At 60.4% G+C, this 69,162-nt stretch overlaps 1 protein-coding gene and 1 pseudogene across 1 annotated transcript; both read right to left on the bottom strand.

Moving 5' to 3' along the window:
* Positions 1-30,472: 30,472 nt before the first annotated feature.
* On the bottom strand, positions 30,473-31,405 carry LOC137460587 (olfactory receptor 14A16-like). Its single transcript, XM_068170839.1, has one exon. It carries the CDS (start codon positions 31,403-31,405, stop codon positions 30,473-30,475), a length of 933 nt encoding a protein of 310 aa, XP_068026940.1.
* Positions 31,406-44,026: 12,621 nt separating this feature from the next.
* LOC137460586 (zinc finger protein 135-like) lies at positions 44,027-51,243 on the bottom strand (annotated as a pseudogene).
* Between the last annotated feature and the right edge of the window lie 17,919 nt (positions 51,244-69,162).

Below are 69,162 nucleotides of genomic sequence, written 5' to 3'. Positions count from 1 at the left end.
CCCTGCCCCGCCCAGCCCCAGCCCCAGCCCAGACACAGCCCTGGACCCAGCCGCAGCCCAACCCCAGCCCCAGCCCTGCCCTCGCCCAGCCCCAGCCCTGGACCAAGCCCCACCCCTGAGCCAAACCCAGCCCCAGCCTGGCCCCAGCCCTGCCCTAGCTCCAGCCCTAGCCCTGTCCCCAGCCTCGGCCCGTTCCCCAGCCCCAGTCCCAGTCCTGCCCCATCCAAGCCCCCAGCCCTAACCCTGCCCCCAGCGCAGCCCCAGACCCAGACTGGACCCAGCCCTGTCCCCAGCCCCAGCCACAGCCCAGTCCCAGGCCCAGCCCCAGCCTAGCCCCAGCCCTGCCCCAGCCTCAGTCCCAGGCCTGACCTCAGCCCCAGGCCTGACCTCAGCCCCAGGCCTGACCTCAGCCCTGCCCCAACCCTGGCTCCTGCCCCAACCCTGGCTCCAGCCCCAGCCCCAGCCCTGCGCCAACCCAGCCCCAGCCCAAGGCCCAGCCTCAAGCCTAATCCTGCCCCAGCCCTGGCCCCAATCCAGCCCCAGCCCCACCCCTACCTCAGCCCTAGCCCCAGCCCTGTCCGCAGCCCCAGCCCCAGCCCCAGCCCCACCCTCGCCACCAGCCCAGCCCCAGCCCCAACCTTGGCCCCAGCCCAGCCCCAGTTCCAGCCCTGCCCCAGCCCTGCCCCTACCCCGGCCCCAGCCCAACTCCACCCTCGGCCCAAGCCCAGCCCCTGTCCCAGCCCTGCCCCGGCCCAGCCCCAGCCCCAGCCCAGCCCCTGCTCTGGACCCAGCCCCTGCCCAGCCCCAGCCCTGCCCCAGCCTCAGCCCCAGCCCCAGCCCTGCCCCAGCCTCAGTCCTGCCCCCGCCCCGGCCCCAGCCCCAGCCCCTGCCCAGCCCCTGCCCTGGACCCAGCCCCAGCCCCAGCCCAGCCCCAGCTCCAGCCCCAGCCACAGCCCAGCCCCAGCCCTGGACCCAGCCGCAGTCTTAGCCCCGGGCCCAGCCCAGCCCTAGCCCAGCCCCAGCCCTGCCCAGCCCCAGCCCCATCCCCAGCCCAACCCCAGCCACAGCCCTGCCCCAGCCCTGGACCCAGCCCCAGCCACAGCCCCACCCCCGGCCCCAGCCCCGGCCCCAGCCCAGCCCTAACCTAGCCCTGCCCCAGCCCCAGGCCTAGCCCAGCCGTGCCCTCAGCCCAGCCCTAGCCCCAGCCCAGACCAGCCCCAGCCCCAGCCCCAGCCTGGCCCCAGCCCTGGCCCCAGCCCCAGCCCAGCCCAGCCCCAGGCCCAGCCCAAGCCTAACCCCAGCGCTGCCCCAGCCCCAGCCCCGCCCCAGCCCTGGCTCCTGCCCCAGCCCTGGCTCCAGCCCCAGCCCTGGCTCCAGCCCCAGCCCCAGCCCTGCCCAAGCCTTGGTTCTAGCCCCAGCCCCAGCCCCAGCCCCGCGCCAACCCAGCCCCAGCCCAAGGCCCAGCCTCAAGCCTAGCAGAGCACCAGAAAAGCCCCAGCCCTAGACCCAGCCCAGCCCCAGCCCCAGCCCCAGCCCAGCCCCTGCCCTGGACCCAGCCCCAGCCCCACCCCAGCCTCATCCCCAGCCCAGGCCCAGCCCTGCCCCGGCCCAGCCCCAGCCCCAGCCCCAGCCAAGCCCCACTCACGGCTCCATCCCCGGCCCCAGTCGCAGCCCCGGCCCCTGCCCAGCCCCAGCCCCAGCCCAGCCCCTGCCCTGGACCCAGTCCTGCCCCAGCCCTGGACACAGCCTCACCCTGGACCCAGCCCCAGCCCCAGCCCCAGCCAAGCCCCACTCACGGCTCCATCCCCGGCCCCAGTCGCAGCCCCGGCCCCTGCCCAGCCCCAGCCCCAGCCCAGCCCCTGCCCTGGACCCAGTCCTGCCCCAGCCCTGGACACAGCCTCACCCTGGACCCAGCCCCAGCCCCAGCCCAGCCCCTGCCCTGGACCGAGCCCCAGCCCCACACCAGCCTCATCCCCAGACCCAGCCCAGCCCCTGCCCTGGACCGAGCCCCCAGCCCCACCCCAGCCTCATCCCCAGCCCAGGCCCAGCCCTGCCCCAGCCCAGCCCAGCCCCATCCCCATCCCTGTCTCCAGCCCAGACCCTGCCCCAGCCCTGCCCCAGCCCAGCCCCAGCCACCGCCCAGCCCCAGCCCTGGACCCAGCCCCAGCCCCAGCCCTCTCCCAGTCCCCACCCCTGCCCCAGCCCCACCCCCGGCCCCAGCCCCGGCCCCTGCCAAGCCCCACTCACGACCCCATCCCCTGCCCCAGCCCAGCCCTACCCCAGCCCCCGCCCTGCCCCAGCCCCAGACCTGCACCGAACCCAGCCCCAGCCCGGCCCCAGCCCTGCCCCACACCCAGCCCTGCCCCGGCCCAGCCCCAGCCCAGCCCCAGCCCAGCCCCAGCCCCACCTTCAGCCCCAGCCCAGCTCCAGCCCCAGCCCAGCCCCAGCCACCGCCCAGCCCCAGCCCTGGACCCAGCCATTCCCCAGCCCCAGCCACAGCCCAGTCCCAGACCCAGCCCCAGCCTAGCCCCCAGCCCCAGCCCCACCCTCGCCACCAGCCCAGCCCCAGCCCCAACCTTGGCCCCAGCCCAGCCCCAGTTCAAGCCCTGCCCCAGCCCTGCCCCTACCCCGGCCCCAGCCCCACCCCACCCTCGGCCCCAGCCCAGCCCCTGTCCCAGTCCTGCCCCACCCCAGCCTCATCCCCAGCCCAGGCCCAGCCCTGCTCCAGCCCAGCCCAACCCCATCCTCATCCCTGCCCCCAGCCCAGCCCCAGCCCCAGCCCAGCCCCAGCCACCGCCCAGCCCCAGCCCTGGAGCAAGCCCCACCCGTCAGCCAAATCCAGCCCCAGCCTGGCCCCCAACCCTGCCCTAGCTCCAGACCTAGCCCTGTCCCCCAGACTCGGCCTGTGCCCCTGCCCCAGTCCCAGTCCTGCCCCATCCCAGCCCCCAGCCCCAGCCATGCCCCCAGCCCAGACCTGTCCCCAGCCCCAGCCCAAGGCCCAGCCTCCAGCCTACTCAAGCCCCAGCCCCGGCCCCCAACCTCAGTCCCAGCCCTACCCAAGGCCCCAGCCCCTGCCCCCAGCCCGTGCCCCCAGCCCAGCCCCAGCCCTGCGTCAGCCCTGCCCCAGCCCTAGTCCCCCAGCCCACACCCAGCACAGCACCAGCACAGCACCAGCCCCAGCCCCAGCCCAGCCCCTGCCCTGGACCCAGCCCCAGCCCCACCCCAGCCTCATCCCCAGACCAGGCCCAGCCCTGCCCCGGCCCAGCCCCAGCCCCAGCCCCAGCCAAACCCCACTCACAGCCCCATCCCCGGCCACAGCCCAGCCCTGCCCCAGCCCCAGCCCTACACCGAACCCAGCCCCAGCCCTGACCCAGCCCAGCCCCAGCCACAGCCCGGGATCCAGCCCCAGTCGCAGCCCCGGCCCCAGCCCAGCCCTAGCCCAGCCCCAGCCCAGCCCTAGCCCAGCCCCAGCCCAGCTCCAGCCCCACCCTCAGCCCCAGCCCAGCTCCAGCCCCAGCCCAGCCCCAGCCCCAGCCCTGCCCTAGCCCAGCCCCAGCCCTGGACCAAGCCCCACCCCTCAGCCAAACCCAGCCCCAGCCTGGCCCCAGCCCCTGCCCTAGCTCCAGCCCTAGCCCTGTCCCCAGCCTCGGCCCGTGCCCCAGCCCCAGTCCCAGTCCTGCCCCATCCCAGCCTCCAGCCCCAGCCCTGCCCTCAGCCCAGCCCCAGACACAGCCTGGCCCCAGCCCTGGCCCCAGCCCCAGCCACAGCCCAGTCCCAGCCCCTGCCCCAGCCTAGCCCCAGCCCTGCCCCAGCCGCAGCCCCAGGCCTGACCTCAGCCCTGCCACAGCCCTGGCTTCTGCCCCAACCCTGGCTCCAGCCCCAGCCCCAGCCCTGCCCAAGCCTTGGTTCCAGCCCCAGCCCCAGCCCTGCGCCAACCCAGCCCCAGCCCAAGGCCCAGCCTCAAGCCTAGTCCTGCCCCAGCCCTGGCCCCAATCCAGCCCCAGCCCTACCCCTACCTCAGCCCTAGCCCCAGCCCTGTCCGCAGCCACAGCCCCAGCCCCAGCCCCACCCTCACCACCAGCCCAGCCCCAGCCCCAACCTTGGCCCCAGTCCAGCCCCAGTTCCAGCCCTGCCCCAGCCCTGCCCCTGCCCCGGCCCCAGCCCCGGCCCCAGACTCGGCCCCAGCCCAGCCCCAGGCCTAGCCCTGTGCCAACCCTACCCCAGCCCAGCCCCGGTCCCAGCCCAGCCAAGCCGTGCCCCAGCCCCAGCCCTGCACCAAACCCAGCCCAGGCCCAGCCCCAGCCCTGCCCCAGCTCTGGCCCCAGCCCTGCCCTCAGCCCCAGCCCCAGCCCCACCCTCGGCCCCAGCCCAGCTCCTGTCCCAGCCCTGCCCCGGCCCAGCCCCAGGCCCAGCCCAGCCCCTGCCCTGGACCCAGCCCCAGCCCAGCCCCAGCCGCAGCCCCAGCCCAGCCCCAGCCCAGCCCCAGCCACAGCCCAGCCCCAGCCCTGGACCCAGCCCCAGTCGCAGCCCCGGCCCCAGCCCAGCCCCCAGCCCAGCCCCAGCCCCCACCCTCAGCCCCCAGCCCAGCTCCAGCCACAGCCCAGCCACAGCCCTGGACTCAGCCCCAGCCCAGCCCCAGCCCCAGCCCAGCCCTTGCCCAGCCCCAGCCCTGGACCAAGCCCCACTCCTCAGCCAAACCCAGCCCCAGCCTGGCCCCTGCCCTGCCCTAGCTCCAGCCCTAGCCCTGTCCCCAGCCTCGGCCAGTGCCCCTGCCCCAGTCCCAGTCCTGCCCCATCCCAGCCTCATCCCCCAGCCCAGGCCCAGCCCTGCTCCAGCCCAGCCCAGCCCCATCCGCATCCCTGCCCCCAGACCAGCCCCAGCCCCAGCCTAGCCCCAGCCCTGGAGCAAGCCCCACCCGTCAGCCAAATCCAGCCGCAGCCTGGCCCCAGCCCTGCCCTAGCTCCAGCCCTAGCCCTGTCCCCAGACTCGGCCTGTGCCCCCTGCCCCCAGTCCCAGTCCTGCCCCATCCCAGCCCCCAGCCCCCAGCCCTGCCCTCAGCCCAGCCCCGGTCCCAGCCCAGCCCAAGCCCTGGCGCACCCCAGCCCAAACCTCATCCTTGCCCCCAGCCCAGCCGCAGCCCTGCCCCAGCCTCAGCCCCAGCCCCAGCCCTGCCCCAGCCCCAGCCCCACCCCAGCCTCATCCCCAGCCCAGGCCCAGCGCTGCCCCGGCCACAGCCCAGCCCTGCCCCCAGCCCAGCCCTGCCCCGGCCCAGCTCCAGCCCAGCCCCAGCCCCAGCCCTGCCCCAGCCCAGCCCCAGCCACAGCCCCACCCCCGGACCCATCCCCGGTCCCCAGCCCAGCCGTAGCCCAGCCCTGCCCCAGCCCCTGCCCTGCCCAGCCCCAGCCTGGCCGCAGCCCTGCCCCAGCTCTGGCCCCAGCCCTGTCCCCAGCCCCGGCCCCTGCCCCAGCCCCAGCCCTAGCCCAGCCCTGCCCTCAGCCCCAGCCTTTGCCCCTGCCCCACCCTCGGCCCCCAGCCCAGCCCCAGCCCCAGCCCAGCCCCTGCCCTGGACCCAGTCCTGCCCCAGCCCTGGACACAGCCCCACCCTCAGCCCCAGCCCAGCCCTAGCCCAGCCCCAGCCCAGCCCAGCCCCAGCCCCATCCCCAGCCCAACCCCAGCCACAGCCCTGCCCCAGCCCTGGACCCAGCCCCAGCCACAGCCCCACCCCCGGCCCCAGCCCCGGCCCCAGCCCAGCCCTAACCTAGCCCTGCCCCAGCCCCAGGCCTAGCCCAGCCGTGCCCTCAGCCCAGCCCTAGCCCCAGCCCAGACCAGCCCCAGCCCCAGCCCCAGCCTGGCCCCAGCCCTGTCCCCAGCCCCAGCCCAGCCCAGACCCAGTCCCAGCCCCACCCCAACCCCAGCGCTGCCCCAGCCCCAGCCCCGCCCCAGCCCCAGCCCGTGGCCGGACCTCAGCCCTGCCCCAGCCCTGGCTCCTGCCCCAGCCCTGGCTCCAGCCCCAGCCCCACCCTCACCACCAGCCCAGCCCCAGCCCCAACCTTGGCCCCAGCCCAGCCCCAGTTCCAGCCCTGCCCCAGCCCCGCCCCTTCCCCGGCCCCAGCCCCGGCCCCAGACTCGGCCCCAGCCCAGCCCCAGGCCTAGCCCTGTGCCAGCCCTACCCCAGCCCAGCCCCGGTCCCAGCCCAGCCAAGCCCTGCCCCAGCCCCAGCCCTGCACCGAACCCAGCCCCAGCCCGGCCCCAGCCCTGCCCCAGCTCTGGTCCCAGCCCTGTCCCCAGCCCCGGCCCCTGCCCCACCCCCAGCCCTAGCCCAGCCGTCCCCTCAGCCCCAGCCTCAGTCCTGCCCCAGCCCCGGCCCCAGCCCCAGCCCCAGCCCTGCCCCCAACCCAGCCCCAGCCATGCCCCCAGCCCAGACCTGTCCCCAGCCCCAGCCCAAGGCCCAGCCTCCAGCCTACTCAAGCCCCAGCCCCGGCCCCAACCTCAGTCCCCAGCCCTACCCAAGGCCCCAGCCCCTGCCCCCAGCCCCTGCCCCCAGCCCAGCCCCAGCCCTGCGTCAGCCCTGCCCCAGCCCTAGTCCCCAGCCCACACCCAGCACAGCACCAGCACAGCCCCAGCCCTAGACCCAGCACCAACCCCAGCCCCAGCCCAGCCCCTGCCCTGGACCCAGCCCCTGCCCCACCCCAGCCTCATCCCCAGCCCAGGCCCCAGCCCTGCTCCAGCCCAGCCCAGCCCCATCCGCATCCCTACCCCCAGACCAGCCCCAGCCCCAGCCCAGCCCCAGTCCAGCCCCAGCCACCGCCCAGCCCCAGCCCTGGAGCAAGCCCCACCCCTCAGCCAAATCCAGCCCCAGCCCCAGCCCAGCCCCTGCCCTGGACCCAGCCCTAGCCCCACCCCAGCCTCATCCCCAGCCCAGGCCCAGCGCTGCCCCCGGCCACAGCCCAGCCCTGCCCCAGCCCAGCCCTGCCCCGGCCCAGCTCCAGCCCGGCCCCAGCCCCAGCCCTGCCCCAGCCCAGCCCCAGCCACAGCCCAGCCCCAGCCCTGGATCCAGCCCCAGTCGCAGCCCTGGCCCCAGCCCAGCCTCGGCCCAGCCCCAGCCCAGCCCCAGCCCCACCCCTCAGCCCCAGCCCAGCCCCAGCTCCAGCACCATCCACAGCCCAGCCCCAGCCCTGGACCCAGCCGCAGTCTTAGCCCCGGGCCCAGCCCAGCCCTAGCCCAGCCCCAGCCCAGCCCAGCCCCAGCCCCATCCCCAGCCCAACCCCAGCCACAGCCCAGCCCCTGCCCTGGACCCAGCCCCTGCCCCACCCCAGCCTCATCCCCAGCCCAGGCCCAGCCCTGCTCCAGCCCAGCCCAGCCCCATCCGCATCACTGCCCCCAGACCAGCCCCAGCCCCAGCCCAGCCCCAGCCCAGCCCCAGCCACCGCCCAGCCCCAGCCCTGGAGCAAGCCCCACCCCTCAGCCAAATCCAGCCCCAGCCCAGCCCAGCCCCAGCCCCAGCCCTGCCCCAGCCCAGCCCCAGCCACAGCCCAGCCCCAGCCCTGGATCCAGCCCCACCCTCAGCCCCAGCCCAGCCCCAGCTCCAGCACCAGCCACAGCCCAGCCACAGCCCTGGACCCAGCCGCAGTCTTAGCCCCGGGCCCAGCCCAGCCCTAGCCCAGCCCCACCCCAGCCCAGCCCCAGCCCCATCCCCAGCCCAACCCCAGCCACAGCCCTGCCCCCAGCCCTGAACCCAGCCCCAGCCACAGCCCCAGCCCTGCCCCAGCCCCAGCCCCACCCCAGCCTCATCCCCAGCCCAGGCCCAGCGCTGCCCCCGGCCACAGCCCAGCCCTGCCCCAGCCCAGCCCTGCCCCGGCCCAGCTCCAGCCCAGCCCCAGCCCCAGCCCTGCCCCAGCCCAGCCCCAGCCACAGCCCCACCCCCGGACCCATCCCCGGTCCCAGCCCAGCCGTAGCCCAGCCCTGCCCCAGCCCCTGCCCTGCCCAGCCCCAGCCTGGCCGCAGCCCTGCCCCCAGCTCTGGCCCCAGCCCTGTCCCCAGCCCCGGCCCCTGCCCCAGCCCCAGCCCTAGCCCAGCCCTGCACTCAGCCCCAGCCTTTGCCCCTGCCCCACCCTCGGCCCCAGCCCAGCCCCAGCCCCAGCCCAGCCCCTGCCCTGGACCCAGTCCTGCCCCAGCCCTGGACACAGCCCCACCCTCAGCCCCAGCCCAGCCCCAGCCCCAGCCCAGCCCAGCCCCAGCCCCATCCCCAGCCCAACCCCAGCCACAGCCCTGCCCCAGCCCTGGACCCAGCCCCAGCCACAGCCCCACCCCCGGCCCCAGCCCCGGCCCCAGCCCAGCCCTAACCTAGCCCTGCCCCAGCCCCAGGCCTAGCCCAGCCGTGCCCTCAGCCCAGCCCTAGCCCCAGCCCAGACCAGCCCCAGCCCCAGCCCCAGCCTGGCCCCAGCCCTGTCCCCAGCCCCAGCCCAGCCCAGACCCAGGCCCAGCCCCACCCTAACCCCAGCGCTGCCCCAGCCCCAGCCCCGCCCCAGCCCCAGCCCGTGGCCGCACCTCAGCCCTGCCCCAGCCCTGGCTCCTGCCCCAGCCCTGGCTCCAGCCCCAGCCCCACCCTCACCACCAGCCCAGCCCCAGCCCCAACCTTGGCCCCAGCCCAGCCCCAGTTCCAGCCCTGCCCCAGCCCCGCCCCTTCCCCGGCCCCAGCCCCGGCCCCAGACTCGGCCCCAGCCCAGCCCCAGGCCTAGCCCTGTGCCAGCCCTACCCCAGCCCAGCCCCGGTCCCCAGCCCAGCCAAGCCCTGCCCCAGCCCCAGCCCTGCACCGAACCCAGCCCCAGCCCGGCCCCAGCCCTGCCCCAGCTCTGGTCCCAGCCCTGTCCCCAGCCCCGGCCCCTGCCCCACCCCCCAGCCCTAGCCCAGCCGTCCCCTCAGCCCCAGCCTCAGTCCTGCCCCAGCCCCGGCCCCAGCCCCAGCCCCAGCCCTGCCCCCAACCCAGCCCCAGCCATGCCCCCAGCCCAGACCTGTCCCCAGCCCCAGCCCAAGGCCCAGCCTCCAGCCTACTCAAGCCCCAGCCCCGGCCCCAACCTCAGTCCCAGCCCTACCCAAGGCCCCAGCCCCTGCCCCCAGCCCCTGCCCCCAGCCCAGCCCCAGCCCTGCGTCAGCCCTGCCCCAGCCCTAGTCCCCAGCCCACACCCAGCACAGCACCAGCACAGCCCCAGCCCTAGACCCAGCACCAACCCCAGCCCCAGCCCAGCCCCTGCCCTGGACCCAGCCCCTGCCCCACCCCAGCCTCATCCCCAGCCCAGGCCCAGCCCTGCTCCAGCCCAGCCCAGCCCCATCCGCATCCCTACCCCCAGACCAGCCCCAGCCCCAGCCCAGCCCCAGTCCAGCCCCAGCCACCGCCCAGCCCCAGCCCTGGAGCAAGCCCCACCCCTCAGCCAAATCCAGCCCCAGCCCCAGCCCAGCCCCTGCCCTGGACCCAGCCCTAGCCCCACCCCAGCCTCATCCCCAGCCCAGGCCCAGCGCTGCCCCGGCCACAGCCCAGCCCTGCCCCAGCCCAGCCCTGCCCCGGCCCAGCTCCAGCCCAGCCCCAGCCCCAGCCCTGCCCCAGCCCAGCCCCAGCCACAGCCCAGCCCCAGCCCTGGATCCAGCCCCAGTCGCAGCCCCGGCCCCAGCCCAGCCTCGGCCCAGCCCCAGCCCAGCCCCAGCCCCACCCTCAGCCCCAGCCCAGCCCCAGCTCCAGCACCATCCACAGCCCAGCCCCAGCCCTGGACCCAGCCGCAGTCTTAGCCCCGGGCCCAGCCCAGCCCTAGCCCAGCCCCAGCCCAGCCCAGCCCCAGCCCCATCCCCAGCCCAACCCCAGCCACAGCCCAGCCCCTGCCCTGGACCCAGCCCCAGCCCCAGCCCCACCCCAGCCTCATCCCCAGCCCAGGCCCAGCCCTGCTCCAGCCCAGCCCAGCCCCATCCGCATCACTGCCCCCAGACCAGCCCCAGCCCCAGCCCAGCCCCAGCCCAGCCCCAGCCACCGCCCAGCCCCAGCCCTGGAGCAAGCCCCACCCCTCAGCCAAATCCAGCCCCAGCCCAGCCCAGCCCCAGCTACAGCCCCAGCCCCAGCCAAGCCCCTGCCCTGGACCCAGCCCCAGCCCCACCCCAGCCTCATCCCCAGCCCAGGCCCAGCCCTGCCCCGGCCCAGCCCCAGCCCCAGCCCCAGCCCAGCCTCATCCCCAGCCCAGGCCCAGTCGCAGCCCCGGCCCCAGCCCAGCCCTAGCCCAGCCCCAGCCCCACCCTCAACCTCAGCTTAGCTCCAGCCACAGCCCAGCCACAGCCCTGGACCCAGCCCCATCCCAGCCCCAGCCCCAGCCCTGCCCTAGCCCAGCCCCAGCCCTGGACCCAGCCCCATCCCAGCCCCCAGCCCCAGCCCTGCCCCCGGCCCAGCCCCAGGCCCAGACTGGCCCCAGCCCTGTCCCGAGCCCCAGCCACAGCCCAGCCCCAGGCCCAGCCCCAGCCTAGCCCCAGCCCAAACCTCATCCTTGCCCCCAGCCGAGCCCCAGCCCTGCCCCAGCCCCAGCCCCAGCCCCAGCCCTGCCCCAGCCCCAGCCCGAGCCCTAGCCCCAGCCCTGCCCCAGCCTCAGTCCTGCCCCAGCCCCGGCCCCAGCCCCAGCCCCAGCCCTGCCCCCAACCCAGCCCCAGCCATGCCCCCAGCCCAGACCTGTCCCCAGCCCCAGCCCAAGGCCCAGCCTCCAGCCTACTCAAGCCCCAGCCCCGGCCCCAACCTCAGTCCCAGCCCTACCCAAGGCCCCAGCCTCTGCCCCCAGCCCCTGCCCCCAGCCCAGCCCCAGCCCTGCGTCAGCCCTGCCCCAGCCCTAGTCCCCAGCCAACACCCAACACAGCACCAGCACAGCCCCAGCCCTAGACCCAGCACCAACCCCAGCCCCAGCCCAGCCCCTGCCCTGGACCCAGCCCCAGCCCCACCCCAGCCTCATCCCCAGCCCAGGCCCAGCGCTGCCCCGGCCACAGCCCAGCTCTGCCCCAGCCCAGCCCTGCCCCGGCCCAGCTCCAGCCCTGCCCCAGCCCCAGCCCTGCCCCAGCCCAGCCCCAGCCACAGCCCCACCCTTGGACCCATCCCCGGTCCCAGCCCAGCCGTAGCCCAGCCCTGCCCCAGCCCCTGCCCTGCCCAGCCCCAGCCTGGCCGCAGCCCTGCCCCAGCTCTGGCCCCAGCCCTGTCCCCAGCCCCGGCCCCTGCCCCAGCCCCAGCCCTAGCCCAGCCCTGCCCTCAGCCCCAGACTTTGCCCCTGCCCCACCCTCGGCCCCAGCCCAGCCCCGGCCCCAGCCCAGCCCCTGCCCTGGACCCAGTCCTGCCCCAGCCCTGGACACAGCCCCACCTTGGACCCAGCCCCAGCCCCAGCCCAGTCCCAGCCCTGCCCCAGCCTAGCCCCAGCCCCAGTCCAGCCCCTGCCCTGGACCCAATCCCAGCCCCAGCCCAGCCCCAGGCCAGCCCCAGCCACCGCCCAGCCCCAGCCCTGCCCCCAGCCCAGCCCCAGCCCCACCCTGGACCCAGCCTCAGCCCCAGCCCTGCCCCAGCCCTGCCCCAGCCTCATCCCCAGCCCCAGCCCAGCCCCTGCCCTGGACCGAGCCCCAACCCCACCCCAGCCTCATCCCCAGCCCAGACCCAGCCCTGCCCCAGCCCAGCCCAGCCCCATCCCCATCCCTGTCCCCAGCCCAGACCCTGCCCCAGCCCTGCCCCAGCCCAGCCCCAGCCACCGCCCAGCCCCAGCCCTGGACCCAGCCCCAGCCCCAGCCCTCTCCCAGTCCCCACCCCTGCCCCAGCCCCACCCCCGGCCCCAGCCCCGGCCCCTGCCAAGCCCCACACACGGCCCCATCCCCTGCCCCAGCCCAGCCCTACCCCAGCCCCAGCCCTGCCCCAGCCCCAGCCCTGCACCGAACCCAGCCCCGGCCCAGCCCCAGCCCAGCCCCAGCCCCAGCCCTGCCTCAGCCCGGCCCAGCCCCAGCCCAGCCCCAGCCCCACCCTCAACCCCAGCCCAGCTCCAGCCCCAGCCCAGCCCCAGCCACCGCCCAGCCCCAGCCCTGGACCCAGCCCCAGCCCCAGCCCTCTCCCAGTCCCCGCCGCAGCCCCAGACCCAGCCCCACCCCCTGCCCCAGCCCCGGCCCCAGCCCCAGCCAAGCCCCACTCACGGCCCCATCCCCGGCCTCAGCCCAGCCCTGCCCCAGCCCAGCCTTGCCCCGGCCCAGCTCCAGCCCAGCCCCAGCCCTGCCACAGCCCAGCCCCAGCCACAGCCCAGTCCCAGCCCTGGATCCAGCCCCAGTCGCAGCCCCGGCCCCAGCCCAGCCCTAGCCCAGCCCCAGCCCCACCCTCAGCCCCAGCCCAGCTCCAGCCACAGCCCAGCCACAGCCCTGGACCCAGCCGCAGCCCAACCCCAGCCCCAGCCCTGCCCTAGCCCAGCCCCAGCCCTGGACCAAGCCCCACCCCTCAGCCAAACCCAGCCCCAACCTGGCCCCAGCCCTGCCCTAGCTCCAGCCCTAGCCCTGTCCCCAGCCTCGGCCCGTGCCCCAGCCCCAGTCCCAGTCCTGCCCCATCCCAGCCCCCAGGCCAAACCCTGCCCCCAGCGCAGCCCCAGATCCAGACTGGACCCAGCCCTGTCCCCAGCCCCAGCCACAGTCCAGTCCCAGGCCCAGCCCCAGCCTAGCCCCAGCCCTGCCCCAGCCTCAGTCCCAGGCCTGACCTCAGCCCCAGGCCTGACCTCAGCCCTGCCCCAACCCTGCCTCCTGCCCCAACCCTGGCTCCAGCCCCAGCCCCAGCCCTGCGCCAACCCAGCCCCAGCCCAAGGCCCAGCCTCAAGCCTAATCCTGCCCCAGCCCTGGCCCCAATCCAGCCCCAGCCCCAGCCCCAGCCCCACCCTCGCCACTAGCCCAGCCCCAGCCCCAACCTTGGCCCCAGCCCAGCCCCAGTTAAAGCCCTGCCCCAGCCCTGCCCCTACCCCGGCCCCAGCCCCACCCCACCCTCGGCCCCAGCCCAGCCCCTGCCCCAGCCCTGCCCCGGCCCAGCCCCAGCCCCAGCCCAGCCCCTGCCCTGGACCCAGCCCCAGCCCAGCCCCAGCCGCAGCCCCAGCCCAGCCCCAGCCCAGCCCCAGCCACAGCCCAGCCCCAGCCCTGGACCCAGCCCCAGTCGCAGCCCCGGCCCCAGCCCAGCCCCAGCCCAGCCACAGCCCCACCCTCAGCCCCAGCCCAGCCCCAGCCACCGCCCAGCCCCAGCCCTGGACCCAGCCCCAGCCCCAGCCCTCTCCCAGTCCCCGCCGCAGCCCCAGCCCCAGCCCCACCCCCTGCCCCAGCCCCGGTCCCAGCCCCAGCCAAGCCCCACTCACGGCCCCATCCCCGGCCTCAGCCCAGCCCAGCCCCAGCCCTGCCACAGCCCAGCCCCAGCCACAGACCAGGCCCAGCCCTGCCCTGGCCCAGCCCCAGCCCCAGCCCCAGCCAAGCCCCACTCACAGCCCCATCCCCAGCCACAGCCCAGCCCTGCCCCAGCCCCAGACCTACACCGAACCCAGCCTCAGCCCAGCCCCAGCCCTGCCCCAGCCCAGCCCTGCCCCGGCCCAGCTCCAGCCCAGCCCCAGCCCCAGCCCTGACCCAGCCCAGCCCCAGCCACAGCCCGGGATCCAGACCCAGTCGCAGCCCCGGCCCCAACCCAGCTCTAGCCCAGCCCCAGCCCAGCTCCAGCCCCACCCTCAGCCCCAGCCCAGCTCCAGCCCCAGCCCAGCCCCAGCCCCAGCCCTGCCCTAGCCCAGCCCCAGCCCTGGACCAAGCCCCACCCCTCAGCCGAACCCAGCCCCAGCCTGGCCCCAGCCCTGCCCTAGCTCCAGCCCTAGCCCTGTCGCCAGCCTCGGCCCGTGCCCCTGCCCCAGTCCCAGTCCTGCCCCATCCCAGCCTCCAGCCCCAGGCCTGCCCTCAGCCCAGCCCCAGACACAGCCTGGCCCCAGCCCTGCCCCAGCCGCAGCCCCAGGCCTGACCTCAGCCCTGCCCCAGCCCTGGCTTCTGCCCCAACCCTGGCTCCAGCCCCAGCCCCAGCCCCGCCCAAGCCTTGGTTCCAGCCCCAGCCCCAGCCCTGCGCCAACCTAGCCCCAGCCCAAGGCCCAGCCTCAAACCTAGTCCTGCCCCAGCCCTGGCCCCAATCCAGCCCCAGCCCTACCCCTACCTCAGCCCTAGCCCCAGCCCTGTCCGCAGCCACAGCCCCAGCCCCAGCCCCACCCTCACCACCAGCCCAGCCCCAGCCCCAACCTTGGCCCCAGTCCAGCCCCAGTTCCAGCCCTGCCCCAGCCCTGCCCCTGCCCCGGCCCCAGCCCCGGCCCCAACCTTGGCCCCAGTCCAGCCCCAGTTCCAGCCCTGCCCCAGCCCTGCCCCTACCCTGGCCCCAGCCTCGGCCCCAGTCCTGCCCCAGGCCTAGCCCTGTGCCACCCCCAGCTGTAGCCCAGCCCTACCCTCAGCCCCAGCCCCAGCCCCAGCCCAAACCTCGGCCCCAGCCAAGCCCCTTCCCCAGCCCTGCCCCGGCCCAGCCCCAGCCCCTGCCCAGCCCCTGACCTGGACCCAGCCCCAGCCCAGCCCCAGCTCCAGCCCCAGCCACAGCCCAGCCCCAGCCCTGGACCCAGCCGCAGTCTTAGCCCCGGGCCCAGCCCAGCCCTAGCCCAGCCCCAGCCCAGCCCAGCCCCAGCCCCATCCCCAGCCCAACCCCAGCCACAGCCCTGCCCCAGCCCTGGACCCAGCCCCAGCCACAGCCCCACCCCCGGCCCCAGCCCCGGCCCCAGCCCAGCCCTAACCTAGCCCTGCCCCAGCCCCAGGCCTAGCCCAGCCGTGCCCTCAGCCCAGCCCTAGCCCCAGCCCAGACCAGCCCCAGCCCCAGCCCCAGCCTGGCCCCAGCCCTGTCCCCAGCCCCAGCCCAGCCCAGCCCCAGGCCCAGCCCAAGCCTAACCCCAGCGCTGCCCCAGCCCCAGCCCCGCCCCAGCCCCAGCCCCTGGCCGGACCTCAGCCCTGCCCCAGCCCTGGCTCCTGCCCCAGCCCTGGCTCCAGCCCCAGCCCCAGCCCTGCCCAAGCCTTGGTTCCAGCCCCAGCCCCAGCCCCGCGCCAACCCTGCCCCAGCACAAGGCCCAGCCTCAAGCCTAGCAGAGCACCAGCACAGCCCCAGCCCTAGACCCAGCCCAGCCCCAGCCCCAGCCCAGCCCCTGCCCTGGACCCAGCCCCAGCCCCACCCCAGCCTCATCCCCAGCCCAGGCCCAGCCCTGCCCCGGCCCAGCCCCAGCCCCAGCCAAGCCCCACTCACGGCTCCATCCCCGGACCCAGTCGCAGCCCCGGACCCAGCCCAGCCCTAGCCCAGCCCCAGCCCCACCCTCAACCCCAGCTTAGCTCCAGCCACAGCCCAGCCACAGCCCTGGACCCAGCCCCAGCCCAGCCCCAGCCCCAGCCCTGCCCTAGCCCAGACCCAGCCCTGGACCCAGCCCCATCCCAGCCCCAGCCCCATCCCAGCCCCCAGCCCCAGCCCTGCCCCCGGCCCAGCCTTAGTCCCAGACTGGCCCCAGCCCTGTCCCGAGCCCCAGCCACAGCCCAGCCCCAGGCCCAGCCCCAGCCTAGCCCCATCCCAAACCTCATCCTTGCCCCCAGCCGAGCCCCAGCCCTGCCCCAGCCCCAGCCCCAGCCCCAGCCCCAGCCCTGCCCCGGCCCAGCTCCAGCCCGGCCCCAGCCCCAGCCCTGCCCCAGCCCAGCCCCAGCCACAGCCCCACCTCCGGACCCATCCCCGGTCCCAGCCCAGCCGTAGCCCAGCCCTGCCCCAGACCCTGCCCTGCCCAGCCCCAGCCTGGCCGCAGCCCTGCCCCAGCTCTGGCCCCAGCCCTGTCCCCAGCCCCAGCCCCTGCCCCAGCCCCAGCCCTAGCCCAGCCCTGCCCTCAGGCCCAGCCTTTGCCCCTGCCCCACCCTCGGCCCCAGCCCAGCCCCAGCCCCAGCCCAGCCCCAGCCTGGCCCCAGCCCTGCCCTAGCTCCAGCCCTAGCCCTGTCGCCAGCCTCGGCCCATGCCCCTGCCACAGTCCCAGTCCTGCCCCAGCCCAGCCTCCAGCCCCAGTCTTGCCCCAGCCCAGCCCCAGCCACAGCCCCACCCCCGGACCCATCCCCGGTCCCAGCCCAGCCGTAGCCCAGCCCTGCCCCAGGCCCTGCCCTGCCCAGCCCCAGCCTGGCCGCAGCCCTGCCCCAGCTCTGGCCCCAGCCCTGTCCCCAGCCCCAGCCCCTGCCCCAGCCCCAGCCCTAGCCCAGCCCTGCCCTCAGCCCCAGCCTTTGCCCCTGCCCCACCCTCGGCCCCAGCCCAGCCCCAGCCCCAGCCCAGCCCCTGCCCTGGACCCAGTCCTGCCCCAGCCCTGCCCCAGCCTAGCCCCAGCCCCAGTCCAGCCCCTGCCCTGGACCCAATCCCAGCCCCAGCCCATCCCCAGGCCAGCCCCAGCCACTGCCCAGCCCCAGCCCTGCCCCCAGCCCAGCCCCAGCCCCACCCTGGACCCAGCCTCAGCCCCAGCCCTGCCCCAGCCCTGCCCCAGCCTCATCCCCAGCCCCAGCCCAGCCCCTGCCCTGGACCGAGCCCCAGCCCCACCCCAGCCTCATCCCCAGCCCAGACCCAGCCCTGCCCCAGCCCAGCCCAGCCCCATCCCCATCCCTGTCCCCAGCCCAGACCCTGCCCCAACCCTGCCCCAGCCCAGCCCCAGCCACCGCCCAGCCCCTGCCCTGGACCCAGCCCCAGCCCCAGCCCTCTCCCAGTCCCCACCCCTGCCCCAGCCCAGCCCTACCCCAGCCCCAGCCCTGCACCGAACCCAGCCCCAGCCCGGCCCCAGCCCTGCCCCAACCCAGCCCTGCCCCGGCCCAGCCCCAGCCCAGCCCCAGCCCCAGCCCTGCCCCAGCCCAGCCCTACCCCAGCCCCCGCCCTGCCCCAGCCCCAGCCCTACCCCCTGCCCCAGCCCTGGCCCCAGCCCCAGCCAAGCCCCACTCACGGCCCCATCCCCGTCCTCAGCCCAGCCCTGCCCCAGCCCAGCCTTGCCCTGGCCCAGCCCCAGCCCAGCCCCAGCCCTGCCACAGCCCAGCCCCAGCCACAGCCCAGTTCCAGCCCTGGATCCAGCCCCAGTCGCAGCCCCGGACCCAGCCCAGGCCTAGCCCAGCCCCAGCCCCACCCTCAGCCCCAGCCCAGCTCCAGCCACAGCCCAGCCACAGCCCTGGACCCAGCCACAGCCCAACCCCAGCCCCAGCCCTGCCCTAGCCCAGCCCCAGCCCTGGACCAAGCCCCACCCCTCAGCCAAACCCAGCCCCAGCCTGGCCCCAGCCCTGCCCTAGCTCCATCTTTAGCCCTGGCCCCAGCCTCGGCCCGTGCCCCAGCCCCAGTCCCAGTCCTGCCCCATCCCAGCCCCCAGCCCTAATCCTGCCCCCAGCGCAGCCCCAAACCCAGACTGGACCCAGCCCTGTCCCCAGCCCCAGCCACAGCCCAGTCCCAGGTCCAGCCCCAGCCTAGCCCCAGCCCTGCCCCAGCCTCAGTCCCAGGCCTGACCTCAGCCCCAGGCCTGACCTCAGCCCCAGGCCTGACCTCAGCCCTGCCCCAACCCTGGCTCCTGCCCCAACCCTGGCTCCAGCCCCAGCCCCAGCCCTGCGCCAACCCAGCCCCAGCCCAAGGCCCAGCCTCAAGCCTAATCCTGCCCCAGCCCTGGCCCCAATCCAGCCCCAGCCCTACCCCTACCTCAGCCCTAGCCCCAGCCCTGTCCACAGCCCCAGCCCCAGCCCCAGCCCCACCCTCGCCACCAGCCCAGCCCCAGCCCCAACCTTGGCCCCAGCCCAGCCCCAGTTCCAGCCCTGCCCCAGGCCTGCCCCTACCCCGGCCCCAGCCCAACCCCACCCTCGGCCCCAGCCCAGCCCCTGTCCCAGCCCTGCCCCGGCCCAGCCCCAGCCCCAGCCCCAGCCCAGCCCCTGCCCTGAACCCAGCCCCAGCCCAGCCCCAGCCGCAGCCCCAGCCCAGCCCCAGCAACAGACCAGCCCCAGCCCTGGACCCAGCCCCAGTCGCAGCCCCGGCCCCAGCCCAGCCCCAGCCCAGCTCCAGCCACAGCCCAGCCACAGCCCTGGACTCAGCCCCAGCCCAGCCCCAGCCCCAGCCCAGCCCTCGCCCAGCCCCAGCCCTGGACCAAGCCCCACCCCTCAGCCAAACCCAGCCCCAGCCTGGCCCCTGCCCTGCCCTAGCTCCAGCCCTAGCCCTGTCCCCAGCCTCGGCCCGTGCCCCTGCCCCAGTCCCAGTCCTGCCCCACCCCAGCCTCATCCCCAGCCCAGGCCCAGCCCTGCTCCAGCCCAGCCCAGCCCCATCCGCATCCCTGCCCCCACACCACCCCAGCCCCAGCCCAGCCCAGCCCCAGCCCCAGCCACCGCCCAGCCCGAGCCCTGGACCAAGCCCCACCCCTCAGCCGAACCCAGCCCCAGCGTGGCCCCAGCCCTGCCCTAGCTCCAGCCCTAGCCCTGTCCCCAGACTCGGCCTGTGCCCCTGCACCAGTCCCAGTCCTGCCCCATCCCAGCCCCCAGCCCCAGCCCTGCCCTCAGCCCAGCCCCGGTCCCAGCCCAGACCAAGCCCTGGCCCAGTCCGAGCCCAAACCTCATCCTTGCCCCCAGCCCAGCCCCAGCCCTGCCCCAGCCCCGGCCCCAGCCCCAGACCCTGCACAGCCCCTGCCCTGGACCCAGCCCCAGCCACAGCCCCACCCCCGGCCCCAGCCCTGGCCCCAGCCCAGCCCTAACCTAGCCCTGCCCCAGCCCCAGGCCTAGCCCAGCCGTGCCCTCAGCCCAGCCCTAGCCCCAGCCCAGACCAGCCCCAGCCCCAGCCCCAGCCTGGCCCCAGCCCTGTTCCCAGCCCCAGCCCAGCCCAGCCCCAGGCCCAGCCGAAGCCTAACCCCAGCGCTGCCCCAGCCCCAGCCCCGCCCCAGCCTCAGCCCCTGGCCGGACCTCAGCCCTGCCCCAGCCCTGGCTCCTGCCCCAGCCCTGGCTCCAGCCCCAGCCCCAGCCCTGCCCGTGCCTTGGTTCCAGCCCCAGCCCCAGCCCCGTGCCAACCCAGCCCCAGCCCAAGGCCCAGCCTCAAGCCTAGCAGAGCACCAGAACAGCCCCAGCCCTAGACCCAGCCCAGCCCCAGCCCCAGCCCAGCCCCTGCCCTGGACCCAGCCCCAGCCCCACCCCAGCCTCATCCCCAGACCAGGCCCAGCCCTGCGCCGGCCCAGACCCAGCCCAGCCCCTGCCCTGGCCAAGCCCCACTCACGGCTCCATCCCCGGCCCCAGTCGCAGCCCCGGCCCCAGCCCAGCCCCAGCCCCAGCCCAGCCCCTGCCCTGGACCCAGTCCTGCCCCAGCCCTGGACACAGCCCCACCCTGGACCCAGCCCAGCCCCAGCCCAGCCCCAGCCCTGCCCCAGCCTAGCCCCAGCCCCAGTCCAGCCCCTGCCCTGGACCCAATCCCAGCCCCAGCCCAGCCCCAGGCCAGCCCCAGCCACCGCCCAGCCCCTGCCCTGGACCCAGCCTCAGCCCCACCCCAGCCTCATCCCCAGCCCAGGCCCAGCGCTGCCCCGGCCACAGCCCAGCCCTGCCCCAGCCCAGCCCTGCCCCGGCCCAGCTCCAGCCCAGCCCCAGCCCCAGCCCCAGCCCCAGCCCTGCCCCAGCCCAGCCCCAGCCACAGCCCAGCCCCAGCCCTGGATCCAGCCCCAGTCGCAGCCCCGGCCCCAGCCCAGCCTCGGCCCAGCCCCAGCCCAGCCCCAGCCCCATCCCCAGCCCAACCCCAGCCACAGCCCTGCCCCAGCCCTGGACCCAGCCCCAGCCACAGCCCCACCCCGGCCCCAGCCCCGGCCCCAGCCCAGCCCTAACCTAGGCCCGTCCCACCCCTGGCCCCAGCCCCGGCCCCAGCCCAGCCCTAACCTAGGCCTCTCCCAGCCCCGGCCTCAGCCCAGCCCTAACCTAGCCCTGCCCCAGCCCCAGGCCTAGCCCAGCCGTGCCCTCACCCCAGCCCTAGCCCCAGCCCAGACGAGCCCCAGCCCCAGCCCCAGCCCAGCCCAGCCCCAGCCCCAGCCCCACCCTAACCCCAGCACTGCCCCAGCCCCAGCCCCGCCCCAGCCCCAGCCCCTGGCCGGACCTCAGCCCTGCCCCAGCCCTGGCTCCTGCCCCAGCCCTGGCTCCAGCCCCAGCCCCACCCTCGCCACCAGCCAGCTTCATCCCCAACCTTGGCCCCAGCCCAGCCCCAGTTCCAGTCCTGCCCCAGACCTGCCCCTTCCCCGACCCCAGCCCCGGCCCCAGACTCGGCCCCAGCCCAGCCCCAGGCCTAGCCTTGTGCCAGCCCTACCCCAGCCCAGGCAAGCCCTGCCCCAGCCCTAGCCCTGCACCGAACCCAGCCCCAGCACGGCCCCAGCCCTGTCCCCAACCCCGGCCCCAGCCCCAGCTCTGGCCCCACTCACGGCCCCATCCCCGACCCCAGCCCAGCCCTGCCCCAGCCCAGCCTTGCCCCGGCCCAGCCCCAGCCCAGCCCCAGCCCTGCCACAGCCCAGCCCCATCCACAGCCCAGTCCCAGCCCTGGATCCAGCCCCAGTCACAGCCCCGGACCCAGCCCAGCCCTAGCCCAGCCCCAGCCCCACCCTCAGCCTTAACCCAGCTCCAGCCACAGCCCAGCCACAGCCCTGGACCCAGCCGCAGCCCAACCCCAGCCCCAGCCCTGCCCTAGCCCAGCCCCAGCCCTGGACCAAGCCCCACCCCTCAGCCGAACCCAGCCCCAGCCTGGCCCCAGCCCTGCCCTAGCTCCAGCCCTAGCCCTGTCCCCACCCTCGGCCTGTGCCCCAGCCCCAGTCCCAGTCCTGCCCCATTCCAGCCCCCAGCCCTAACCCTGCCCCCAGCGCAGCCCCAGACCCAGACTGGACCCAGCCCTGTCCCCAGCCCCAGCCACAGCCCAGTCCCAGTCCTGCCCCACCCCAGCCTCATCCCCAGCCCAGGCCCAGCCCTGCTCCAGCCCAGCCCAGCCCCATCCGCATCCCTGCCCCCAGACCAGCCCCAGCCCCAGCCCAGCCCCAGCCCAGCCCCAGCCCAGCCCAGACCCAGCCCTGGAGCAAGCCCCACCCCTCAGCCAAATCCAGCCCCAGCCTGGCACCAGCCCCTGCCCTAGCTCCAGCCCTAGCCCTGTCCCCAGACTCGGCCTGTGCCCCTGCCCCAGTCCCAGTCCTGCCCCATCCCATCCCCCAGCCCCCAGCCCTGCCCCAGCCCTGCTCCAGCCTCAGTCCTGCCCCAGCCCCGGCCCCAGCCCCAGCCCCAGCCCTGCCCCCAACCCAGCCCCAGCCATGCCCCCAGCCCAGACCTTTCCCCAGCCCCAGCCCAAGGCCCAGCCTCCAGCCTACAAAAGCCCCAGCCCCGGCCCCAACCTCAGTCCCAGCCCTACCCAAGGCCCCAGCCCCTGCCCCCAGCCCGTGCCTACTGCAAGAAGGGGGCCGCTTTAACGACCAATTTGATCAGCGGATTCCACTTTATTGAGCATCAGACACATCTTATATACAGTTTGCTATAATTATGCCCACTTGGCAACATATTATTGGTTGCTCTCTAAAAGGTTACATCATTGTTTTCACAACTCTGTGGAATTCTTCCATCCGGCCTAATTGCTCTCTTTCCCAGATCTCGCCTCCTCCTTATCTTGCTTGCCTCCCATCTCAGGGGCAGCTGGACTTCAGCATACCAAGCAATCAGCACTTTCTCACATCTCCTCTCCGCCAGTATATTATCAACAGAGAATTCTTCAAGGCCTGAATTGCACAGGTGTTCCTGGGACCCATGTCCCCTCTTGTCCGACAACAATTCCCCCGTTTTTCTTTTGTGCAAGCAAGGCCTTGGAAGTTATTCTTTGAACACTTTGCATAATACAATTATAAACAAGTTTAACAATAATCAAAATGAGTACAATGATACCTAAGAACCTTAAAACTTACTACTATAATTAACAAACATATTTACATTAAGTCTGGGTATCCCTATCAGACATGTCTGAAAAAGTTCAATCAATTCATTATTACCTGTTATGTTGCATCTTTATTTTCTCTAGGATGGTCAAAAATCATAATTTGTTTAATGGTAGCAAGATTTCTTTAATCTGTAAAGGTAGATCTGGCCAGGCTCTAGCTTCACAGACAGAAAACTTGCAGGCAATCAGCAAGAGCAAAAGAGCTTCATTGCTTTGCCCAATATAAAATTACCCATAATAATGTGTTTTTGGTCATCCTAGTAATACTAATCTCTTATTGGTACCAACTTCACCCAAAAAGCAACCTTACAATAGTTTTCTTCATCTTATATAGTTTCATCATCTATATAAGCAAACTTATGCTAAATAGAAGGGAGGCATATGATAGTCTTAGAATAGGTGGTCAAATCCCTTCTCCCTACATTCAGTGTGGTAAGGGTCAAAGCATCCACTTTCACACATGCTCAATTGTGCAGGCTTCTTATCTGAAGAAAACAAATTCCCAGTTCTGAATGTTTATCTTTAAGACAGCTCCTTCTCAGCCGTGATGTCTCCAATTAACCAGACAGTGTCCTTGCAAGTCTGCAAGAGAGGTTTCTTTCTCTTTACCCTCTAAACAGGCCTCACAAGATCCTGACCCTTAATCCCAGTGCCCTCTAAGTCTTACAATTTTGACACAAATCACCAGTATATTCATCACAATTCCCCCTTTTTTTTTTTTTGTCACCATTGATTTGTGTTAAAATTTCCAGATATTTCAGAACCTTCTTAATTGGATCATAATTAAGTTCATCTGTTCTGATCACATTCTGATCATAATTCTCTACTTGTAACTCATTGACATGAGCAATCTTACTTAAAGGTCTTAGTATTTTGTAACAACAATTGCAGAGTATTATGCATAGCAATATTACAATTATTCCAACAATATTACAAACAAATGTTTAAGCCAATTGAGGTTTGGTAACCAGAAAGTTAACTTATCCCATATTTCTTTAAATCCACAAGAAGTATCATCTAAAGAAATCTGATGTAATATCTGATTGTGGTTTACAATCGCCTGTAAATCTGTTTCCACTCGTTTATCTAGATTAACATAACTACAACAACTTACATTTATGACTACACATACACCCCCTTCCTTAACATATAAAAAATCCAAAGCTAATCCATTCTGAGTAGACATTTTCGAGAGACTATTGATTTCAATTTGCTGTGCTTTTATTGCATCTATGCTTGCATTTACCATGATTTCAACTGTAGCAGAAAAATTTACCATTGCTTTTTCAAGTTCAAGTCTTTTCTCTCCGGTCTGATCAAGATTCCACACATGGGAACGTGGTTTTTGATTTCGATTGGACTACTTATGTACAAATAGGGTTAGGATCAAAATTAGGCTCCACAAGTATATGTGAACTCTGCCTCCTCGGCCTGCTGGGGTGCAACCAGCAGCCGGGTGTATTTTCTTCTCGGCAGCAGTTACATTCTTCAGGAGCCCTACAGATTTTTTAACTCCTTAACCCACTTCAAAATTCCATTTGGAGTCTCTTCTCTACTTCCTTGGTTAGTTTGTTTACCATTTCCCATTGTGCTTTTGTTATTTCAATTCCTCTTCCTTCAAAATCTTATGTCTCTTACTTTTCCTTTTACTAATCCTTTTAATTATTCCTGATATTTCCCAACTAAAATTTCTCTAGTCTTTATTTCCCACTTATGCCAATCCCTTTCAATAATTTTCCATGGGGATTTAAATCCTTTTTCTCACCACAAAATAGGTTTTCTGTATTTACCAGCCCAAACTGCCTATTTTCAAATTCAGCATTCAGGACAAAATATTTTTTGATTGATGCTTTTGACCCCAGATTATCAGAATAGTTATTGTGATCGATGTTCGACTTCATGGGAAATGCTGTTTCCTCTTAGTCTTGGTTCTTCTGCACATTAGTGAAGGAATAGTTGTTAAAATTAATACCTATTTGCTACAAACCTTAACTTATGCTAATACCAAAAAATCCTTAAAACCTTAAAAAACTATGTTAAAAGTAATCCATCAAATCAGTGTCTAAAAAGAAATAAAATTGTTACAGTAACTAAAAAAACACTTTCCAAAATTAAAAGCTGTTTATACATTCCTTAACTATATTACATGGAGCTCCTTTGAAATGCCTAGGCAGACAACTAAGAAGGTTCGAACCAAAAGAAAATCTTACAATTTGAACTCTTAACTAAGTGCATACACCTTACTGCAATTACTATGTACTAAGTACTTATAAATACCAAATGCTTACTTATTCATTATGCTTATTAGAAAAACTTAACAAAACTCTAAATAACAAATCTCTGAAAGACGTTACAATCAGAAATGACAAAATGAGTACTGTTGCTTTAAATCAAAACAGAGTAGTGCGGCTAAAGCCGCTGCGGGGGAAAGGGGTGGGGGCTGCTGCCGTGGCAGCTGCTCCGCTGCTGCTGTCGGTGCTGTCGGTGTCGGTGGTGCGTCAGCCGGTACCCGCCTTGGTCGGAGCCGTCGGTATCCGCGGGGGCCGGCAGGGCTCGCGGGAGGAGTGCGGTGGCAGGAACGCTGTAACCGCGAGCCTCCAAGCGCTCCATTTTTTCTAAGAGGGGCCGTAAAGCAAAGTCGGCGCTGTTTGAATTCCTCGCTGCCGGTATTGTCTTCCGAGTCCGAGCCGTCGCTGGCGATGTCAGAGGAAGGTTCCCCGCTGTGTGCAAACGGCAGTGGTGACGGCTGGTAAACGCGGTGTGGTCGCCGCAAGATGTATCGGGGGCGGCCCCGGTCGATCGGTCGACAGTTCTCAGACACATCTTTCAGCTGCAACTCAGATACACCTGGCGCTGCGTCTCGTCCTGACAAAGTTGCTCTAACTGCAGCAGCCATTCGCTGTTTCAGTTCTTACGTTTTAACACAGTTCATGCATTCTTGCCACGACTTTTGCAGCTTTATAGCAGTTTTATCACCATCTATAACCAAGTCCCACAACTTGTTCCTGTATTCTCTCCAACAAGCTTCATCAAAATAACTATCTCCGCTAGGGAAATGCCCTAAAGCGGATCTATGGGCCAAAAGTCCAGGCATTACTTTAGACAATATCTCCGCCTTACGCTTTTCGATGACACTGTATTTCGTCTGATGACTGCTTATAGGGTCGGCCTTGCCCTTTCGAGTTTGTGCGCAAAGGTACTAAGGCTGCCATAACCTGCTGACTATGCTCAAGCTGTTTTGTCATTGTCATTGACAACACCTCAGCCTGTTTTTGTAATCCCTTATCAATCACCTCTGTCAGCATGGCCATCGGATTGCTTGGCAAGTCCTGAGCCCTCTGCAACAATTCGGCTACCGTCCATCTAGGATCTGCTGATGTAATAAGCCGTTGCGTCTGCTGGTTCCCATTCTGCATTAAACACTGCCTTAAAATTGCCTCTCGGATACCTTCTCCTATGCTTGCTGCTCTAAGTGTGGCAAGCAACTTATCTACAAATTCACCAAGAGGTTCCTGTCTACCTTGCTTAATTCCCATATAGTGAGGATTTGCATTTCCATCCTTCTGCTTGTCAAAAGCCCTCCTTACTATCTGGGCTGATGCTTGCAAAACAGGCGGCTGTAAAAGTGCCTGTAACTCTGGTCTCTCGTACTGTCCCGTTCCACACAACTGATCTACTGTTACATCAAATAGTGGGTCGTTTTGCTGTCTTTTTACTCCAGCTGATTGTCTAGCTAGGTGTTCCCACTCATTCAAAAATGTCATAAATTGAGATGCTGTTAGGATTAGCTTCATAACATTATAAGAATCTCTAGGTAACATATTATAGTTCATGTAAATAAAATCAATCATCTGTCTAGCTGGTTCAAATTGAACCCCAAACTGACTCGCAGTCTGTTTTAATTGAGATAACAATTTCCATGGCAATTGGGTTACATCAGCCTGAAAAACATTTTGCTCCCCAGGGACCTGTGTATACATTACTGGAAGAACTTGATGTGAAGCAGCCAGCCGGCTAAACCCTTCCTGATCTCCTTCGGCGTTTAAGTGTTCTGCAACCTTTCGCCAATACTCTGTGTGCTTTCTTGCATGATCTTTAACACCACCTCCAGGATCTATCGCCCTGTTTGTCTCCTCTCCCTCACCTACTTTCTTGTCCTGTACAATTTGCTCAGCTAAAAGATACGGGGAAGGCTCCTCAGCAGAGTCCTGTGTTACAGATTGTAATTCGACTCTGCCACCTAACCCTTTTACACATGCAGCCTTCTCCTTTCTTAAATAATCCTGAACCTCTTCTGACAAAGGCAACCCAGCATGTGTAACACTTGCTCCATTTGGGTCCGTATAATCTAATCGTACCCTGGCTTGATAAGCTGCCATTTGCTCAGCACGATGCTGATCCAATGCTGTCATAACCATCTTCCACCATTTTCCACACTCCTTTGCTCGTTTTTCATCATCTAAGCCATGCAGCCACAAGTCTTGTCCAGACTTTTTCCACTGCAATCTTTCAAACACCTCATTTGGGTCCTTAAAATATCCTAACTCTCCTGCATAGCTTAACAGCGGCACCAACTCCTTTGTAAAATTTAACTTACACTGTCGCTTTTCTAAAAAGCTGTGCTGGGTTGAGGCAGCCCCCTTCCCCACCCCTGGCAACAATAAACACTCAGACAAACGGATTGCAAAAGTGATGGAAAGTTTAAATAGAAAGCAGTGAACTTTTACAGAAAAGCAAAAGCAGAGTGACAAAGAAAAATCCCAAAGCAGACCCAGAGAGATCCCATCCCCACCTGAGGGTACACCCGAGACCCCCAGGGCTCATTCTTCCCCCTCCCACTGCTAGGCTAGTCTCAGCTGGCCAGATCTGAGACTGCCCATCCCCCCGTGGCCTTGGGCCTAGCCAGGCCCAAAGCCAGGAGACATCTCCCCCAGTTACCGGCTGACAGAGGAGGAAGAAAAGAGATAGTGCTAGACTCCGCACTGCATCTTATAGTGGTGCAAAGGATTGTGGTATGAAATACTACATAATTTCCTGTGTCCACCCCTGGGCTGGATTTCTGGACACAGGAAGTAAACACTGCAGGGGGGCACCCAGCTCAAACTGTAACATACCACCCCTTATTTCATACCATAATCTTTGCACCCAAACACATCATTAAATCAGAAATCTTCCGATGACATGTTCGGCGAAGTCCCTATCTTCATCTGGGCGTCCACCCAAACGGTCTCTCATTCAGGCTCTAGTGTCCGTCCATTCCAGTTCTTCTTCCCTCATCTAGTAGAACCTCTCGGCGATGCAGAGTTCACTCTTCTGCGGTGCAAGCTCTTCATGGATCCGTTGGACATCCTGGTCACCTGGAAGGAACCTCACAACTTCTCAACCAAACCTTTATTCCCATCTCTATTTACTCAGCGGCATGTTTCCACCCCTGGGGCAAGCCAGTCAGAACAATCAGGCTCTAACTGCTTCTCCACCCCTCCAGGAAAACAGCACGCTGAGCCTTTCACAACCCTGCACGGACCTATCCCAAGCCCAGTGCTGACCGCTTCCAGCCGCGGCCCGAGGCTCTACAGATGCTTATCACAGTACACCGCCTTCCCGCTAGGCGTTCGCGTACCGAGATGTGACAGCATCCAAAACACAACCCTCCCCTGGCGGAGGGAGGGGCTGCACCACAACCTAGTGAGAAGAAGGGAGGTGGAGCCAGGTGCTCGGCGCCATTTTCGGAACTCGTCCGAAAAAGTCGGGGAAGAGACTAGGGCCGGCCCCGCCGCACCCGAGCGCACGGCCAGGACCGCCGCCGCCGCTCCGAGCGCACGGCTGTGCTCACCGCCGCCGCAGCCCGAGCGAACGGCAGGTCCCGCCGCCACCGCAGTTCAAGTGGACGGCCGGGGACCGCCGCCGCCGCTCCGAGCGCACAGCAGGGCTCCGCCCACCTCTGCCGCCGCGGTACAGAATCAAAATCGCCTCCACCCCTCGGGCATTCAAACGCCTCATCCAGCAAAAGCCATGAGCACGTCCTCAGGGCCCTTGAGAACAGCTTTCAGCTGGAGTCCCCGTTCGCCCATAGGGAGTCGAGCTCGCCCGCTCGCCGCGGCTGGCCCTACCCCGCAGCGAGAACGGACCTGACTTTGATCTGCTCGCCACTGCTCCTCCCCCACTTCACTCCCTGCCGCTTTTACCGCTCCGCAAAGAATAAAGGTGGGGGAAGGCAGGTCCCGCATTCTCAAGCGGTGCCCCCATTCCGGTGGTTAAGAACCACCCCTGCTTGAAAATAGCAGGAGGGACTCTCTGCCACCGGTCACGCACCAGGTATCCCCCTGCAATCCACAAGAACTTAACACAGTCGCCCCAACAACAACATGAGCCCCCAACTGCCAAAAAACCAAACCGACGCCCAGAACTAAATTTAAACTCTCTTATCTTTTGCAATCCGATCTGCAGAGTAGCCACAATAACCAACTCCTTCTCCTGCCTGGCTCGCCAAGAATGTAAAGGGGTTGGGGGCAAACCCTCTGCCCACCGTAACCATCCTCTGCTACCAAGAAAATGTGCTGGGTTGAGGCAGCCCCCTTCCCCACCCCTGGCAACAATAAACACTCAGACAAACGGATTGCAAAAGTGATGGAAAGTTTAAATAGAAAGCAGTGAACTTTTACAGAAAAGCAAAAGCAGAGTGACAAAGAAAAATCCCAAAGCAGACCCAGAGAGATCCCATCCCCACCTGAGGGTACACCCGAGACCCCCAGGGCTCATTCTTCCCCCTCCCACTGCTAGGCTAGTCTCAGCTGGCCAGATCTGAGACTGCCCATCCCCCCGTGGCCTTGGGCCTAGCCAGGCCCAAAGCCAGGAGACATCTCCCCCAGTTACCGGCTGACGGAGGAGGAAGAAAAGAGATAGTGCTAGACTCCGCACTGCATCTTATAGTGGTGCAAAGGATTGTGGTATGAAATACTACATAATTTCCTGTGTCCACCCCTGGGCTGGATTTCTGGACACAGGAAGTAAACACTGCAGGGGGGCACCCAGCTCAAACTGTAACAAAAGCATATAAATAAATCATACGCTGCCTGCCTATCCATATCCGTATTTAAACGTTAATACCTGTGCGCACAGACCTCGTTTAAGCAGTTTCCGGCTCTACAGCGTCTTCGGCTTCAAGGCTGTCTTCCCTTTTCTTGCAGCCTCCGGTACTGCTATCCCGGGCCGGCCGTCTTCTTGCCTCCCGGCTTACTGCGAATCTCTCAACGTCCCGAAGAACTTCTTAAACCCTAACGTTTGTCTTCATTAGGGTCCCGTGTTCGAGCGCCACTTACTGCAAGAAGGGGGCCGCTTTAACGACCAATTTGATCAGCGGATTCCACTTTATTGAGCATCAGACACATCTTATATACAGTTTGCTATAATTATGCCCACTTGGCAACATACTATTGGTTGCTCTCTAAAAGGTTACATCATTGTTTTCACAACTCTGTGGAATTCTTCCATCCGGCCTAATTGCTCTCTTTCCCAGATCTCGCCTCCTCCTTATCTTGCTTGCCTCCCATCTCAGGGGCAGCTGGACTTCAGCATACCAAGCAATCAGCACTTTCTCACATCTCCTACTCCGCCAGTATATTATCAACAGAGAATTCTTCAAGGCCTGAATTGCACAGGTGTTCCTGGGACCCATGTCCCCTCTTGTCCGACAACACTTTAGAGGAAGAAGAAAATATGAGCTAGCTTGTATTGGGACGAGGCCACATCTATAATGGGAGGGGTTAAAGGAACCATGTTTGGGCTGAGTCTATACTGGAAGAGGGTCAGGGTATCCAGTTTGGACTCTGAGTCAGTGCAGTGTGTAATGGAAGGGGGTTGGGGTATGAAGGCATGAGGAGACCTCCTGTTCTGATGGCAGTGCTGCTCTGGAGCACAGCTCTGTCCCACAAGCAGCCCTGGCCTGCCCCTACCTGCAGTCCCAGCACTGCCACCCAGCAGCACAGTGCCCAAGCTGCCAGAGCACTCAGGCGTTGCCCCAGCACAGTGGCTCAGCAGGAGAGAGTGGAAGGGCAGAAAGAGCAGCTGAGAAGAGCCCAAGCTCTGGGGCTCGCTGGCACTGCTGCTGTGCTGGGACTCTGCCCCTCCACCTCTGCACACAGGCACTGCCCTGCAGCTCCACAGAAGCCTTGGAGGAAGCAACTCAGACAAGCAACTCAAGAGGAAGGAAAACAGAGAAGCAGGGCACTTTATTGTTGAACACCCAGGGAGCACAGCTCTTCATGTCTGCAGCCTCTGTGTCACAGCACAGAGGACAACACTGAACCAGAAATGGTCTGAAGAAAGACATTTGTGTGGGAACAACATTCTTACAAGGGGAACAACACCAGCAGCAGCCACAACTCGGGCAGCCAGGCTGGGACTGCACTGAATAACATCAGAACTGCTCTGCAAGAGAAGACAAAGAGTTTATTGCTTCTGAAAGTATCCAGGGATCAGTTGGCTGAGGGCAGCCTTGAGGTCCTGGTTCCTCAGGCTGTAGATGAGAGGGTTCACTGCTGGAGGCACCACTGAGTACAGAACAGACACCACCAGGTCCAGGGCTGGGGAGGAGATGGAGGAGGGCTTCAGGTTTGCAAAGATGCCAGTGCTTGTAACCAGAGAGACCACAGCCAGGTGAGGGAGGCAGGTGGCAAAGGCTTTGTGGCGTCCCTGCTGAGAGGGGATCCTCAGCACAGCCCTGAAGATCTGCACATAGGACAACACAATGAACACAAAGCAGAGAGATGCAAAACAGACACTGGCCACAAGAAGCCAAAGTTCCCTGAGGTAGGATGTGGAGCAGGAGAGCTTGAGGATCTGGGGGATTTCACAGAAGAACTGCTCCACAGCATTGCCCTGGCAGAGGGGCAGGGAAAATGTATTGGCTGTGTGCAGCAGAGCATAGAGAACCCCAGAGGACCAGAGAGCTGCTGCCATGTGGAGACAAACTCTGCTGCCCAGGAGGGTCTCATAGTGCAGGGGTCTGCAGATGGCAACATAGCAATCATAGGACATGATGGTGAGGAGAAAATACTCTACTGCAATGAAAAAGACAAAGAGAAAGACCTGAGCAACACATCCTGCATAGGAGATGCCCCTGGAGTCCCTCAGGGAATTGGCCATGGATTTGGGCACAGTGGTAGAGATGCAGCCCAGGTCAAGGAGGGCGAGGTTGAGGAGGAAGAAGTACATGGGGGTGTGGAGGTGGTGGTCCCAGGCTATGGTGGTGATGATGAGGCCATTGCCCAGCAGGGCAGCCAGGTAGATGGCCAGGAAGAGGCAGAAGTGCAGGAGCTGCAGCTGCCTTGTGCCTGGGAATGGCAGGAGGAGGAAGTGGGTGATGGAACTGCTGTTGGACATTTGCTCCCTTTGTGCACAGTGCAGTAGCCAAAAGGCAAAGGCAGTCACAAGTCAATGGAGCACAACCAAAGCCATTTCTCAGCCCCTAATACAGAGAATGAAGTTTTTTTTTGAGGAGACCTCCCTCCAGCTCTGTTGCTGGACTCTTTTGTGCTGTCTGAGCATGCAGGGCAGATCAGAGACTCTTCCTGCTTCCTGCTGCTGAGTCAGTCCTGCTCTGCAGCAGGGGAGTGGTGGAGGCAGCAGCAAGCTCTGGTGTCCACTTTCAGATGAGAGTTCCAAAGCAGAAAGGCTTCTTAGCATCTCCCAGAGCTAAGGAGAGAGGGTAGAAAAAGGCAGTTCCTGAATGTTTTAGGCTTTTGTACTCCAGCTGCCCACATCTCACCCCCAGAGTGTTCATGGCTGTCACAAGTTCTCACACACAGCATTTCTGCTGCCCTCAGTGGGAACAGATAGAGCAGAAGCCTGCAAGGCAAGAGGCTGCCTGTGGCTCAGAGCAGAGTGAGGGGAGCTGCTTGGCCCTGCTGCTACTTCCCCACTTCTCTGGGCTTGTGCCCTGCTGAGCTGGAGGTGATCACACTCCCCTGTCCCCCTGAAAAGCCACCAGACCCTGCTGAGAGCAGAGGGATCCCCCACAGACCACTCAGTGTCTCAGCCTCTCTCAAGGTCTCAGCACCACACTTGCAGGCCAGCACACTCAGGGCTCATTGCAACACCCAATGGCATTTCCTCTCCTGTGGCAGCTCTGCCTCTGCTGGAGCTCTGGCTGCAGAGATGCTTCACACCTTGGAGCCCATGACCCTGAGGCTTTTCTGGGGGGAAGAGGGGGCCAAGGGCCTTGCTCAGAGGCAGGTTCTGGCCTGGAGTAGATCAGATGGAGATGTCTGAATGCTCCCTCCCACAACATTGCTGGGTTCAGTTTCCTTCCCTGAACAGATCCCTGCTGCCTGGAGGTTCTCACCCTGGCAGGAGTGTGCTGGGTGATGGATTTGCCCTGCTCTCAGAGCCCAACCCAGTCCCTTTGCACTCACCTACAGAAACCTGCCTGGGGGCACTGTCTGAGGGCATCCTGCTGAGTCCAGCCAGGCTGCTGCTGCTGCTGTCCACAGGCAGAGGCTGAAGGCACTTTAGGAGGCTCCCAGCTGACCACCTGACCAAGATACACCTTCTGAGTTTCAATGACTTGTTCCAACTTGAATGGTTAGTTGCTTTGCTACCTTCTCTTTAACCCCCTACTTTCCCTTGTCCTCAGAATAGGAAACTGCAAACACAGACTCAGGAACTCTTCCCTCTTTAGAGCAGACCCTGCTTGGACCTTGTCCTTGAAGCATCCCTTTGGAAGTTCCCTGGTGCTGAGCTGCAGCTGTGAGCAGCCCTGACCCACACAGCAGCCTCTCCAGAGCACGAGGACCCTGCCTCACCCTGCTCTGCACTGCCAGGGGTGGCTCCTGCCACCCACAGCTTCTCCCCACAGCCAGCTCAGCTGTGCCAGCTTTAGGATATGCCTCCTGGACCTGGACCTGCACTGCCCTTCACCGTATCTGTGACTGCAGTGACTTCTCCTCCACTGAGCTCTCAGCATCCTCCCAGTCCTGACCACCTCAAAGCTCGCTCTGCCTTCCTCATCTCCCTGAGATCCTCTGGCAGTGTCCTCAGCCCTGCTGTGCTGTGCAGAGTTGCTGCTCCTGGCCAGAGCTGTCTCTCTGCAGCACTGCCTGCTTGCCAGCAGCACCTTCCAGCCCAGGAGCCTGCCCTGGCTCAACAGCTCAGGACCAGCTCAAGGCATTTAAAGGAGCCCTCTGCTGGCTTTGGTGCCGAGCCCATGAACCTCAGAGACTGAGAAGATGATGAAACCTCTCAAGAAGTCAAAGTCAGACTCAAACTCTGAAGTTTCTTCTACTGTTAATGGGTCCCAGTGAATCATACTGGGAAAGGGCCCCCAGGGTCTGCTTAGAGCAGAAGGAGACAGTGGATGCAAGGGAAGCATCACTGGAGGCACTGAAGCATCTCCAGGCTGTGGTGAGAGCAGAGAACTGAGGCAGTGCTGACAGGTCAGGACAAGCAGCTCAAAGTGGCTCTGCTGCTGAAAAAACCTGGAGGGGTTTCATTGATCCAAAGGGCAAAGCCCTGACCCCCAGCCCCTGGCAAGGCAGATCCTATCCCTCACCTGTGGCTCTGGGCTCTGCTGGGGGCAGTGGGGAGTGAGGATGAGCAGTGAGCAGGGTAGGACCTTGTCAGGTTTTGCTATGGTTTGCTTGCAAAGAGACAACTCCTGCTGAAAAGGAATGAAATGTACCTTTAAAAATACTTTTTATCAGATCCTTTGTGCAACAAAAACCTCTGCAATTAGCTGCAGAAACCTTGGCAATAATTAGAGGTTCAGCAGTATTTAATGAGCCCCATGGAGTATTTGAGTCTGATTACATCATCCTTAGGTACTGCCAGGAGACTCTGCCAAGCTACTGCCAAGAAGCTTCTCAAGAAGTCCAAGTCAGAAGCAAACTCCAAAGTACCTTGAAGCACTGATTGGCCTCACTGAGGCTTGTTACTGACAAAGGCTCCCCAGGGACTCGTTAGAGCAGCTTGTTAGAGGCCAGGATTGCAGGGAGACAAAGGCAAAGTATAGGGCAGAAAAACTTGCCTTTGGTCTAGGAAGCAGAAAGGCCAAGCCCTGACCACTGTCCTTTGAATAGAAGAACCTCAAAGCCTCAAAGCAAAGTTTCTCCTCACAGGCCTTGATGGCAGAGGCAAGTGCCAGAGCCAAGGGGACAAAGGCCTTGGTCCTGTTGGGCCTCTCAGCCTTGCCAGAGCCCTTGGCCATCTCTGCTGCAGCCTCTCCTGCATTGTCCCATGCCTGCAGCTCTTTCCCTTCAGGCTGCTGACACCAATCTTGCTTTCCCTCCCAGCTCTGCCCCTGCCAATTCCATCCCTTCCCTGAGCGGTCTCAGCTCTCCCTGCCATTTCCTGACACCTCTGGATGGCCTCATGCATAGCAGCTCTGCCCTTTGAAGAACATTTCTTTGGCCTCATCTCCACTCTGAACTTTCTGAGCTGCACTTTGTGAAGGTTTGGGAAAAGTCTGAACACAGCTGGTGACCAAACCAATGTCTTCTGACAAAACCAAGAGATTCCAAAACAGGCAGTGAAAGGTGAGGAGAACTTCTCCTGGCTAGCTGATGGAAGGGAAAACTCAAGGTTCTCCAAACAAACAACAGGAAGAAGTGATTCAGAGAACTGGAAAAACTCAATAGCTAAGGCTGTGCAGTGTTGGCAGCTGAGAAAAAGGATGACACCAAGATGTGCTCAAGCACCAGCCCTCAGCAGAGGCCACTTGATTCATACACATCATGGCTTATATCTTTTTCTTTCTGTGTCCATGTGCCCTTTGTACTCAAGTGATTGGTTTAGGCTTGGTGTCCAGGCACCTCTCTCCCCCTTTTGGTAGCCTGGGGAGTCCTCTCTGTTTCTTCCTTTGTTGTTCACAGATCTTCTTCCCTGGAGTTGTTTACTTTCTTGATTCAAGGGCAGAGCTCTGCTTAGTTCAAGGTTAAAGCTGCCCATGGCCACCTGCTTTATCTACAATTCCTCCTTTTTGCCCAGGGCTCATTCTCTTCTGCAGGGCCCTTTGCAGACATGAGAATGAACAGGGCACTGCAAATACCAGGATTAATCCAATCAGCAATATTCACAACCCAGTTTGTAATACTCTTATGTCTATGTTTAGAATGATCACTTCAGTGTGTACAACACAGACCATCAAATTCTGTCCAGCCCTGACTGTGAGCTGATAACAAAGAACCAACAGCAGCTCGATTTTGCAGCCTGGCAGGGCTGACACTGTCCTCATCAGTGGCTCATTCAAGCAAGACTTTTGATGTTTCCTTGTCTTGTTTTGCAACCCAAGATGCCAGTTCCCTTAGCTGAGCTGGTGCTTTGCTGTAGCAATTTGAAGCAAGATTATCCTGGCTGCTATGTGTTCAGCTTTGTTCTACAAACCTCCATGATCATCTCATTCAGCTGTTAGGCTAAGCCTGCATGGCTTTAAGGCAAAGGGAGTGTGATTAAAGATCATAGTACTAGATCAGCTCCAGATCTATGCTGCAGGTACACACAGCTTTCTGCTTGGAAAGTCCCTGAAATATCTAATTCTTGGGGCTCTAATGGGGCAAAGAGCAAATTATCATCCCACATGTCCTGATGCTCAAAACACCTTACTGTTGTGCTACAATTTAATTTTGACAGGTATTTAAATTCCAGGTTTGATTTACTGCATGCAGCAGTGCTGCCCAAATGTTTTGCTATCCCATGGAGTTAGTTGATGTGGGCTCAGGGCATTGATTGTTTCCATTGATCATGCTCTTCAGTAGGCCAAACACAACATGCAGAGACCTGATGGACCCTGGCACCTGTGGAAACACAAGCATAGCCATGGCCCCAGGTCACAAGATCCCAGGGGCCTTCCCAATCAAGGGTCTGTAAATTGCAGACCCACACTGGGGCCTTTTCTGCCAAAGGATTGCTCACAGACTGCAATGACAGGAAATGAGTTACTATGGCAGGGTTCATACCACTCAGAGAGATGGTTAAATAATTCAGGGCATAGACAGCTTTCCATAGCCTGCTGTGTGGTGTCTCCCCCAACATTCCCTGTGGTGGTGAGAGAAAGTTCAGTTCTCCCCCCCACAGAGAAACCACGGCTAACTCAGTTGGAGAAGCAAAAATGAATATAAGCTTTATTTACAATCAGGATGAGATGCAGTGAATCTATATGCAATATACAGGATTTACAATATATACAGAAATATACAGCAAAGAACATAACAGAGAAAACCTTTCCCTCCTCCAACAAGGAGGGTCTCCCCAACTATCCCCCCTTCTACCCATTCCTCCCTTTTGTCCCAGAACGGGTTAGAGAGAGAAAAGGTAATTATCAAGGAGGAAATTCTGTTAGCTCAAAGCATATGCAAGAATTAGTTTCTTATCTGATTAGTTGAAGGTCAGCACACACCAGCACAGACAGAGCACAGCTGTACAGAGTGTTATAGATGACTCCAGGTAAAAGTTTTTGGTAACAGTTTTATTGGAACTAAAAGATCATAAAAAGGTGATAAAAGGCAACAAAAGGCAAGCAAAGCAGCGCGCTGGGCTGGAGAGGGGACAAAACTCCACCTCCACAGCAGCCTTACAATAGCTTTCTTCATCTTACATAGTTACATCATCTACATAAACAAACTTATGCTAAATGGAAGGCAGGAATATGATAATGAGTCTTAGAATAGGTGGTCAAATCCCTTCTCCCTACATTCAGTGTGGTAAGGGTCAAAGCATCCACTTTCACCCACGCTCAGCTGTCCAGGCTTCTTATCTGAAGAAAACAAATTCCTGGTTCTGAATGTTTATCTTTAAGACAGCTCCTTCTCAGCCATGATGTCTCCAATTAACCAGACAGCATCCTTGCAAGTCTGCAAGATCTGTTTCTTTCCCTTTACTCTCAAAACAGGCCTCACAAGATCCTGACCCTTAATCCCAGTGCACTCTAAGTCTTATCATTTTAACATAAATCACCAGTATATTCATCACACACTTCATGCAGAATCTGCTTGGTTCCCATATCTCACTGATCATAGAATAGGCTGGGCTGGAAGGGATCTCCAAAGGTTATCTTCCCAGGGACATCCTCAACTACATCAGGTTGCCCACAGCCCTGTCAAGCCTCACCTTGAAGATCTCCAGGGATGGGACCCCAACTACCTCCCTGGGCAACCTGTTCCAGTGTTCCACTACCCTCATGGTGCAGAACTTGTGCTGGCTCCTCCTTCCTGCACAATCCTGCTTTGTTCCCATCTCTCACCTATGTCTATGGATGTCCTTCCTCTCTGATCCATGGAAACACAACAGCTTGTGTTCAGTGCTGTGCCCACTCCTCCTTCTGAGGCAAAGACCATGCCTGGAGCCATTCCCTCCTGAGCAGCTATTTCTGCAACCTGTTTCCCTCCTCCCAGGGAAGCTGATCCTGCACCTGCAGTCCTATTCCAGAGGACTGGGAGAGCAGAGATCTTCACCATGGCCAATTCTGCTTCACTTTCTCCTGAGCAAGGCAGAAAGCATCAGGCAAAGTTGTGCCAAGCAGAGGCCCTTTCCTTTGCAGCCTTGTTTCATTTGTGCCATTTCACATCTCCTTGGACCCAACTTTGAGTCTCTCACTGATCAGCCACAGTTGTATTTGGGAGCACTGCCCCAGGGGCACAGATTCCTGACCAGCTGAGGGGTAATCTTTTCCTGCCTTTACTGCCACATCTCCAATACTTTCCCTTTCCTCCTGGTGCTGCCCACCCTGTGCGTTTGTTCCTTATTATGGGATGGTGACAGCCTGGATGGGTGCACACCCTGAGTGTTTTTCCCACAGAGGTGCCTTGACTTCAGGCAGTCAATGTTTGCTAATCAGTTAGGTTGCATCTCTGGACACATTTGGAATAGCTCTTCTTTGGATCAGGAGCCTCTTCCATCCCCATCCTGTGCTTCTAATTCTGGATTATCCTTAAGGGAAGTGTTCATCCACAAGCTCAACAGGAGCCACCAGTGTGCACTTGCAGCCTAGAGAGCCAATTGCATCCTGGGCTGTATCAAGAGAAATGTGTCCAGCAGGGCCAGGGAGATGATTCTCCCACTCTGCTCCACCTTGGTGAGACCCCACCTGGAGCTCTGTGTCCAGTTCTGAAGCATCTATTACAAGAAGGATCTGGGGGTGCTGGAAGGTGTCCAGAGAAGGACCATGAGGATGAGCAGAGGTCTGGAGCTGCTCTGCTATGAGGACAGACTGAGGGAGTTGGGGCTGTTCAGTCTGGAGAAGAGAAGGCTCCAAGGAGTCCTTCTTGTGGCCTTCCAGTATCTGAAGGAGGCTACGAGAAAACTGGGGAGGGACTTCCTCGAGTGTTGGGTAGGGATAGGACTGGGGGGAATGGAGCAAAACTTGAAGTGGGGAGATTCAGATTGGATGTTAGGAAGAAATTCTTCCCCATGAGGGTGAAGAGACACTGGCACAGGTTGCCCAGGGAGGTGGTGGAAGGCTCATCCCTGGAGGTTTTTAAGGCCAGACTGGATGTGGCTGTGAGCATCCTGATCTGTTGTGACGTGTCCCTGCCCATGGCAGGGGGGTTGGAGCTGGATGATCCTTGAGGTCCCTTCCAACCCTGACAATTCTGTGATTCTCAGTATGTCCAAGAGGTATTATCAGGTATTGGAATTCCAGTGAATGCCCTCCCCCCTCCAGCCCCTCCTTAGGGTTCTCAGGGCTGTTGGTGCACCCCCAGCAGTTGCTCTCATCAGCTCTCTGTGTTGTGTTCTGTATCAATCCAGAATGGACATTTGCTACCAAGGGCTTTCTTTCTAGATTCAGGTGATGAGATTTTCAGTTCCCTTTCTCCTTCTCTTCAGTCTGCTGTTCCTTCTCCTGCACTAGTGCCTGCTGGGACAGGATCCATGTGATTAAGAGGAATCCACTGGCAATTTCTGGGGAGCCTCAGATTCACTGGAGGTGATCTGCACCATGCAATGTCCAGAGCAATGTGAACCCCACAGCACTCAAGGGAACAAATAGTTAGAGAGCAGCCCCATGGAGGACCTGGGAGTTCTGGTGGGCAGCAAGTTCTGCATGGGACAGCAATGTGCCCTGGTGGCCAAGAAGGCCAATGGGATGCTGGGGTGCATTTGGAAGAGTGTGGCCAGCAGATCCAGGGAGGTTCTCCTCCCCCTCTACTCTGCCCTGGGGAGGCCCCACCTGGAATATTGCATCCAGCTCTGGGCTCCCCAGTTCAAGAGGGACAGAGATCTGCTGCAGAGGCTGTGAGGATGCTGAAGGGACTGCAGCACTGCCTGATGAGGAGAGGCTGAGAGGCCTGGGGCTGTTTAATCTGGAAAGGAAAAGGCTGAGAGGGCATCTGATCAATGTCAATAAATATCCAAGGGCTGGGGGTCAGAAAGGAAGGGACAGGGACAGCCTCTGCTCACTTGTGCCCTGGGATAGGACAAGGGGCAATGGATGGAAACTGCAGCACAGGAAGTTCCACTTCAAAAGGAGGAAGAACTTCTTTACTGTAAGGGTGACAGAGCCCTGGAACAGGCTGCCCAGAGAGGTTGTGGAGTCTCCTTCTCTGGAGACTTGCCAGCCCTGTCTGGATGTGTTCCTGTGAGACCTGCACTGGATTCTATGGTCCTGTTCTGGCAGGGGGACTCACAGATCTCCAGAGGTCCCTTCCAACCCCTAACCCTGTGAGTTGTCACAGGGCTCTGAATCCAAAGGAGATCCCAGTAGGAAATACCAAGGTTCCAGCTAGAAATCATGAAGTCTGAGCTTCATCTTCAAGGATCCTTCTGAAGTCACCTTCCACTGCCCCCTTGGGCTCTTCTGGGTTCTCAGCTAATGCATCCATGTGGCAAGTCCAGCTGCCTTAAAAGCAGTGTAAGTTGTTCACAGAAGCTGAGAGGCTCTTTCCATTTTGCTTGGAGGGCTCCTTATTGTCATGGGTTGAGTTGACTCTGCTGCTGTTATCCAGACTATGCTGCAGCCATGCCAGCCTCAGAAATTAAAGTGCTGGCTGGAGCAAAGGATGATGGGGCTTGAAGTTCAGGTTGCAGCATGGGAGGCTCCCTGTTCCAGTTGCTGCTTCTGGGTTCTGGGATTTTTGGGCGTTGGCAGCTGTGCTGGGATGGCAGTGGGACAGGGAGGGGTAGGGGAGCAGCTCCCTGGTTTGGGCATTTGCCTTGCTTGCTGCTGCTTGCTGCTGCTTTCCACTGTGCCTTTTCTGCACACTGGCTGAGGTCACTGTACTTTTGCATTCTGATGATCTGATTTGCTCAGGACACTCTTCTCTCATTTGTTTCTGTGTCAACACAAAAAAGTTTTGTGTGGTGTTCTTTTCCCCTCAGTTCTGTGTTGGGGGAGGCAGAGAGGTTAAGCTGCCCATTCAGGTGAAGCCATTACATTCCTTTTCTGGAGCCCAACATGGGGCAGGAAAGCAGCTACCTTAATGAGGATAGATTTTGGCAAGACTGAGGTAACAAGAGAGAAGAGGAGGATTCAATTAAGGCTTGAGGCTTGTCAGAAGAGTTTGACAGAAGTTTTCTTTCCTGTGGTGTGTTCACTACGTTGATGGATTTGCTTTTGGGGGCCTGATGAGCTATAGTCCTGTTTGTGCTGCTGGCGGTGCTGACTGTTAGCTTAGGGTGATGGCTCAGAGCTGTGCTGTCCACTGCTGGGCATCTTGCTCTGGTTTCATCCAGAGCACTACAGGACACTCCCAAGGAAACCACTGTGAGATCTGCCCAGGTGCTGGATACTGAGGAGCAGCAAGGGGTGGGAGAGGGAAGGTGTAAATTCTTAGGCTGGTGGTCACCTCTGGTGCTTTGGAATTTCACCCCTGAGCACGTGCAAAATCCTCTCCAGCTGGGGAAAGGTTTGGGAAAAGTCTGTTGTCAGCCTGGGAGTTCCTGAGAGACAGAAATCACTGCAATGTGCTTGGGCCTGGCCCATGCCTATCGAGCCCTTCTCATCTCTGTGCAGAGGGCTCAGGGGCAAGAGAAGGTCTCTGGACCCACAGACAGTGCCACAGGCATGGCAGCTGTGTCAGAGAGCCAGCCTGTGCCAGGATCAGCTGCCCCTCATAGCGAGTGGTGCTTATGACCAGGATTGTGTCCCAAATATTACCAGAACATGCTTCTGTGTGTGTGACTCAAACCCCCTTTGTCCCCCCTCCCTTCTGGAGTTGGCGGGGGGGACCTTGGCACCACTGGGTCCAGGTCAACAATCTGCCTGGGCATGTTTCCACCCCTGTGGCAAACAAGGCCCAGGCTACATGTTTGTTTGCCCTGTTTGTGGCATGTGCTTATGCTCATTTGGCAAAGTATCAGTAGATTGGTTAATTATTGTGTTAGCAGTGGGTGCTGACTGAAGCAGTATTCTTTGGGGCAAATGGTAAATAGGAGTTGTTTGGTAAACAAGTGCCCCCCACGCTGGTGTCCGTGCCTATGCCTGCGTGCGTCTCTGTGCCGCTACGGTCCGCCTCGCCCGGGACTTGAAGCAGCTCCAGAAGGCCTCACTGCACATTGCCACTGTTGCCCAGCTTGGGGCAGTGCCGTGGAGCGTGGGGTCAACTGCCGCATGAGCCATCGCCATGGGAGGAAACCATGGCAGCCCCTGTGCACCACCGGTCCTGAAGCGCTACAGCCCCCAGAGCGGGGAACCTTTGCCAGGTGCTGTGCTTCGTGGAGCCAGCGGCAAAAGCCTCTGAAGCTTCCCCTGGGAGGCTCCAGGACCTTTGTGCTCTGGGAGAAGCAGCAACCCTGCGGCACAGCCACGCGGTCGGCGCCGTTCTCTAGTTCCTCATGAGGGCACAGCCGTGCTGCACTGTCAGGACTCTAAACACATCACCAAGGAAAGATTTCATGAGGTTCTCAGCTCGTGAGGAAGCCAAACCTTTGCTTTATAGAATTTGGGTTCAGGTAGTGCTGAAACTGTCCTGGGTTGAGGGTTTGCTGGTCACTGACAAACCCCTCCCCCACTGCTTCTCCAATCAGTTTCAACTCTAAATTCTATAACTCATTTGGTTCCTCTGAAGTGTCCAGGCGCAAACGTTCTGCAGAGGTGGTTCCACCAATACTGCTGCCTGTGAATAGAAACTAAATCCCCTGCTGCATAGTTTGTATATCAATAGACTACCAATATATCTATTCATTGATATCCTTGCTGCTCATTCCCGAGGGCACATCTACAACACTCCTGTAGAGATAAAGAAGCCTACAAGGAAAGCAGCTGATCCTGCAAAGGACCAGGAGGGATCAGGGTCCCCATGGGAACAAGAGAAAGAACCAGGGCTACTGGCTTGGTTCTTATCTCTGGCTTTGGAAGATAACCAAGGACAAACAGTGGATGAAACAAGCAGCAGGCCCCAGCAAGGCAAAGGAAATCTCTGCTCCTCTGTCCAGGGCTGTGTTTCAGCTGTGAAGGAACTGTCCCAGGAGTTCCATCAGCTCCAGAAGAAGCTTTTATTTCCCACCTGTACAGTCCTGTGTTTCAGCCATGAGGAGCAGCTGCTCCCCTGTCCAAGGGAGAGAATCTGGGAGGCACACAGCACAGCACACCCTCTGCTTTACTTGTGTGACCATGGGGAGGACATGAGGAAGTGGAAGGGAAAACCCAATCCAGTCCTGGCTGCAGGAGTCTGTGACTTACAGGGGAATTGTCCCCGCAGAGATACTGCCTCAGTTTCCAGTGGGAAATGACCTGAGAAGAGCAGGGAAGCTGAAACTGCTTCTGGTCCTCCTGAAGGGACTCCCAAAGCATCTTCACAAGATACAAGGGACCCAAGGCAGAATTGGAGGGGCTCTGCCTCCAACCAGATGGAAGGGAGAGACAAATTGGTTTGTTGGACCACACAGAACCAATGGCCTGGCAAGTTGAACCCATGAGAGGACAAAGCTTTAGTAGATACAGGTGCCCAGAGTGCTCTGACACCATCAAACCACAAGGGGTGGAACCCATCTGTGTTTCTGGTGTGACAGGAGGATCCCCACACCTGGATGTGTTGGAAGCTGAGTACTGGGATGCAAGCCACAGTTTGCTTTCACTTGGAGGCATGGAAGGAGTTACTGGACTCCATTGCCCCAGAGCTGGAAACACAGCTCCAACATCTGCAGCATTTGGACTGGGCATGGACTTATCCAGACTGTGCTGGAACAGAGTGGAGCTGCAGAGCACCTGCAGTGAGCAGCCCTCTGGGTACTGCAAAGCAACCTCCTGTGGAGTGAGAATGGACAGTGCCTGAGGTGTGCTGCTGATCGCTGCTGGGCATGGTGCAGATGGCACAGTATGAGGGCTTAGGAATATCAAAGGTTAAGTTGAAAATTTGCTGCCATTATTCCATCCTGCCTCATGCCACCTTCCCAGGGACAGTGCTGGCTGGAGCAAAGTACTACAGGGCTTGAAGTTCAGATGGCAACATGAGAGGCTTCCTGTTCTGGTTGCTGCTGTTGGGTTCTGGCTCTCAGGTGCTGGCTCTTTGCTGAGGGGGAGGGCTGAAGGGATTTAACTCCTGGCTGCTGCTGCTCACTGCTGTGCTTCTTTCTGCAAACAGCCTCAGGTCAGTGTGCATTATGGGATCTCCTTTGGATTCAACTCTTTTGGTCTTATCTCAAGTCCTTATCTCAACCCAGAGGTTTTTTTGGTTCCTGTGTCTGTTATTTTTCCCTCTCTTCTGTTTTGGGGGGGAAGAGGCAGCTTAACCTCTTCTCATCTCTTCAACCTGTTCCAGCCCCAGAGTGGAAAGCTAACAGAAGCTTTCTGAGTTCTTCCAAAGATCTCCATCAGCTTCCTCCTACACCCTCCAAAGATCCCAAGAGTCAGTCCTAGGACCATCCAAATCCCAAACATGTAAGATCACCTGAAAGCCCCTGCAGAATGCCTCTGAGATGCTCCTCAAGAGTCCTCTGAGAACCTCATTTTCCCCTCCCTGAACTGGGCACACAGCTCCACCCCATCCCTTGGCAGCAAATGCCCCCAAAATTCAGGCATTGAGGCAGGGATATCTGAAATAAAAGCAAACAGACAGGATTTGGGTAACTTTTGGGTTTTTTTGAGACAATTGGTCAACGGACAGAGGATTTCTTACCCCAGGGAGACACAAAGCATAAGGGAAGAACCAGACAGACCGTGGCAAAGCCCTGCCCATCTCCACTGGGAGCTCCAGCTGTGCTGACTCAGGACTGTAACTGTTCTCATTAGCAATAATTGGTGTTCAGAAGGGCAGAAGGTGTTGGTTGCTGCTGGTATCCCCAGTCCCTGAGAATTGCAAAGGAAAAAGGGATGATTTTGGTGCTGGAAAGGCCCTCTCAGAGGGGTCACGATTACCCAACAGATTCTAGGTGGATTTATGCCTCCCCTCCAGTGCAGGCTGCTCTCAGTTGTGGGTGCAGCGGTGCTTGTTGAGGTACCCCTTCTGGGTGAAGCTCATACCTCACTCCGCACAACTGAAAGGTTTCTCACAGGTGTGGGTGCGGCAGTGGCAAATGAGAGAGCTCCTCTTGCTGAAGCAAGTGACCACAGGTGAACGGCTTCTCACCAATATGGGTGCAGCGGTGACCAACGAGCGTGCCCTGGTGGCGGAAGCTCTTGCCACAATCTGCACAGGTGTAGGGCTTCTCACCAGTGTGGGTGCGGCGGTGAACAATGAGATTGCTCCTGTTTCTAAAGCTCTTGCCACAGTCAGGACAGGTGAACGGCTTCTCTCCAGTGTGGGTGCGGCGGTGATCAATGAGAGTGCCCCTCTGGCTGAAGCTCTTGCCACAGTCAGCACAGGTGAACGGCTTCTCACCAGTGTGGGTGCGGTGGTGCTGAATGAGAGTCCCCCAATGTCGGAATGCCTTGCCGCACTCATCACAGCTGAAAGACTTTTCGCCAGCGTGCACACGCCGGTGCTCTGTGAGGTGTCCCCTCTGGGTGAAGCTCTTGCCGCAGTCCGTACAGCTGTAAGGTTTCTCACCATTATGGATGAGTCGGTGCTGGATTAATGTGGTACTCGTGGTGAAGTTCTTGCCGCACTCAGCACAGGGGAACAGATGCTCTCCAGTGTGGATGCGGCGATGGATGGTGAGAGTGGCGCTCTGTTTGAAGCTTTTGCCGCAGTCCCTGCAGGTGAAAGCCTTCTCCCTGGTGTGGGTGAGGTGGTGTTGCCTAAGAGTAAAGATCTGCCTGAAGCGCGTGCCACAGCGGTCACAAGAGAAGGGCTTCTCGCCAGTGTGGGTGCGGCGGTGCCGGGTGAGGCTGGAGCGCCGGGTGAAGCGCTGTCCGCAGTCAGCACATGTGAAAGGTTTCTCTCCAGTGTGGGTGCGGAGGTGCTGCATGAGATCCGAGTTGCAGCGGAACCTCTTGCCACAGTCACCACAAGCGAAGGGCCGGGAGCCAGGCTGCGGGCAGTGGTGCTTCGCTAGCTCTGAGCTACCTGGGAAGCTCTGCCCACACTCAAGGCACGGATTCAGCTCTTTGGGTGACACTGAGGGACCTGCTCTGGCTTCATCCTCCTCCACACATTCCTCCCCCTCATTCTGGTCACCTTCACCATCATCATTATCCTCCTCTTCATAGTTGTCATTCTCAGCATCATCCTCCATCTTGTCCTCTTTTTCCTCCTCATCCTCCTCTCCCTTGGGACGGCATATTGGCTTCTCCAACTTGATCTCTGGGTGCTGCTTCTCCTCCCAACTCTTGTCTGGATCCTTCTGTGAGGCCATACTGTGGGAGGGAGGAGTCACAGCTCTGCAATAGGGAAGATGGAAGCACCTGAGCCCAGGACCTCAAACCTTCAGATCTTACCTGGATCATGACAGTCCCTGACTCCCAACACCCAGCTGGAGGAGAGAATGCAGAGGGGACCTCAAACCTTCAGTTTCTGCCACAGTGTGGGCACAGACCTCTAATACCTGTGCTGAGAACCCAGGTTCCTGTGATCAGTGCCCTGAAGTACCCTGGGGCTTACAAGTGGTCTTGTCCTGCTCTCCTCAAGCCTGGTGGCATTGGCAGCATGGTTCCTGGCCCAGGCCCTGTCCTTTGATCTCTCCTGGCTCAGGCAATGGAGACAGCAGCACTGACCCACAAAGACCAAACCACCTCCAACCTTCTCCCACCACCCTCCAAATCCCAACCCCAAACATCATCTCCTGCACACAACTGACCCCCACAAGCCTGGGGAGTTTCCAAATTCCAACAGCTGATGTGCCTCAGCCCCTGGAGTGGTGAAATGTAGTGGGCAGGAGGAGGCAGAAGAGGCTGGGAGGTGCCCTGGGACTCTGGGATGCTGGGAGCTGGGGTCCTGCTGTTGCCCCTGTGGTGGGTTAACACCTTTTTCTGAAAACAAAAGAAGAAAGCAGGGTGGAGGGCTTGCAGGTACTTTACACTCCCTGAAGGGCGTCTCCCCTCTGGGAAAGCTGAGTCTGTTCCACTCCCCCCTCCCTGCCCAGCAAGGGTATAAAAAGCAGGACCTCATAGCTGTTGGATCTCCTTTTTGGCTCCTGCCTCTGCTGGATGAGAGCTACTGCAGCTGCTCTCCTGATCCTCAGCCACGTGGCTGGACCTGATCCTTCTCCCTGCTGCCTCTGCGCCTCTTCAGAGACAGACTGGTTTTCTATTATTTTTTTTCTATTCCCCTCCCATCCATTCTTGTTCCTTGCCCTTGTGAACCTTATTCCCTGTTATTGCTATATATATATATATTTGAAGAAAAAAAATTATTTGCCTCTCTACTTCCAAGCTGACTCCAGATTGTTGATTAGTGGATTTGCTCCTTACCTTTTTTTTCCCTCCTCTCCCTGTTTGGAGGGAGGAGGTGGGGGGGAAGTGGGGAAGAGATTCTCAGCCTTTTCCCCATTTGAGCTTTTAACTCTCAGTTAAGGCTCAAACCACTACAATTTTTGGCGCCTCCAACGTGGGGCTTGGAAATTGATCTTGTATTGGGAAAGCAATACCCTTTTTTTTTTTTCTGAAAAAGTAGCTTGAAGTAGAAATGGCAATTTTAAAGAACCTGATGGTCCAAGCCTTTTCATGGGCTTTTGGCTGGATCTTTTGGACCCACATCTACAAATTAATAACTTACCACGTGGTGTGGTTAATGATAGAGATGCTGATCAAGTGGATAAAAACTTTACCAATTAAGTTAGGCATGTATCTCTTGAATTCATTGAATTTCACTGTCAGTGGTAACTTTTCTAACATAGGAAACTTTCCTGAAGCAAGTTATGAAACCAATGGTGTAGATAAAAGTGCCTGTGATGGAAAATTGCTCTACGTTGCAATATGCTCCATATGCCTAAATGTAATCCTTATAGTGGCATTTGCTGGGACCGTGTTGGGTGGAGGACTAGCTAACCCATTAAGAGCTGTTTGGAGGGTGGTAACACACTCCTTTGTGCTCTTTAATGACTGGGGGCGTGTCTGCTGTGGGCATTGTAAGCACTCTGTAGACACAAAGAGGGAGGGGTCGGGTTGTAATGACTGTGCCAGCTCTCAGCCTGAGCCCCAGGCACAAGGGTTTGCCCCACCACCAGCGTTCCCACAGTTGACCCCTGATGCTCCTGCCAATGCAGTCTCTCTAGCACCGGTCACCACACGCAGGAAAAGAAATCAAAAATCATCGCCAAGCACGGATGGTGAGGAAGGAACCTCAGCAGGCCCCAGCAGCTCACAGAACCCAGCGGTGGATGAAGATGATTCAGACCAGGAAATAACTGTTACATCGCTGCCCAGAAAGGAACTAAGGCAAACTCGTCTGGACTACGCCAGGAAAGAGGGTGAGCCAATACTAAGCTGGGCCCTGAGATGCTGGGACGAGGGGGTGGACACAGTGGACCTGGATAAGAGGGAGGCAAAGCTTTTAGGCTCCCTGACTCGTGATGCTGGTCTGGACAAGGAGTTAGCCAAACTTGATGGAATACACACTCTCTGGGCCCGGATTCTGAACGCCATCAAGAGCCGGTACCGCTCAAGAGATGACCTGCCCTGGGCCCCAGTTAGATGGACAACTATGGAACAGGGCATTCGGTATCTGAGGCAGATGGCTGTGATGGAAATAATTTATGGGGATGGCCAGCTCCCTTCGGACCCAGATGAGGTGCCCATGAGACGGCCCTTCGTAAAGAAACTCACCCAGGGTGCTCCTCAGAAATATGCTCACACATTAGGAGGGATACTCTTGACTGGACAGGATGGAAGTCCTAAAACTGTCTGTGAGTTTGCCAATGATTTAAGGGAATATGAGGACAGCGTAAATCAGAAACCCCTGATCTCAGCCATAGAAACTATGGCTAAAGACATTGTCAAAGAGATCAAGACCTCCATGTCTGAACTGAAAAAGGGGAGTGATGCCTCCTTTTCCCCTTCTCCTTCAGAGTGGGTCCAGGTTTCAGCAATCAGGAACAGGCGACCTTCCCCTAGGAGATCACCCCAAGCCAATTGGGGAATGTCAAGGGGGTCTCTGTGGAGGTTCCTCTGTGACATGGAGAGGACATGGACACCTGGCATGGCCAACCCACCTCTGCCCTCTGGAACAGGGTGCGGGAACTGCAAGGTGGGCACCACGGGGATAACTCATCTAGGAGAAGAGCTGCCCCAGTTTCCTGGAGTGGTCCCTCTCGCTCAAGAGACCCTTCCCCTAGTAACACAGAACCATGTGACAAGTGTGGACATTGCCACCAGCATTAGAGGTGCCCTACCTCCAGCCAGGTGGAGGCCAGGGATAACAGAGTATACTGGGATGTGTACGTGAAATGGCCTGGCACTTCAGAAGCCCTGAAGTACCGACCTCTGGTGGACGCAGGGGCCCAATGCACCCTGATACCATCGGGGTACAAAGGGGCTGAGTCCATAAGCATTCAAGGAGTCACAGGAGGCTCACAAGACTTGACTGTACTGCAAGCTGAGATAAGCCTGACCGGGAATGAATGGGGAAAGCACGACATAGTGACTGGTCCAGATGCACCTTGCATTCTTGGCCTTGACTTTCTGTGGGAGGGATGCTTCAAGGACCCTAGGGGGCACAAGTGGGCGTTTGGGGTGGCAGCTGTGGAGACTGCAGGCAAAGAACAGCTGTCCACCATGCCCGAGCTTTCAGATGACCCCTCCGTAGTGGGCAGCCATAAGGTGCAGGATTTGAAGTTACCTATTGCCTCTCGCATAGTACATCACAGGCAATACAGGACCAACAGAGACTCTCTGCACCCCATACACCAACTGATTCGACGACTGGAGAGCCAGAGCGTGATCAGCAAGGCTCACTCCCCCTTCAACAGCCCGATATGGCCAGTGCGGAAGGCAAATGGGGAATGGAGACTGACTGTGGACTACCGTGGCCTGAATGAAGTGACTCCTCCGATCAGCGCTGCCGTGCCGGACATGCTGGAGCTCCAGTACGAGCTGGAATCGAAGGCGGCCAAGTGGTATGCCACAATTGACATTGCTAATGCCTTTTTCTCCATTCCCATTGCAGAAGAATGCCGGCCACAGTTTGCTTTCACCTGGAGGGGAGCACAGTATCAATGGAATCGGTTACCTCAGGGCTGGGTCCATAGCTCAACCATCTGCCATGAGGTGATCCAGACTGCCTTGGAGAAAGGTGGAGCTCCTGAGCATCTGCAGTTCATTGATGACATCATTGTATGGGGTGAGACAGCAGAGGAAGTTTACCAGAAGGGTAAGAGGATAATTGACATCCTGCTGGAGGCTGGCTTTGCCATCAAGAGAAGCAAGGTGAAAGGGCCTGCCAGGGAGATCCAGTTCCTGGGTGTTCAATGGCAGGATGGCCGTCGCCACATCCCTCAGGAGGTGGTGAACAGGGTAGCCACTATGGTGCAGCCCACGAACAAGAAAGAGACACAGTCATTTTTGGGGCTTGTGGGCCCCTGGAAAATGCACATTCCCGGGTACAGTCAAATTGTGAAGCCTCTCTTCCATGTAACAAGGAACAAAAATGATTTTGTGTGGGGACCTGAGCAGCAGGTGGCGTTTGACCAGATCAAACGAGAGGTGGTCCATGCTATGGCTCTGGGACCTGTTTGCACTGGGCCAGAGATCAAGAATGTGCTGTACACTGCGGCTGGTCAGAATGGTCCTACATGGAGCTTGTGGCAGAAGGCTCCTGGTGAAACCAGGGGCAGGCCCCTAGGTTTCTGGAGTAAGGGGTACAAAGGCTCTGAGGCCAACTACACCGCAACAGAGAAGGAAATCCTAGCTGCCTATGAGGGCGTCCGGGCTGCCTCTGAGGTAATTGGGACTGAGTCACCTCTATTTCTAGCTCCGAGACTTCCAGTCCTGACCTGGATGTTCAAAGGGAGAGGCTCAACCCCACATCATGCCACAGATGCTACCTGGAGTAAGTGGATGGCCCTGATAACTCAGCGAGCTCGGATGGGGAACTTCGAACACCCTGGCATAGTGGAAGTGATCACCAGCTGGCCAGAGGGTGCTGACTTTGGAATGCCACCAGAGCAGACAGTGACCCGTGCTGAGGAGGCTCCCCCATATAACGATCTCCCTGACAACGAGAAGGGCTATGCTCTATTTACAGATGGGTCCTGCCGGCTTGTAGGAAGCAAGTGGAGATGGAAGGCAGTTGTCTGGAGCCCAACAAGGCAAGTGGCAGAAGCAAGGGATGGAGAAGGTGAATCCAGTCAGTACGCAGAGGTAAAAGCTGTCCAGCTGGCCCTGGATATAGCAGAACGAGAGAACTGGCCAGTGCTGTACCTCTACACTGACTCCTGGATGGTAGCCAACGCCTTGTGGGGGTGGCTGAAGGAATGGAGGAGGAACGGGTGGCAGAGAAAAGGGAAGCCTGTTTGGGCCGCTGACCTGTGGCAAGACATCGCCGCCCGCCTGGACAGGCTGCCAACCAAGGTACGGCACATCGATGCACACATCCCCAAGAGCAGAGCCACAGAGGAGCACAAGCACAACCACCAAGCAGACCTGGCTGCTAAGATCTCCCAAATAGACTTGGACTGGGAACACAAGGGTGAGCTGTTCTTAGCTCGCTGGGCCCATGACACTTCTGGCCACCAAGGGAGAGATGCCACATCCCGGTGGGCTGGGGACAGATCAGTGGACATCTCCATGGAGGCCATCTCACAGGTCATCCATGACTGTGACATCTGTGCTGCCATCAAGCAGGCCAAGTGCATGAAGCCTCTGTGGTATGGGGGGAGATGGTCGAAATATAAATATGGAGAGGCCTGGCAGATCGACTACATCACCCTTCCTCGGTCTCACAGTGGCAAGCAGTACGTACTGACCATGGTGGAGGCAAGTACAGGGTGGCTGGAGACCTATCCAGTTCCTCATGCCACTGCTCACAACACCATCCTGGATCTAGAGAGACATATCCTGTGGAGACACAGCACCCCCAGGAGGATTGAATCAGACAATGGAACCCACTTCAGGAACCATCTCATAAGGGACTGGGCAAAGGAACATGGGATTGAGTGGATTTACCACATCCCATACCATGCACCAGCTGCAGGGAAGGTCGAGCGCTACAATGGCTTGCTAAAGACCACCCTAAAAGCCATGGGGGGTGCAACCTTCAGGAACTGGGAAAAGCACCTAGCTCAAGCCACTTGGTTAGTGAACAGCAGAGGATCTGTGAACCGAGCTGGTCCTGCCCAGTCCGACCTGCTGCAAACAGTGGATGGAGATGGAGTTCCTGTGATTGCTGAGAAGAACCTGCTGGGGAAGTCATTGTGGGTTTTCCCTGCTGCTGGTGGGGGCAAACCAACCCGAGGGGTGGTCTCGGCTGAGGGGCCTGGTCACACGTACTGGGTTATGTTAGAAACTGGGGACATTCAGTGTATCCCACAGCAGAACGTGACTCTGGCTGAGAGAGGATGAACTCAGAGGAGGCAACCCTCATCAATGTAATTATGTGAATAGTTATAAGTTGTTCTAAGTTTCTTCATCCTAGTTTAATACCAGCCCAGCATCCAGGACCCAACGTACCCACTGCACACCAACCCAAAGAGCATCATCTCACCTGTACCCGTTCCTGATGTCCCTACAGCAATGGACTGTTGCCTATGTCCATACAGCAACAGACTGTTCCTGACCTTTTCCTTTCCCTTTCAAAGACAGACTGATTCCTGATTCTTCTCCACATGCCTGCCCAGTTCAAGCACCACCTACAGTGACCATCAGCAGAAAGAGAGACGGCCCTGGGAGAGAGCAAGCCGGGATAGCAAGAGACTTGCACCAAGGATTCAAATACCATGTGTCAAAATCACATGAAGGGGCTGTGGCAGGAGAGAGGAAGTGGAACAGAGGGGTGGATTGTGGTGGGTTAACACCTTTTTCTGAAAACAAAAGAAGAAAGCAGGGTGGAGGGCTTGCGGGTACTTTACACTCCCTGAAGGGCGTCTCCCCCCTGGGAAAGCTGAGTCTGTTCCACTCCCCCCTCCCTGCCCAGCAAGGGTATAAAAAGCAGGACCTCATAGCTGTTGGATCTCCTTTTTGGCTCCTGCCTCTGCTGGATGAGAGCTACTGCAGCTGCTCCCCTGATCCTCAGCCACGTGGCTGGACCTGATCCTTCTCCCTGCTGCCTCTGCGCCTCTTCAGAGACAGACTGGTTTTCTATTATTTTTTTTCTATTCCCCTCCCATCCATTCTTGTTCCTTGCCCTTGTGAACCTTATTCCCTGTTATTGCTATATATATATATATTTGAAGAAAAAAAATTATTTGCCTCTCTACTTCCAAGCTGACTCCAGATTGTTGATTAGTGGATTTGCTCCTTACCTTTTTTTTCCCTCCTCTCCCTGTTTGGAGGGAGGAGGTGGGGGGGAAGTGGGGAAGAGATTCTCAGCCTTTTCCCCATTTGAGCTTTTAACTCTCAGTTAAGGCTCAAACCACTACAGCCCCACTCTGGGTTTCTTATCTGCAGGGCTGCTCCAAGGGACAGATCTGCAAACTCTGCTCTTCCACAGCACACAGGGGCAGGGATGATGGAGAGAGAGGGACACAACTCCTGCCACAGAGAAGCAAAGGTCTCAGAGAACACTGACCTGCAAGGGATGACTCAGCACTGCCCAGGACCAGGCAGCACAGCTCAGCCTTGCTGGAGGCAGCTCCCAAGCCCAGCAGCACAGCCACAGCACACAGCCAGGGCTGATCAAGATGGGAGGCCTCAATAAGTGCAGACTCAGCTCCTTGCCCAGCACACAGCCCCCAGCACACAGCTGCAGGCCAGCACCACAACACAGCTGCCTCCACACAGCCTCTCCCAGGCCTTGCCTAAAGCTTTCTCCCACTGCCTGCCCAGGGCTCTGCTGCCTGCAACTGCCTTTGACAGCAGATCTTGCTCTGGACCCAGCTCTCCTCCCTGGCTCTGCCCCCACCCCACACACTCTGTGCTCAGCTCTGCCCTGCACACACCTCTCTGCTGCCCACTGTCCAAGAGAAGATCATAGCAGCCCTCAGGACACACACAAAGGGAGCTTCATGATCTCTGCAGATGCAGCAAAGGGGGAAGGGACTTGGGCAGCTTCTTGCTAAACCTGTTCAGCCCTCACTGGGATGCTGGAGGAGTCTCTGGCTCCTGCCCAAACCTCACACCTCCAGCACCCTTCACACACCTGCAGCCCAAAGAGACTCAGTGGAAAGAGTTTGCCTTCCTTCTCTCCCTGACCATTTCTCTCAGCTTGCTCTTTGCAGTTCCCTGGAGCTGCCACTCCACATCCCCAAGAGAAAAGGTTTGGTGGGAGGGCACAGTGCCCATGGGCTGCTGTTCATCTCCCAGCTGACACAGGCAGAGCTGCAGCACAATTCACTCCTTTCACCTCCTCAAATGCTGCCAGATTCTGCCATTCCCTGCACACACATTTGCCACCTGGGCCCTGCATCCTCTCCCCTTTTTTGGGGGACAAGGCCTAATTCCTGCCTGACCATTCTCAGGCCTTTCCCTCATTCCCAGCTCATCCATGTCCCTACTGCCTTGGCTGTCCCATGGCCCTGTGTCCCCCACCTCCACTGCAGCTGGAAGGGTGGAGTGGGAAATGCTGTGGCTGAGGAAGCATCTAAGGAACTGGGCTGAAAGCAGCAGCACAAGGAAGGAAGGGGCCTGAGACTAAAGGCTGGGATCAGCTGGAGGGCTGAAAGAACAGCACCAAGCCAAGGGGGAGTTACAGATGAGGGCTGGGGAGGGACCCTGCAGTCACCTCATGCAGAAACTGATGAGAGGAAGGGGGACAGAGAGGGAGTGAGACCTCAGGTGACTCCTGCCATGGGAGATGGCTGGGCTGTGTGGCTAGGAGCCCTGAGTGCCTGCTTGGGCTGTGCTGGATGTCAGGAGGGGTCAGGGGACTGTCCTGAGCCAGGCAGGGTTTGGGGCTTTGAGCTTCTGGGGTCAGCTGCTGCCAGCACCATTGGAGGCAGGAGCCAGGCAGAGCCACACAGCTGCTGAACTAAGCTCTCCCACCCCCTGCAGCCTTCACCCTCCATCTCTCCATCCATTGCTCCATCTCCACTCACTTGCTGCCCTCTCAAAATCCCCACGACCCCACCAAGTCCCCAGGGCTGATCTTCACAGCCAGTAGGGCCCTACAGAAACCCCTGGATGAGAGCGTGGAGGAGAATCCCTGTGGTGGGTGGAAGGCACTGGGATGTCTTACACCAGAGAGTAGAGACCTCCAGAAGGGACAGCAGAGTCCACAGCTACACCACAAAGTGTCATCTAGCTTAGTTCATTCCCACAAGGCCTGCACCCACTCTCTACAAAGGAACAGCACAGGCTCTCCAGTCTCCTTTGCCCTTCCTCTCTGCTCCCAGCAACATCTTCTGGGATCTCTCTCTGCAGAGGAGCTTTGAGGCCTTGGCAATGCTGCCAACTGCGGCCTGCAGCGGCCTGGCTCACCTGGGAGCTGCCTACCAGAATCTGTAACTGCATCTCTTGGGGATGGGGGGAGGAGGGGCAGAGAGCCATGGGGGAGGGGGAAGGCATTTGGGGCCTGGGCTTCTGGCCTGCTTTGGTGCAGCTCTGGAGGAAGCTTTGGCCTAGGGTGGTTGCTTGGCTCCCGTGGCCCAGGCACACTATGGATTGTTGTGGATTGGATGCTCTGCACTGTAGGATGCAGCTCTGAACAACACAGCCATGGAAACTGCCCAATTCTATCCAACCCTCTGGCCACAGCTTGGCATCAGCTCCTTTCACAAGGCTCAAAGATTGCCTCTCTGCATCCTGAAACCTAAGACAATACCCTGCAGAACAAGTTGGAGGAGCTCAAGGGGACAAGCTGCAGATGGGGCCCAGGGCAACCTCCTGAGCTTCAACAAGAGCAAGGGCAGGGTCCTGCCCCTGGCCTGGCACAATAGAAGCTGGACAGGAACAGACAGGGGGAGCCTGCAGCCCACAAGGCCAAGGGCAGCACCAAAAGCAGCATAGCCAGAGATGGACAGAGGCCATCCTGGCACTTGGCTCTGCTGAGACTTCACCTGCAGCACTGCAGCCAGCTCTGTAGCCATCAACACAGGAAGGACAGAGACCTGATGGAGAGGGCCCAGAGGAGGGACACAAAAATGATCAGGGGCTTGGAGCAGCTCTGCTACCAGGACAGGCTGAGGGAGCTGGGGGTGATCAGCCTGGAGAAGAGAAGAGAAGGCTCTGGGGAGAGATAAGAGTGACCTTCTGGTACCTGAAGGGGACTACAAGAAGGCTGCAGAGGGACTCCTTGCAAAGCCTGCAGGGACAGCACCAGAGGCAATGGCTTCAAACTAGAGCAGAGCAGATTGAGATTGGAGGTGAGGAACAAGTTCTGCACCAGGAGGCTGCTGGAACACTGCAACAGGTTGCCCAGGGAGGGGCTTGAGGTCCCAGCCCTGGAGAGGTTCAAGGTCAGGCTGGACAGGGCTCTGGGCAGCCTGAGCTAGTGCAGGATGTCCCTGCTGACTGCAGAGGGGCTTCGACTGCAGCACCTTTGCAGCTCCCTGACAACCCAAACCACTCCAGGATTCTAGGAGTCTAAGTGCAGCCTCCAGGGAGAGGAGGAAAAAGATGAGGCAGAGGAGGACAAGGAAGAGGACAAGGAGGAGGAGAACCAAAATCCCTTCCAAACTCCTCCAAACCTCTGCGAAATTCCTGGAAAGCTCTTCCAGCTCTGCAGAGTTCATTCTGAAGAGAGCTGAGGGAGTTGCTAGGCTCAGGGATGTCTTGCACACTCTGCACAAATGCTCCAGAAGCTTTCCAAGTGCCCTCAAAACCAGCAGCACAGCTCTGCTGCCACACAATGCCAGGCTGCAAGGGACCCCAAGGCTCAGCTGCTCCAACCTTGCCAGCTGACACTGGCCTGGAAAGGAGCTGGCCCAGCCCCCTGCCAAGCTGAGCCTTCCAACTCTGCCCTGCAGGGCAATCCACCACTGCCCTGGGGAGATGATTCCAATGGCTGACTGGCAGGGAAAAGCTTTTGCCTCTGCAGGGCACTGTGCCACTTCAGCTCAACTCTTGCACCTCAGAGCCATCCCCTAAGCTCTAGAACCAGTTCCCAAGCCCAGAGCCTGACCCCCGAGCTCAAGAAGCAGCCCCCGAGCCCAGAGCCAGCCCCTGAGCCCAGCACCAGCCCCTGAGCTCAAGAACCAGCAGCGAACATCAGAACCACTTCCCAAGCTCAAGTACCAAGCCCAAAGCTCAGTGCCAGCCCCCAAACTCACACTCAAATCTAACGTGCAGACTCAGCTCCTGGGCTCAGAGTGAGGAACTAAGCTCAGAACCACTTCCCAAGCTCAACAACCAGACCCCAAGCTCAGCACAAGCCCCTGAGCTTGAGAACCAGCAATTAAGGTCAGAAACCCTTCCCAAGTTCTAAGCCAGCTCCCAAGCTCAGCGCCAGCAACTAAGGTCACAACCACTTCCCAAGCTCGAGAACCAATCTCCAAGCTCAGTGGCAGCCCCAGAGATTAAAAACCATCCCCTGAGCCCAGAGCCAGTCCCCAAACCCAAGAAGCAGCCCTGAGCTTAGGGAACAAGTTCCTGAGCTCAGACCCAGACCCCAAGCTCTCGAACCAGCAAGCAAAGTTAGAACTACTTCCCAAGCTCAAGAACCAACCCCCAAGCCCAGAGCCTGACCCCTGAACCCAAAACCAGCAAGTAAGGTCAGAACCAATTTCCTTAGCTCAAGAACCACTTCCCAAGCTCAGAACCAGCCTTCAAGCCCAGCACCAGCCTGCAACCTCAAGAGCCAGCAACTAAGGTCAGAACCACTTCCCAGCTCAAGAGCCAGCAACTAAGGTCAGAACAACTTCTCAAGATCAAGAACCAGCCCACCAGCCCCCAAGCTCACACTCAAATCTAACATGCAGACTCAGCTCCTGGGCTCAGAGCCAGCAACTAAGCTCAGATCCACTTCCCAAGCTCAACAGCCAGCCCCTGAGCTCAGTGCCAGCCCCCAAGCTTAAGAACCAGCACCTAAGGTCAGAACTACTTCCCAAGCTCAGAACTAGCCCCTGAGCTCTAGAGCCAGCCACTAAGGGCAGAAGCACTTCCCAAGCTCCAGAACCAGCCCCCGAGCCCAGAGCCAGTCCCCAAGCCCAAGAAGCAGCCCTGAGCTTAGGGAACAATCTCCTGAGCTCAGACCCAGACCCCAAGCCCAGAACTACTTCCTGAGCTCAGAGCCAGCCCCTGAGCTCTAAAACCAGCAACCAAGGTCAGAACTACTTCCCAAGCTCAAGAACCAACCCCCAAGCCCAGAACCACTTCCTGAGCTCAGATGCAGGTCCCAAGCCCAGCGCCTGACCCCCAAGCTCAAGAGCCAGTAACTAAGGTCAGAACCAACCCCCAAGTTCAGAACCAATTTCCTTAGCTCAAGAACCACTTCCCAAGCCCAGAGCCAGCCCTCAAGCCCAGAACCAGCCTGTGAGCTCAAGAGCCAGCAACTAAGGTCAGAAGCACTTCCCAGCTTGAGAACCAGCCCCTGAGCTCAGTGCCAGGCCCTGAGCTCAGGAGCCAGCCCCTGAGCCAAGAGCCTGATCCCTGAGCTCAAGAAACAGACCCCAAGCTCAGGGCCAGCTCCTAAGCTCTAGAACCAGCAATTAAGGTCAGAAAAACTTCTCCAGATCAAGAACCAGCCCGCCAGCCCCCAAGCTCACACTCAAATCTAACATGCAGACTCAGCTCCTGGGCTCAAAGCCAGCAACTAAGGTCAGAACCACTTCCCAAGCTCAAGAACCAGCTCCCATGCTCAGAAGCTGCCCCCTAGCTCAAGAATCAGCCACCAAGCTCAGACCCAGCCCCCAAGCCCGAGAGCCTGCCACTAAGGCCAGAACCACTTCCCAAGGTCACAGCCAGTCCCTGTGTGCAAACACCAGCCCCCAGCTCAGTGCCAGCAACTAAGGTCAGAACCACATCCCAAGCCCAGAGCCAGCCCCCGAGCCTAGAGCTCAAGAACAACATCCCGAGCCCAGCCCCAGGCCCTGAGCTTGAGAACCAGCAACTAAGGTCAGAAGTCATTCCCAAGGTCAGAGCCAGCCCCCAAGCTTAAAACGCAGCAGCCAAGCCCAGAACCACTTCCCTAGCCCAGAGCCAGCCCCCAAGCCCAAGAACCAGCAACTAAGACCCGAACCACTTCTCGAGCTTAACAACCAGACCCCGAGCTCACGCTCAAATAAAAAGTGCAGACTCAGCTCCCAAGCTCAGAATCAGCTCCCAAGCTCAGGAATCATCAGCCAACACCACACCCAGCCCCCAAACTCAGACCCACACCCAAGCTCAAGACCCAGCTCCCAAGCTCTTGGGGGCACCAGAGCTGCACACAGCACTCCAGCAGCTCCAAAGTTCAGAACAGGTCCTCAAGGTCAGGCTCAGATCAAAAGTGCAGACCCAGATCCCAAGCTCAGATGCAGCTCCCAAGCAAAGAACCAGCAAACAACCTCAAACCCAGGCCCCAGGCTCAGAGCCAGTTTCACAACTTTGCTTATTTCAAGTTCCCTTCATTGCACTTCTGCTAAGTGTCCATATTGAAGCAGTCAGAGAATGCTTTGGCCTAGAAGGGACCCCAAAGAGCAGACAGCTCCAACCCCCTGCCATGCCCACAGACACCTTCCACCACACCAGGCTGCTCAAGCCCTCATCCAACCTCACCCTCAGCACCTCCAGGGAGGGGGCAGCCAGCACCTCCCTGGCCAACCTGCTCCAGGCTCTCACCACCCCAGCTCCAAACTATTTCCTCCCAAGCTCCACTCCAAATCTGCCTTCCTCAACATTAAATCCAGTCCCCCTCAGCCCATCACTCCCAGCCCCTCACCAAAGTCCCTCCACAGCTCCCCTGCAGACCCCAACAGCTACCACAAGGCTGCTCCAACCTCTCCCCACAGCCTTCTCCTCTCCACCCTCCACAGACACAAGACTCGCAGACCACCCCCACAGGGGAGCTGCCACAGCCCTCCCACCACCCCCATGACCTCCTACACACCCCCTCCAATAGCTCAACCTCCTGCCCCTCTTGGGGGCACCACAGCTGCACACAGCACTCCAGCTGGCAGCACACAATGCTGCCAGCACAAAAACCATTGCAGCAAAAGCCTCAACCTGTGCTCAGCTGCCAAAACCAAAGGGACCTCAACTTGGCCACAAGAGAAAGGACCAAACTCAGCCAAGACAGTGATCCAACACCCAAGGCTGCACAAAACAACCAGCAACAGCTTCCAGCAACAGCACACCTGCAGCTGGGCTGCAAAGCTCTACAGGAGAAAACCACTCCAGAAGGGCTCCAGGGCCCCACGGATTGCAAAGCCCAGGCTCTCACTCTCCTCCTGCACAAGGAAAGCTTCACTTGCCCACAAGAAGCCAAACACTTCCCCACACCAAGCCATCCACACCACTTGACTTTCAACCTCCTTCAAGCCCTTGCCTGGCAGCAGCACTTCCTCAGCCCACAGCTCCAGCAACACCACAAGGCCTTGAAGGCTCTCCTGCACTCCACACCTCTCAGCCACACCCACACCCCTTGGCCACCCACAACCCAACAAGCTTCCTGCTCACCACTTCTCTTGCCAAGCCTCACCTCCCTTGGGCCCTCTCAGCACACCACCAACTGACCCCAGAAGGCTCCAGCTGACAGCACTGCTTGCAAGAATCCCAGGCACTTCCAAGGGCAGACTATGAGCCCAGAGGCAAAACCCAAACCTTTCCCCTCTCCACAGGACTCTCTCCCATTTCCCATTCTTCCCAGCACCTCCAGCACCTCAGATGCTTTGCTCTGGGGCAGCTTCCTCACACAGCCACACAATTGCCTGGCCTGCAAAAGACCTCTCTCAGCACTGAGGCCAACTGCCAGCCCCAACACCACCAGGGACACCAAACCATGGCCCCATGGCCACACCTTGCTGCAACACCTCCAGCCATGGCCACTCCACTGCCTCCCTGGGCAGCCTCTGCCAGGCCCTGACCACTCTGGCACCAAACTCGTTCCTCCTCCTCTCCAACCTAAGCCTCCCCTGCCACAATTTCAGGACACTTCCTCTCATCCTAGCACCTGAGACTAGGCACAAGAGCCCAACCCCCACCTCACTGCAGCCTCCTTGCAGGCAGCTCCAGAGGCCAAGAGGTCTCCCCTCAGCCTCCTCTTCTCCACACTAAACACCCACAGCTCCCTCACCTGCTCCTCTCAGCCCTGCTCTCCAGACCCTTCCCCAGCTCTCTTGCTCTTCTCTGCACCTGCTCCAGACCCTCAAAATCCTTCTTGGAGTCTGGGGCCCAAAACCGACCCCAGCATTCCAGGGGTGGCCTCCCCAGGGCCCAGGACAGGAGGACAATCCCTGCCCTGGCCCTGCTGGACACAGCACTGCTGAGACTTGCAGAGCACTGCAATTGCTTTGCTAACTTGCAGCAATCATTTCCTTCCCTTCCCAGCTCATTGCACAGCAAAGAGCAGCAAGGGAATTGCTTTGGCTTCTGCTGAAGCTCCTCCAAGGAAGCTGCAGGACTTCTCACCAACAAAACCATCAAGAACAGGATGCCCCCAGCCCAAGCCAAACCTTTCAGTCCAAGTCCATGCACTTCCTCAGCCACAAGCAGACACTCAACAGCTCAGCCTCATTTGGCTGCCTGCCAGCAAGCATTTCCCCAGAGGCAGAGCAGTTGCAGCACAGCAGTCTGCTTCTGACCATGCTTCCTGCCAGCACAGCTGACAAAAGCTCTGCACAGCTCTCAGCCTGCAGCCACACAGCAAAAGCTCCTCCTGCCCTGAGCCTTTCTGTGCTCAGGAGGCCTGGAGAGAAACTGAGAATCACTCTGCAACCCCCCAGGGAATCTTTGTGCCTCAAGAGATTGCAGAGCACAGAGGGCTTGGAGGGGTGTTCTGGGCAGGGGGGCTGTGGGTTTGGGGTGGTTCTGACACCTCTCTGCCCAGCTCTGCAGAAGGCCCAGCACCAGAGGCAGGCATTTTGCTGCCAGCCCAAGGGCTGAGGCAGGAGCACCCCTGGCTGCTGGCCCAGCACAGCCAGATGCAGGCCCTGGCATTCTGGGGCGGGATAAAGCCCTGAACCCCCCAAGCAGCCTCCCCCAACTCCCTGTACCACCCCAGGCAGCCCATGCTGCACCCTGCTAAAAGCACTAGGAGCCAGAGTCCAGCCCAAAATGTCCCCAGGGAAACCACAACAGCAGCCTGAGAGTTCAAAATGCCTCCCTGGCACCCTCAGTTACCTCCCTGCACCCCAAAGCTCTCCCAAAGGAACCAACAATGGTCCCAAACACCCAGGCAGCAGGAAAGGACTCCCCCACCCCCAAGGGACCCAGCACTGGGGGGTGTGGGGGGAGTGTAGAGGGATTCTGGGGGTCAGGGCCCATGGCAGTGCCATTTGGGACCCTGCCTGACCTGGGGGCAAAGAAGACTTAGGGGGGCAGCAATATTTGGGGACCCTCCTGTTCTTCCCTCCCCACTCCAGCTGGGCACTCCTCCAGTACCACCCAAGGTCGGGACCCCATTGCCCTGGGGGTACCCCCCCACACCTCCAGGCCTCCTCTCACCAGTAGCCTTTCTCTCCAAATGGGGGCTCCTGCCCAGGAGGCCACCCCAGCCCCAAGCCCTGGGCTCAGAGACCAGGCCAGGCCAGGCTCTGAGGTGCTTTATGGCCAAGCCAAGCTGAGTCCAGCACCAAGCCACTGCTGCACCCCCCTGGACTCTTCCTTGGACCCCCCAGCAAGGGCAGCGCTCAAGGAGGTGTCCTGCAGAGTGTGCAGGGATGAGAGCAGCTGAGGAGAGAGGGGAGAAGGCAAAGAGAGGGCAGAGAATGACCAGCAGAGAGCTCAGCACCACCCCAGGCTCCCATCCAGGCTGCCAAGGTGCTGCTGGGCACCCACCGGGCTTGGCTGGGGGCAGGGCACCACTGCCAGCTGCAAGTAGCCAAAGGGGCAAGCTGGGCACACTGGGCATAGAGGCTTAGCTTCCTGAGAGCAGGGACAAAAGGCAGAGCCCAGCTGGGGTCAGAGAGAGGCCTGCAGAGAGATGGACACAGCCCTGTGCCCGAGGGCAGGCAGAGGCACCCCTGGCACAAGGGCACAGCAGAGCCCCACAGGAAGGGGCTGGGGGGCACAGAGGCCTTGGATGCCACCACCCCCAGCACAGCCAAACCGCCCCACAGCTGACACCAGCCCCAGGCGCTCCCAAGCTCAGGCTCAGCACAGCACCCACGCCTGACACCCCCACGGCACCCAGCACACAGCCTGCCCACAGCTCCCCCCCGCGCCTGGCCCTCAGCCCAGCCGCTGCCCTTCAGCACAGCAGCCGCCCGGCACCTGCCACCACAAAGCCTCCAAACCCCCAGGGCTCCCCCACACACCCCCACAGCAGCCTCTGCTGCAAGCCACACCCCACGCTCACCACCACCTCTCCTGCACACAGCAGCCCCCACAGCGCCGCTGCCACCTGAGCTCTGCTGCCAGCCCAGCCCCCAGCACAGGGACACAGGGACACAGGGCCAGGGACAGCCCCTGCAGCCCACCAATGGCTCCGCCTGCAACACAGCAGCAGCCAAAGGGGGCCTGCAGCTGCCCCCACCAGGGGGAGGCAGCAGCACAGCACCACAAGGAACCCCCAAACACACCCACCCCGACCCCACCCCACCCACGCACCCACAACCCCACACACCCTCCCCAGCACTCCCCACACCACTCCCAACACCACACACCCCCACAGCTCCCCACACACTGCCCACAGACACACACAGCTCCCCACAACCGCACCCACCCCCTCGCACCACCCCACCACTCCCCACTCCAAGCCTCACCACCCCGACCCACACCACACCCACACACAGCCTCCCCCACCACCACCAACTCCTACCCCCAAACCCACACAGCCCCACGGGCTCCTCACCAGCCCCTCACACGCCCCTCTCCGACCCCAAGCCCCCACCCAACCTCACACACGCCCCCCACAACTCCACAGCCCCCAACAACCACCCCCCACAGCCCCACCCACACCAGCCCCACACCTCACCGAGCCCTCCTCAAGCCCAGCTCCAGGACACAGCCCTCAGCCCCAGGCCATCCCAATGCCAACCCCACCAGCCGCTCCCCCAAGCCCCAAGGGATCCCCACCCCAGCAGCCCCCACTCTGCCCCGCGCCTGCCCACACCTACCCCACAGCCCAGGCCAAAGGGGCGCACAGCAGCAGGAAGAGGAAGGACGAAGAGCTCGGAGCAGAGGCAGCTGCCGACTGCCGTCCCCTGCAGCCTCCTGGCAGCCTGGGCGAGCAGAGAGCGATGCAATGGAGGCCCCGAACCGCCCACGTTGCAGCCCAGCCCAGCCGGGGGCTGGGGCCGCAGAGGAAGCCCCGCCCACGGCCGGGCAGCCGCAGCCAATCACAGACGCCGGATTACCCCAACCACGCCTCCAAATCCCAGCGGGGAGCTGTGGCCCTGGCTCCGCGCGGGGCATGCCGGGAGGTGCAGCTCTCAGCCAGGGCGGCGCCGTCTGGGCTGAGCTGCGCTGCGGGGGCAGGGCTGGGGCACAGCAGCTCCGCAACAGCTCTGACCCAGCAGCTGCGCACAGCTCCCAGGAGCTTTGGCTCAGCTCGGAAAGCTTGCGCAGCGGTTTCCAGGAGCTCTGCAGAGCTTCGGAGGAGTTTTTTCGCTGAGGATTCTCTGCAGGGTTGGGAACCCAAAACCTCCTCCCAGCCTCTCCCAAACTCTTGCAAAGAGATTTCGATGCCTCCCGAGGGGGCTTGGGGCAGCTCCAGGGGATCTGAACGGCTGGGGAAGAGTTTTTCTGTCACCTTCCAGAGTTTCCAGCAGGTGCTGAGGACTTTTCCGGCAGCTTTCAGCCTTTTGCAGCATTTCTGAAGGATGTTGAAGACGGCAAGAAGCCAGAGCCTGGCTGAGAGCTCTGCAGAATCAGTTTGCAGGAGCTTGGCAGCCATGGGGATGAGGTTCTGGAATTGGTTTGGGTTCGTTTTGGCACTTTTAATCATTTCCCGAAGCTCTGTGGATTATTTCCAGCCCCTTTTCCTTCCTTTTGAAGCTATTTTCCTCATTTTGGGCTGATTTTAATGGGGTTTGGGGAGACTATGCTTAGCCTCAGGCATTTTGAATGACTTCTGAGGATAGCTTGAGTATTTTAATCTCCTTTTTCATGATTACTAAGGACATTTTGATCATTTTCAGGCCTTTTCAATGATTTTTTGAGATATTTAGACCATTTTGGGGTTTTTCTAATTATTTTTGAGGTATTTTCATTATTCCCAGGCCCTTTCAATTATTTTTGAAGTATCTTTATTCATTCCAGATACTTTTAGTGAGTTTTGAAGACATTTTGATTATTTTTGTCCACATTTGATTTTTTTTACAAGATTTTGATTCTTTTCAGGCCCTTTGAATGATCTTCAGAGAGATTTGGATCATTTTTAAGCCATTTTTTTACAAAGCATTTTGAGTGCCCAAGAAAACTCCTTAAAATCCTCAAGTCTTCAAACAGAGCTTTTGAAGCATCTTTAGGGAGGTTTAGGAGGTTCTAATAGTTTGGGAAATGTTAAAATCTTCTCCAAGTGCTGAAACAGGAATCCAGAGGCACAAAGCTGTCAGCTCCCTTGAGCTGCAGCTATAGAATTTGGGGGGTTTGAGAGGTGAAGCATCAGGACTGTGGAACCTGCTGCTCCTGGCAGAGTTGATACAATCAGAGAAGAGTTTGGGTTGGGAAACCCCCAAATTCAGCTGGCAGCTGTGGGCAGGAGGAACATTGCCCTGCTTGAAGCAGAGCCTTTGAAGTGCAGCTGAGGGTTCAGAGCTGCCTTAGGAGGAGACTTGAGCCCTGGGGATGTATCCCAATGGGAGTTGTGTTCTCAGCCCCTGAGTGCTGCTGGTTTGCCACAGGGTTTCACAGACAGACTCACTAAGGTTGGAAAAGACCTCCAAGATCATCAAGTCCAACCTTCTACCCACATCTCCATGACCACCAGACCATGGCCCAGAGTGCCACCTCTACTCATGTCTTGAATACATCCAGGGACAGTGACTCTCCCACCCCCCTGGGCAGCCTGCTCCAATGCCTGAGCACTCTTGAAGCAAAGAGATTTTTCCTCCTCTCCAACCTAAATCTCCCCTGGTACAACTTCAGGGCATTTCCTCTTGTCCTGTCATTGGTTACTTGGGAGAAGAGGCCAATATTGGCTTCACTCTGATCTCCTTTCAGGTCCATGTAGAGATCAATGAGGTCTCCTCTCATTCTTCTCTTCTTCACAATAAGCAATCCCAGCTCCCTCAGCCTCTCCTCACCAGACCTGCTCTCCAATCTCCTCACCAGCTTTGCTGCCCTTCTCTCTCCCTGCTCCAGCACCTCAGTGACTTTCTCACACTGTGATGCCCAAAGCCAAACACAGCACTTGAGATGCAGTCTCCCCAGTGCTGGGGCCAGAGAGACAATCACTTCCTGCTGGTCACAGCCCTTCTGATCCAGGCCAGGATGGTGGAGGTCTTCCTAACCACCTGGGTGCACCCTGGCTCATGCTCAGCTGGCTGTCTGCCAACACCCCCAGGCCCTTTTCTGCTGGGCAGTTTCCAGCCACGCTGCCCCAAGCCTGCAGCCTTCACGGGGTGGTTGTGATGCTAGCACAAGAGCCAGTGCTTGGCCTTGTTAAACCTTCTGGAACTGACCTGAGCCCAGCAGCCCAACCTCTCCAGACCTCTCTGCAGAGGCTTCCTACCCTGCAGCAGATCAACACTCCCACTTCATGTTGTCTGCACCTTGCTCACTCTTTAATTGCTTGCTGTTGATGTGGCAGAAGATGCAGTCAGAAATCACCTGAAGTGCCACCACCATCAGGGTTTGTCTGGTGAACATTGAAAGGCTTAGAAAATACAGACCAGGGGGAAAAAAAACCCAAACCAACAAGAACACACCTAACAAACACTAAGGTGAGCATTAAAACTCCAGCTGAGTTATAGCCACCCTGGGTTTCAAATGTTTCCATGAGCAACCATAGAATCGGTTCTGGGAGCTCTGTGCTTTGCCTTGGCAGGGAGGGGAGGGAGACAAATATCTGCTGCTCAGCACTGACTAGGTCCAGCCCATGGCTGTGGTCAGAGCATCATAGTATCAGTCAGGGTTGGGAGGGACCACAAGGATCATCTAGTTCCAACCCCCCTGCCATGGGCAGGGACACCCCACACTAGATCAGCCTGGCCAGAGCCTCATCCAGCCTGGGCTTAAACACCTCCAGGGACAGGGCCCCAACCACCTCCCTGGACAACCCATTCCAGGGCTTCACCACTCTCATGGGGAAGAACTTCCTCCTCACCTCCAGCCTGAATCTCCCCACCTCCAGCTTCATTCCATTCCCCCTAGTCCTATCACTGCCTGAGATCCTGAGCAGTCCCTCCCCAGCCTTCCTGGAGCCCCCTTCAGATACTGGAAGGCCACAATGAGGTCACCTGGGAGCCTTCTCTTCTGCAGACTGAACAGCCCCCAACTCCTTCAGTCTGTCCTCACAGGAGAGGTGCTCCAGCCCTCTGCTCATCCTCGTGGCCCTTCTCTGGACACCTTCCAGCACCTCCAGATCCCTCTTGTAATAGGGGCTCCAGAACTGGAGGCAGTACTCCAGGTGGGGTCTCACCAGAGCTGAGCAGAGGGGGAGGATCACCTCCCTTGCCCTGCTGGCCACACTTCTCCTGCTGCAGCCCAGGAGCTGATTGGCTTTGTGGGCTGCAAGTGCACACTGAGAGCTCCTGGTGAGCTTCTCCTCCCCCAGCACCCCCAAGTCTCTCTCCTCAGGGCTGCTTTCCAGCCAGTCACTGCCCAGCCTGGATTTGTGCCTGGGATTGCCTCGACCCAGCTGCAGGACCCTGCCCTTGCTCTTGTTGAACCTCCTGAGGTTGGCTTGTGCCCACCTCTCCAGCCTGTCCAGGTCCCTCTGGATGGCCTCCCTTCCCTCCAGCCTGTCTGCTGCACCACACAGCTTGGTGTCAGACAGCTTGGGGTCATTGCATCATAGACTGCTGGGATGGTAGGGGCTGGAAAGGAGCTCTGGAGAGGAGGTTCAATCCCCCTGCCAGAGCAGGATCCCCTGGGGCAGGTCCCACAGGAACACATCCGGCTGGCTCTGGAAGCTCTCCAGCAAGGGGCACTGCAGGGCCTCTCTGGGCAGCCTGCTGCAGGGCTCCAGCACCCTTCCAGCCAAGAAGTTTCTCCCCATGGTGAGGTGGAGCTTGCTGTGTCCCAGCCTGTATCCATTGCCCCTTGTCCTGTCCCAGGACACCATTCCAGAGAGCCTGGCACCACCTTCTTGACAGCCAGCTGGATGTTTTTGCAGGCCTGGCCCTTCCCAGCCTAAAGGAGTAAGAATCAGAGAGTGCCTGTGGCTGGAGAAGACCTTTCAGGTGCAGGTCAGCCATGCCCTGACCCTGGCACTGTGCCAGAGCTGAGGAGCTCCTTTGGTCAATAGTATTTTGCTGTGGGCTGAGGACCAGAGAGATGATTCCTCCAGCAGTGGCAGAGAGCAGCAAGGGGCTGGGCAGTGGCCAGAGGGTGGTCACAGGCCATGGTGAATTGTTCTGCCATCCCATAATCCCTGCAGCTGCCCTGGAAGCAGAATGCAGAGCCAGCTCCTCCCCTCTGCTCCCTCATCTGTCCCCAGGGCGGGTGGCAGCTGTTGGCTCTCCTGGTTGGAGGGGGGAGAGGAGGGGGGAGAGGAGGGGGGAGAGGGAGGGGGGGAGAGGAGGGGGGAGAGGAGGGGGGAGAGGAGGGGGTGAGAGGAGGGGGGAGAGGAGGGGGGAGAGGAGGGGGTGAGAGGAGGGGGGAGAGGAGGGGGGAGAGGAGGGGGGAGAGGAGGGGGGAGAGGAGGGGGGAGAGGAGGGGGGAGAGAGGGGGGGAGAGGAGGGGGGAGAGGAGGGGGGAGAGGAGGGGGGAGAGGAGGGGGGAGAGGAGGGGGGAGAGGAGGGGGGAGAGGAGGGGGGAGAGGAGGGGGGAGAGGAGGGGGGAGAGGAGGGGGGAGAGGAGGGGGGAGAGGAGGGGGGAGAGGAGGGGGGAGAGGAGGGGGGAGAGGAGGGGGGAGAGGAGGGGGGGAGAGGAGGGGGGAGAGGAGGGGGGAGAGGAGGGGGGAGAGGAGGGGGGAGAGGAGGGGGGAGAGGAGGGGGGAGAGGAGGGGGGAGAGGAGGGGGGAGAGGAGGGGGGAGAGGAGGGGGGAGAGGAGGGGGGAGAGGAGGGGGGAGAGGAGGGGGGAGAGGAGGGGGGAGAGGAGGGGGGGAGAGGAGGGGGGAGAGGAGGGGGGGAGAGGAGGGGGGAGAGGAGGGGGGGAGAGGAGGGGGGAGAGGAGGGGGGAGAGGAGGGGGGAGAGGAGGGGGGAGAGGAGGGGGGAGAGGAGGGGGGGAGAGGAGGGGGGAGAGGAGGGGGGAGAGGAGGGGGGAGAGGAGGGGGGAGAGGAGGGGGGAGAGGAGGGGGGAGAGGAGAGGATTAACCAGGTTGGAAGAGCCCTTTGAGATCATCAAGTCCAACCTCTCACCCAGCACCATCTGATCAACTAAACCATGGCACCAAGTGCCTCATCCAGGCTCTTCCTAAGCACCTCCAGGGATGGAGACTCCACCACCTCCCTGGGCAGCACATTCCCATGGCCAATCTCTCTCTCTATGAAGAACTTCTTCCTAACATCCAGCCTAAACCTCCCCTGGCACAGCTTGAGACTGTGTCCTCTTGTTCTGGTGCTGCTTGTCTGGGAGAAGAGACCAACCCCCACCTGGCTCCAGCCTCCCTTCAGGGAGTT

The sequence above is a fragment of the Melanerpes formicivorus genome, unplaced genomic scaffold (assembly GCF_026170545.1).
Source record: "Melanerpes formicivorus ecotype bairdi unplaced genomic scaffold, bMelFor1.0.p_v2 SCAF_667, whole genome shotgun sequence".
Taxonomy (NCBI): domain Eukaryota; kingdom Metazoa; phylum Chordata; class Aves; order Piciformes; family Picidae; genus Melanerpes; species Melanerpes formicivorus.
The sequence above is the reverse complement of the archived record's forward strand: the minus strand, read 5'-3'. Positions and strand labels throughout refer to the sequence as shown.

Coding starts and splice junctions, on each gene's coding strand:
- LOC137460587 (XM_068170839.1), bottom strand. CDS start 31,405: ATGTCCAACAGCAGTTCCATCACCCACTTCCTCCTCCTGCCATTCCCA.